Source organism: Microcebus murinus, chromosome 7, assembly GCF_040939455.1.
Source record: "Microcebus murinus isolate Inina chromosome 7, M.murinus_Inina_mat1.0, whole genome shotgun sequence".
In the NCBI taxonomy this organism is placed as follows: Eukaryota; Metazoa; Chordata; class Mammalia; order Primates; family Cheirogaleidae; genus Microcebus; species Microcebus murinus.
In genome coordinates, this window is record NC_134110.1 from 61,274,881 (window position 1) to 61,346,969 (window position 72,089).

At 40.6% G+C, this 72,089-nt stretch overlaps 1 protein-coding gene, 1 long non-coding RNA gene and 1 pseudogene across 3 annotated transcripts; 1 reads left to right on the top strand and 2 right to left on the bottom strand.

Moving 5' to 3' along the window:
* Nucleotides 1-21,567: 21,567 nt before the first annotated feature.
* Nucleotides 21,568-22,225, bottom strand: LOC105869912 (uncharacterized; annotated as a pseudogene).
* Nucleotides 22,226-31,748: 9,523 nt separating this feature from the next.
* On the bottom strand, nt 31,749-32,981 carry LOC105869904 (uncharacterized). Its single transcript, XR_012920179.1, has 2 exons — nt 32,787-32,981; nt 31,749-32,313 (listed from the first exon to the last, which is right to left on the bottom strand). It is a non-coding gene; the product is annotated as an uncharacterized LOC105869904 (long non-coding RNA).
* On the top strand, nt 32,673-39,947 carry ZNF706 (zinc finger protein 706). 2 transcript variants are annotated; one of them, XM_012762051.3, is made up of 4 exons: nt 32,673-32,798; nt 36,625-36,761; nt 38,503-38,610; nt 39,643-39,947. In XM_012762051.3, exons 2-3 carry the CDS (start codon nt 36,627-36,629, stop codon nt 38,596-38,598), a joined length of 231 nt encoding a protein of 76 aa, XP_012617505.1. In that variant the 5' UTR covers nt 32,673-32,798; nt 36,625-36,626; the 3' UTR covers nt 38,599-38,610; nt 39,643-39,947. The 2 variants fall into 2 exon arrangements, with proteins under 2 accessions (XP_012617505.1, XP_012617504.1); XM_012762050.3 differs by lacking the exon at nt 32,673-32,798 and adding an exon at nt 33,106-33,342.
* Nucleotides 39,948-72,089: the final 32,142 nt, after the last annotated feature.

Here is a 72,089-nt window from a genome sequence, read left to right on the forward strand (position 1 = left end):
TCTCTCAGATAAACAAACAAACAAAAACCTACAAGTAGCTTAAGAGAAAGAAGCACAGATGTTCCCAACATTGAATTGCAAGAGAATTAAGGAGAACTATTTAATAAAACAGATTATGTCTTCATTAATTTTCTTACACCAAATACAGAGTTTCATGTGGCTGTTTCTTATACTGCTGCTCAAAGGAAGCTAAACGTATAATATAAATTGGAACTAAGGAAAAACAACCCCAAAAGGGGAGAAGTAAACAAAACCTGTCCAGATGCTCAGTTCTCTGCCAATGAAATTCTAGTCAGCAATAAAAAAGGAAAGAACAACTGATACAAGCAACAACATGAATGGATTTCAAAAACATTATGCTAATAAAACTTTGGTAGAGGAAGGAAATAATGTGAAAACTTAAAAGCGTGCTGGAGTTGAGTCAGGATGTAGATTTGTGTCCAATTCCGTGGACCAGGACAAATTGCCTCAGTTTTTGCCATGGGAAAAATGGGAATAATAATCTCTGATTGTGAGAATTAAATAAACTTGATGTGATTTTATTTTGTACTTTAAAAATGTACATATAGATTGTGTGTATCTTTCTGTAACTTGCTTCTTTTTATTTAACACTGATTTGAAAGTACTTGGTCAAGACCAGTGTGGAAACAAGGATTATTATTATTAGTCAAAACAAAAAAGACAACAGTTGGAAAGAAGAGAGCAAAGACAAAATATGGTTTAGAGAGAGCACCATGTATTAAGTTTTTTATGTTTTGTTACCAAAAAACCTTATGCTGAGTAAAAGAAGCCTTACCGAAAGAGTTCACACCGTATGACTTCATTTATGTGAAGTTCTAGAGTAGACAAGGCCAATGTATGGTGGATAAAATCAGAACAGTGACTACTTCTGGTGGGGTGGGGTAGAGAGACTAGGACAGGGGAGGAAAACATTTTCTAGGGTAATACTAATGTTCTATATTTTATAGGAGACTAAAGGATATCAAAGTTAATCAAATGCTACTCTCTTACAATATGTGCATTCCACTGCATGGAAATTTTACTTTGAAAGAAAAATAACTATAAATAAATATTGAACACTCATTTGTGAAGAGCACTGGGGGAAGTGTACTGATGACTACAACTTAATTTAAAATTCACTAAAAAATAAAGATGAACAGAGGAATAGGTGTATGAATGATAAGTGACAAGCAAAGCAAAATATTGATGGCAGAATCTAAGTGATGAATGTGTGGTTATGTACTATAAACTTCTTTCAACTTTCCTGTAGGCTTCCAAGTTTTTGTATTAAAAAAAAAGTAGAGGTTTTAACCAAGACTCTTGCCAAGTTGTGACCATTCCATTTCTTCACAGAAATGAGCCTAAGTAAAACATAATTTAATAATGAAAACTCTTTCTTAAAAAAAAATTGTTAAAAGAGACCTAGATACCCTTAGGGTTTTTGTTATTAATCTATGGTGGATTTTTAAAATGTTTATTAAATTTATCTGTCAATCTTTTTAAAAAATTCAAATGAGATAAATCAAAAAATGTAAACATCAGTTGACATATTCAACTCTGAATATTACTACTGCAGTGTTAAGTAAAATCCACATGGTGGCAGAGAAAAGGAATCATACGAGATGTGCATATCTCTAATGCAAATGAATAATGGAAAATATTTTATTCCTTCTGTTAACAGAAAGGATTGGCAGACTTTTAACAAGAATTCATTATACAAGACACAGAACTAAATTTTCAGTCTAAATCTGAACTCCAACCTTTGCTTGAGTGTATTTGCTTATATAAAAAGTGATGATGATAATTTGTCATGCTTATTTACACAATTCTCTTTTTAGGAGGTTTTTTTTTTTTTTTTTTTTTTTGAGACAGAGTCTCACTCTCTTGCCCAGGTTAGAGTACCGTGGCATCAGCCTAGCTCACAGCAACCTCAAACTCCTGGGCTCAACCAATCCTCCTGCCTCAGCCTCCTGAGTAGCTGGGACTACAGGCATGTTCCACCATGCCCTGGTAATTTTTTCTATATATTTTTAGTTGGCCAATTAATTTCTTTCTATTTTTAGTAGAGATGGGGGTCTCGCTCCTGCTCAGACTGGTCTTGAACCCTGACCTTGAGCCATCCACAGCCTTGGCCTCCCAGAGTGCTAGGATTACAGGCGTGAGCCACTGAGCTCGGCCTAGAAGTTATCTTTTGTGTATGAGTGATAGCCGGTGCAGTTAACCCTTGTCACTGCTCACGTGATACCTCATGCACATCCAGCCCCCCCATACTTTCCCAATGACCCCAGCCTCCCCACTCCCACTGGAACCCAGAAGCCATGGAACCTCTGCATTCTTGGTCAAAGGACTTACTCACCACTGTTAACTGATCTTTGAGCGCCCATCCTTTCGCTTTAAGCAAATGCTTTGCCTGCTGGGATGAAAATTTCAAAGTAACGATAGAAGTAAATGATGAAATAAGGAAAACAAAACTATTCCCTACAATGTCATTACGAAGAAGCTAATACACGAGTACCCTAGACATAGTTGAGCTATTCACAGAAATCAACATGTTTCACACCTAAGATCAACCTCATGATTACTAGCATTTATTTCTTGTTTCGTAGGAGGAAGACAAGGAATGAGTGAACAAAAGCCAGTCGGGCTCTGAGGGCCGGGGTGGGGTGGAGGTGAGTACCGAGGTGGCAGCTGCGGCAGGCGGCGTCGCAGGAGGCCGCGGGGCTCAAGCCCAGAGCAGCCCTGGCGTCCAGGTGGGCCTGATCCTGCAGCGCACGGAGGAGCGAAATCGAAACCGGCCTCTGGGTTTCGGAGCCCTGTGGAGCCCTCTGGAGCTAAAATCAGGATGCCCCTGCTTCGTGGGGCACGCGGGGCCTGAGGGTCCCGTGCTCCCGAGGGGCCGTTGGCCGTCACCGTCAGCACGGGCCGAGCGCTGCCAGGCGGCTTTGGGTACAGCCCCTTCCTCGGATCCCACCAGGCAGCACGCCAGCGCAGGACGCAGGCTGGGGCGGTCTCCCGCTTGGGGTGCTGGGAATGTCGGGGGCTTCAGGGACACGTTTGGGATGATGGAGGACGTGGTTGGGAACACGGAGCACGCGGCAGCTGGAGGCAACTGCCGGGCCTTTCCGTCCTCCTCCGTCGAGTCCCGCTCCAGTACGGGTGACGGTGTCTGCCGGGAGACACCGGAGATGCGCTCGGCTCCCGGCCGGGTCCAGGAGACCGGAGGGCTGCTCTGCATCCAGACGGCGGCCTGGAGCAGGTGTCCATCGCAGTCGCACCTGGGACAGGGCTCACATCCTCCGGGCTCCCCCAGGACGGGAGTGAGGCCGCGGTGGCATTTGCCCAGGAGTGGCAGAGGGAGACAGCTCGATGCCCGCAGCCACGCCCTGCTGCGAGCCTTAAGGGCATGGGGGGGGGCGGGGACAAGGGCTGAGAGGCCTCCCCGCCTGGCCGCTCCTGAAGGTGCCACCCTGACCGCGACGGCGCTGGGCCCTCAGCCTCTCTCTGCAGCCTGAGCGGCTGAGAAGCCATCCCGACACATTTCGTCCCCAGCTCCCACCCACAATTTAATATGAAATTAACAGGCAACCTGGTGCCCGTCTCCTCCGGGGGTCTCAGGGAGAACCTTCCACTGCCCCTTCTTCATCCTCCTTGGTCCCCTTACCACGATGAATGAACGTCTCCTGAATCCACTAACTTCGTTTGTCGTTTTGCTGCTCAGTGTTTGAGACTCCTCAGCGTCTCCATGCTACCCCTGCCATGCATCGAAGGGGTTTGGGGGTGAGCTCTGGGTTTAGGGGCCTGCTCCATCCCTCAGCCCCCCAGGATCTTTGCCCACCCCTTCCTCAGAGCCCCCGCGGAGGGGCGGCAGCCCTGTGCAGAGCTGTGCACCGAGCAGACTGGTTCCCGACTCTCTGCTCCGCCCTCCCGCCCACACACACGTCGCACAAATCTGCCCCACACCCTTCTCTGCCTTTAGTTTTTGAATTGTGCAACTTGTAACTAGGTGTTTATGAAATAAAGGAGAATGGAAGAAAGAAAAAATAAAAATAAAATTGGTGGAGCCAGCTGGGCGCTTTGGCTCAAGCCTGCAGGCGTAGCTACTCCTGAGGCTGAAGCAGGAGGATGGCTTGAGGCTAGGAGTTTGAGGCCAGCCTGAGCAGGAGCAAGACGCTGCCTCTACAAAAATTTTAAAAATTAGCTGGACATGGTGGTGTATGCCTGTAGTCCCAGCTACTCCAGAGGCTGAAGCAGGAGGATCGCTTGAGCCCAGGAGTTAGAGGGTGCAGAGAGCTAGGATCATGCCACCCCACTGTGGCCAAAATTTGTGGAGCCAGAATTCCTTTAGGAAATGGACATGTCTTTGGATCGTTGAAAATGTCCAGTAATTATGCTACAGCAATACTTGAGATTTTCAAAGTAAAGGAGTCAGGAACACGGCGTGTAGAGTATTCAGCTAGAGGATGCAAAAGAGTAGCTCACAGCTCAGAAACTAACTGCACTAAGACCAAAGCCCTGCTTTAACATTAAGATCCCATGCCCTGTTTTGCATTTTGTTGAAAAGTAAATTCCTTGGCATTTTTTTCCCTTTCTTTTCTGCCTGACAAATGTCATCCTGTGGGAACAGGACTCGAGAACTGTCTCACAATTTCAGAGCTTGGTCTTAGTCTCTGTTGGACTCGTCTGGCAAGTCGATTCACCCCTTTCCTAACCAGGCAGCAACCAGATATATTGGTGCCATTTAGGAGCACACCCTCCTTTAACTGCTTATTCAGCTGCATTTCCAACATTTTGGACCTGTTACCTCCATTCATATTTCAATATATAATTATGACCTGAAGTTTTAACTCTGCCACTTCTTGATCATAATTCAAGCTAAGCATTTTATATTATAAAAAGAAGAAATGCTGCCCCCGATGAAAAGTACGCTCTCCTAATTGCAACACTAATAGCACAGAAAAACAGCACAGTTTGTCTAAAATTTAAAGTACTCTGGATTCATCAGATTATAACAAATGTACATTTTACTGACTAGCAAGAAAAATCAGAGATTAAAATATGTATGATCCTCCAAAATTTTTAACTCAAAAATAGGAAAATAAAATCTCTTCCTACTTTTCTCAATTTCTTTCTCTTTCTTTCCCCCATATTAAATTGTCCCCATCTCCAGGTCCGTTATGAGCAAAAGAAAAAAAAAAAAATTGTCCCCAAAGTGAAAAAGTACTTTTTTTTAGAAAAGTCAATTTTCAACTAAGTTGTAATTAGTTTTTAGTCAATACAATTGTTTTTAATGTTGTATTCTGTCTTTCCTTCCAGTCAATTGGGTTATTTGAGAAACAAATCAACTACTTGCAGGCAGTCCTGCAAGAATATGGTCAACATATACTATGAGGCAAAACGTTGGCTTAGATAATCCCTGTGAACAAATGTAGAAACTGAGGCACAGTGAGATATCATGATTTGCCCATTTGATACAAAAATTTGGTATCTCCTGAACTGAATGGTTGGTTAGGATAGTTGAGTAGACTCTAGGACTAATAGGACAAGGCCTTGGGGTCCAATCCCCTGGTGAGACAGATAATACAGCACTGTTATGGTCACAGATTCTAGTGAGCAAACACCTGATACATGTAAGTCCTAAGTCAAAAGATGGGTCAGGCAAGAGAAGGATCTGAGTATATCCATCTATCCATTCCCCACTGCCGGAAAAATAGCTAAAAGCACAAGCTCAGCTGAGGCCAAACAGTGGTGAAATTAACAACCAAGGTTACCATGCACATACACACCCACCTTGGAAGTATGCTGAAGTATCCTGATGGCTATGTTGCATGAACCCACACAGCATATTGCATTTGTCCCAAATGACACATCATTTGTTTATCAAAGGCATCCTTCATTTATTTGTGCTTTAAATTCCAAGCCACTAAAGATAGCTCTCTTTAAGGTTAACCTATTCATGTGCTTTGTTGACTTTTTGAAATTATGTGAAAGAAAAAAAGTTAAAATGTCAGCTAAATAAAACTAACACTTGGGTATTTGGTTACTCCAAATCTACGTTGGAAATAAGAGTTTAAACAATAAATTTCTCATACATCCTGCTTAGCAAAGTTATAATCATTTTTTGCTTGCTTTTATTCTCAAATTATTTTTAATCGACACATAATAATTGTACATATTTATGGGGTACAATGTGATATTTTAACACATATATACAATCTGTAAGGATCAAATCAGGGTAATTAGCATATCCATCACCTCAAATATTTATCATTTCTTTATGTTGGGAACATTCAAAATCCACTATTCTAGCTATTTGGAAATACACAATAAATTGTTTTTTGTTTTTTCTTTTTTTGAGACAGAGTCTCGCTTTGTTGCCCAGGCTAGAGTGAGTGCCGTGGCATCAGCCTAGCTCACAGCAACCTCAAACTCCTGGGCTCAAGCAATCCTCCTGCCTCAGCCTCCCAAGTAGCTGGGACTACAGGTATGTGCCACCATGCCCGGCTAATTTTTTTTTTCTATATATATTAGTTGGCCAATTAATTTCTTTCTATTTATAGTAGAGATGGGAGTCTCACTCTTGCTCAGGCTGGTTTCAAACTCCTGACCTCGAGCAATCTACCCACCTCGGCCTTCCAGAGTGTTAGGATTACAGGCCTGAGCCACCGTGCCCGGCCAATACATTGTTTTCATAGTAACTTTTTAGTGCTATAGAGCACTAGAACTTATTCCTTCTATCTACTGTACTTTTGTTTCCAATCAACTTTTGCTATTCTCCCCTCCCCTACCCTTTCCAGCCTCTAGTAACCACTATTCTTCTCTCTACTTCTATGAGACCAACTTGTTTAGCTTCCATAAATGAGTGAGAAAATGCATTATTTATCTTTCTGTGTCTGCTTTATTTCACTTAACATAATGTCCTCAAAATTCATCCATGTTGCCACAAATGACAGAAATTTTTTCATGGCTAAGTAGTATTCCATTGTGTATATATACCATACTTCATTCATCTGTTGATGGACACAGGTTGATTATATATCTAGGCTATTGTTAATAGTGCTGTAATAAATATGGGAATGTAGATATCTCTCTGACATACTGATTTTCTTACCTTTGGATATATCCCCAGCAGCGGAATGCTGGATCATATGGTAGTTCTATTTTCAGTTCTCTGAAGAACCTCCATACTCTTTTCCATAATGGATTTAATAAGTTACACTCCCCTTTCTTCACATCTTTACCAGCATTTGTTATGTTTTGTCCTTGTGATAATAGCCATTCTAAATGAGGTGAGATGATATCTGATTGTGGTTTTGATTTGCATTTCTCTGATGATTAGTGATGTTGAGCATTTTTTTCCTATACCTGTTGACCATTTGTATGTATTCTTTTGAGAGATGTCTCTTCAGCTCATTTGCCCACTTTTTATTGAGTTATTTGGGGTTTTTTGCTGTTCAGTTGAATTCCTATTATATTATAGATATTAACCCCTTGCCAGATAAATAGTTTTCACTTTTTCCTGGTCAGTATGATGTTGGCTGTCGGTTTATTATATAATGGCCTTATTTTGTTGAGATATGTTCCTTCTATACCTTACTTGTTGAGAGTTTTTGTTAAATATTATGCAGTAATGTTTAATTTTAACAAATGATTTTTCTGTGGCTATTGAGATGATCATAGAGTTTTTCCTTCATTCTGTTGATGTGATGTATCATGTTTATTGATTTGCATATATTGAACTATCCTCAAATCCCTGGGATAAATCTTACTTGATTATGGTGAATGAGATTTTCAATGTGCTACTAGATTTGATTTGCAAGTAGTTTTTTGAGAATTTTTGTATTATATTTATCAGGGATATTGGCCTATAGTCTCCTTTTTTGTTGTTGTTGTTTCATTGTCTGGTTTTGGTTTCAGGATAATGTTGGCTTCATAGAATGAGTTTAAAAGAATTTCCTCCTCCTCAGTTTTTTGGAAGAGTTTGAGAAGAATTGGCATTAGTTTTTCTTTAAATGATTGTTTGAATTCTTCAGTGAAGCCATCAGATCCTGGGCTTCTCATTCATGGGAGACTTTTTTTTATTATAGATTCAATCTTATTATTCATAATTATTCTGTTCAGGTTTTCTGTTTCTTCTTGGTTTAATCTTGGTATGTTGTATATGACCAGGAATTAGTCATTTTCACTAGGCTTTCTAATCCATTGGTGTATGTTCATCTGTAATAATCTTTAATGACCCTTTGTATTTCTGTGCTGTTATCTGTAATATCTCCTTTTTTATTTCTGATTTTAATTGTTTGAGTCTTTCCTCTCTTTCTTGGTTAGTCTAGCTAATGGTTTGTCAATTTTGTTTCTTTCCAAAAAACTAATCTTTTATTGTGCTGATCTTTTGTAATTTTTTAGTCTCAATTTTGTTTAGTCACTTCCAGATGTAGAACTCCCCTGAGCATTTCTTGTAAGGCCAGTCTAGTGGAGATGAATTCCCTTGGTTTTTGTTTATCTGGGAATGACTTTATTTCTCTCTCATTTCTGAGGGATAGCTTTGCTGAGCATTGTATTCTTGGCTGAAAATTTTTTTCTTTCAGCACTTTTATTATCTCCTGGCCTGGAAGGTTTCTGCAAATAAATCTGCTGGTTAGTCTAATGAAGATTCCATTGCATGTGACTTGACCCTTTTCTCTTGATGTTTTTAGAATTCTCTCTTTGTCTTTGGCTTTTTACAAGTTGACCATTATGTGCTTTAGGGAGGACCTTTTTGTCTTTGACTTTTGAAAACTTAGCTATAATTTCCTTCAAGGAGGACCTTCTTGAGTTGACTCTGTTTGGGAACTTCAAACTTCCTGTATCTGGATGTAGATATCTCTCCCCAGACTTGGGAAGTTTTCAGCTTTATTTCCTTAAATAGGTTTTATATGCCTTTTCCCTTCTCTTCTCCTAACTCCCATAATATTTTTTTTTTTTTTTTTTTTTTTTTTTGCGCTTAATGGTGTCCCATAAGTCTTGTAGGCTTTCTTCACTCTTTTTTCTTTTTGTTCTCTGACTGGGTAATTTCAAACAACCTATCTTCAAACTCAGAGATTCTTTCTTTTGCTTGATCAAGTCTGCTATTGAAGTTCTCTAGTATATTTTTTATTTATTAATTGAATTATTCATTGGCAGGATTTCTGTTTGTTTCCTTTTTTATTATTTCTATCTCTTTGTTGAACTTCTTGCTCATATCATGAATCGTTTTCCTGCTTTTGATGAATTGTGTACCTGTATTTTTTTTTTATATATACCATTGAGTTTCTTTAAGATCCTCATTTTGAATACCTTTTCTGGCAATTCATTGATATCTTTTTCTTTGGGGTCTGTTATTAGAAAGTTTTTGTGTTCCTTTGGTAGTATCATATTTCCTTGTTTTTGTTGTGCTTCTTGTGCTCCTGCATTGATATCTATGCATCTTTTGGATAGCCTCTTCCAAACTTTCTAGAATGGCTTTCATAGAGAAAGACTTTCACCTGCGATTAGGTTTTAGTGTGCTTGTTGGGAAGGATGTGGCAACCCTTTTTCTGGATAGGTGCAATGGCATAGTCTCTAAGCAGCTTCTACAGCCACGTTCAACATCAACAATAACTGTGGGTGTTTCAGTGGCCTAGGCTGTAGACGTTTGTGGCAGGAGAGACTGCAGCATAGATTACTAATGTCTTCAGTGTCAAGAGATGTTGTGGTTCTCTTATTCATTGTTTTCCCCACAATGGGGAAACTTAACTGAGGAGATTCCTCTTGGTGTCGGGTCTGACGCAGCCTACAAGCAGCTGCGGCAGTACTAGGCTCCAGGTGCAAGTGCATGAAGTGGCTGTGGGTCCAGGGTCCTAGGCTCAGGGGCCCAAAAACCTATTGTGGCACATGGGTCTTGGGGTATAGATTCACACTCTGTGACAGGGTTGGATTTGCACCCACAGAGCCAGTATCTGTAACTCTGAGGCTCCTTCTACCAGCTCAGGCCCAGGAGGCCAAATTGGAACTATGGTTCTATCCATGGGGGACAGGGCACAGCACTGGCCTGAATCTAGGGAAAAAGGGGTACCCTGGAGGCTTGGGCTTGGGGAGCAGGGATTGCTATAGTTCAGAAACCTGAGCCAATAGGGCTCAGTGGCAACTTGAGGCACCATAGTAGTAGTGACTTTAGACCCTGTGATGATGGAGCTCACCAGTATGCCATATTCTGTAAGGCCTGGGGCAGTGGCAGCAAGTACCCCAGAAGTACAGAGCATGGCTGTCCTTTGCACCCTGGGGAAAAGCACAGGGACGACTCCGCTCCCCAGGGAAAAGGGTGTTTCAGCAGCTCAGACTCTAGGGGCTAGTCCAGCTCCAAAGAAGAAGAGTACTAGAGTTGTTTGACCTGTAGGGCACGGCGTCTCAGCTTAGCCACTGCTCTGTTTCCCTGAGATGAGGGATACTATGTCAGCTCAGCCCTGGTATGTGCAGCTGCTCAGCTTAGCCAGGGCACTGATTCCCAGAGGGTGATGTGCCGCTTCAGCTCAGGTCTGGAGGTCATGACTGTTCTGGCTACTCTGGGCACCATTTCTCTGGAATGCAAGGCAGTGTTTCAATTTTCGTACTAGGGTATGTGACTGCTCTGGCCAGCTAAGATACTGTTTCTTGGGATGCAGGGCACTGCTTCAACTTAGGCCCTGGGCAGGCATGACTGCTCTGAGTGGCCAAGGTACTGTTTTCCAAGGAGATAGGGCACAACTTCAGCTCTGGCCCAAGGGGTGAAGCAGCTGCTCACACCTTGGCATAGGGATGACAGGCCACAGGGGAGGGATGGCTCAGTAGCAGCTTAGCCTCTGGAATGAAGGGGAGCTGTGTCTACTCATCCTTGGAGCAAGACACATTCCAGCCATAGTTCCAATTCCAAGGTGACATAGTGTGACAGCTGCATAGGCCACAGGAGGTAGGCACAGTGTGAGCTCCTTCTCTGGGGGTTAGCACAGCTATGTGGACTCCAGGCAGCTCCCTCAGCTGGGCTTAGTGCCAGTGAGGATTGCAGAGGACTCCAGTGGGGAGGTCTGTAGGTGTCAAAGGTGTGGATGGGGGTTGCTGGGATCCTCTTGCTTGCTTCCTTGCTGAAGCGGGTAGTTCCTCCTGGTTCTCAGCTGATCCCAGTTGGCAGATGGGATGGTAGAGGCCTGGTGTTTCCTTCTATTCCCGATGTGACCATCTCACGTTTCTGTGTTTGTCTGGGTGTCTGTCCTCTGATGCACTCTGGTGCTCCCTCTCAGTTGTTTTCCCCAAAATGTAGTTATTTATTAATATTCACCATCTGGCTGTCTTTATGAGGAGGACATGCATTAGGGGCTTGCAGTGGGCCATTTTGCTGGTGTTGCTCCTCTATAACCATAACCATAACTCATCTATAACCATATTTTAAGAATCCAGATTGTTATTGTAAAAGAAATCTACTTCAAGTCCCTCATTCTTCAGATTAAGAAACTGTAGCCAGGGATGAAGAGATTTCCCTGTGCTACCCAGAAAAGTGGCAGGGCATAACAATGACAATGGAAAGAACTTTGGTACCCAGTGTTGGCCATTGCAAATCTGATACACAGTCTGGCAGCTCACAGCCAGATGGAAGAGGAATTCTCTGCGCCAGCATTTGTTCCAGGGCAGTGTAGTGATGGGGAAAGAAGTCAGGTTTGGAATCAGATGGATTTGGAATCTCAATCCTGGCTCCTTTACCATCTTCTAGCTGTGTGATAACAAGAAATCTCTTGGAGTCTCAATTTCTTCATCAATAAATTGGTGATTATCAGACCTATGGTGAAGGTCTGATGGAAGGATTAGAGGGATACAGCAGGTGCCCAATAAATTGTAGCAATCACTATTATCTTCAGGAGGCTTTAGGTAGTAATGAATGAACTTTTCCATGGGAAGATAATACTAGGTACCTAGCCTCAGTAGGGCATGTTCTACAACCAATTGCTCTAGAAGAAACAAGGAGTGGCTGCAGTGATTGTCTGTCAGTCTCCATCCCTACCCCCAGATGCCTCTATCACCTTATACTTCAGTATAAAAGTCATTTATTTGGGGACATCTAGGCCAGTCTAGGGGTTTTATGTGTGATCATGAACTATTGCAGAGCTACATGGCCTGCACAGGGAGTAAGTTAAAAGATTGGAATTATCATTTATAAGGTGTCCTGAGCAAGCAAACCATCCAACTACAGCTATAAGGATCATTGAAAACAGGGAATTCCCATAGTTTACATAGACAGTAAAAACTACATGTAGGTCACTGTCTCACTCTACGCATGGGATTTTAATTTATGGAGGTAACTGACCAATGACACAGAGAGGCCAAGGCCATTGAAACAAGTATTTGTTACTCATAGGTCTGGGAGAAGGGGCACGCCATGCCACATGGGAGGTTTGGTCAGGAGGCAGAAGCAGGTCAGAGCCTAGCAAAGCCTTTCCTAGGGTTTCCAGGAGAAAGTCAAGGCAAGCAGAAGAAACAGCTTAGGGTTGGCCAGGTTGAATCACTTCAGCAGGCTTTGGCCTACAGGGGTGGTCTCTAGTTGCCTAGTATCTGGCCCTGGGCCTATTAAGGCAGAAGAAATATTGGCATGATATGTGAGACGCAGATAAAGGAAGTGGTTGTAATATAGACTTGCCATTGGTTGATTTGCATATGAAAGGTGTATTCCTAGGCAATTTGTTATTATCTTTGGGGATTAGCTGGCCCTGGGAGGGGCTGACCCTGGGAGGGGCGGTCTTTCTCCAGAGGTGTAAGGCCCCCAAAATGCTAAAACATCATAACCTACAGAAAATATAAAAACATAATTAGTACAGTCATGGACTTGTCAATAAGTATTTCCCCTTATTTCATGATATTTTTCTATTTATCCCTCAACTACTAAATCTTCCTCTATGAAATGTAGAAATTTTATTTGCATTGTATATGTAAATAGTAAGCAGCCTTGGTTTCAAATTTTTATACAGATGGAGTTTTGGATGACTTTTCTTTTGCTTCTCATAAATAAAGGCCTTTTAAAAATGCTTAAGTTCCTGTTGAATCAGCAAGTCATAGAAGTTCAAGGACTAGATGTGGTTTTGGAAGTCACTCAGATTAATTCTTTTATTTTATATCTGAGGAATCAGTCATTAAAAATTCTTCTGAGCCTGAATGGCTTAACTACCATTGAAATCAAACATAGACTATAATTAAGCATGTAATTAAAACCACTAATAACCGCACTCAGTCCAAAAGTGGCTAAATTTCAGAGTGTAACTAAACTTTTTTTTTTTTATTTTATTGTCTTCTCTCTTCCAAAGTGGTGGTTCAAAATGGAGATACTAGCAAAAAGCCTTTGTGGATCCTCAAAAGTTAGGAAAAACTATAGGAACCGTTCTCAGGATAAATTTCTCTGTATTTATCACCAACGCAGTTCACAGATCTCAGACAAAACCAAGGCCATCCATTATTAAAGAGCTTTATGCTTAAGATCAAGGCAAAAGCTGTCACCCCAAAAACACCTGTATGAATTCCTACCTGGAGAAGAATGAATCACTCCATTCTTGATTTTCCTGTTTTGTTTTGGTTTCCTCCCCTGCTTAAGAGTAATAATGGAAAGACAACAAGGATGGGCACATTAAATCTGGATGCCCTTTCTCCATTTTTTTTAGTTTGTTCAGCTGCCTGAGAGGCTAACGATAGAATGGTATGTGGAGACCTAAAAAAATAGAACGGTGGAACGTAAGACTTATGCTTACCTAGAATGAAAATCAGAGACTCTAGTTGCAGGGAAATGCCAAGGGTGCTAATAATACCTGGACTTATTATAACACCTGGACTTACTCATCCATCTTTCTGAGGTATAGAGCACTGTGAAGACACATATACTGCCTAAAAACAAACATGGCTAGAAGATTGTTAGAAATAAAAATCATTTTGTTAATTTAGTTTTTGTTTTATCATGGTTCAAAAATTCAACTAGTCCCACCACACTAGTTATGAAAAACAGCAGTTTCCCACCTGCCAAATTCCCTCTTCTGAGAAACAGCTACTTAAAATTCTTTTAGTTAAATCTTTTGGTATTTTTCTATATATCTCTAAATAACAGTCTTAGACTACTATTTCTTGATTTTTTTCCCTCAGTTTTAGGCATTACCTATGGACTTCCCACTATGGCAGATGAAGATTTAGCTCTCAGCTCCTCCCCCCCTCCACTTGGCCCACCACACATACAGACTTCTCATTTCCCTATCCTCCCAATTAAGTTATATTTGTAGTTAGAATTGTGGTGAGATCCATATTTACATCATTGTCACTATGTAAATGCTATTCGCTGCTGAGCTGTATAATGCACTGTGATTAACTTGTCTTTTTTGCACAACTCTTAATCTTCCCAGTAGCTGAGAATTGCTTTGTTGACTCCTTGATTTTTTTAAATGTCCTTATTACAAGTTCAATCCAAGTTATGAATTCTCTCCATAATTCACACTCATGAGGTCGTCCACCAATTTCATTTACTTGAAATTTCTGCTGTGTGAAAACATACTGGCTAGTCGTTAGGCTTCTGCAGGCTGCCCTCTTGGGATCCTCATTCTCTTCTCGTATATTTCCTTCATCCCTCTTTTGAGCTGGATCTCCCATTTCTTAGATCCCACATCATCCACTTTCTTTGTTTACTCCCTTACTTTGGTGGAGCACATTGTCCAACAATCTCAGTGAGGAAGAGTTCACAGGAGGTAAATAGTTTGATACCTTGTATGTCTTTCTCTCCTGTCTCCTAATTTTCAGTATTGTCATCAAGAAGTCCAATATCATTCTAGTTCTTAATTCTTTGATGAAACTAATTGATTTTTTAATAGGCTATCCCCTTTGTTCCCAGTATTTGAAATTTCATTTAGATGTGCCTTGGTATGGGGTTTTCTGATCCATCATGCCAGCCCACATTGGGGCCTTTCAGTTGGTAATTCAGTGTGGTAGAATTTTCGTTATTAACTTTTTAAATAATTATTTCCTCTCCTTTAGTTTCTCTGTTCTCCTTCCTATGAGGATATCCGGCTTTCTGAAATTATCCTTTAATACCATTGTCTTTTCTCTTATATTTTCTATCTCTTTGTATTTTCATACTACAATTGACCCTTGTATAATGGGGAGTGGGGCGGGGTTAGGGCTGCCAACCCCCCTCGAAGTCAAAAATGCATGTATAACCTTTGCCTCCCCCAATACTTAACTACTGGCAGCCTACTGCCCACTGGAAGCCTTACCCATAAATAAATAGTCAGTTAATGCATATTTTGTATGTTATATGTTTTATATACTGTATCTTACAATAAAGTAAGATAGAGAAAAGCAAATGTTATTAAGAAAATCATAAGGAAAAGGAAATATATTTACTATTCATTAAATGGAAGTAGATCATCGTAAAGGTCTTCATCTTTGCTGTCTTCATGTTGAATAAGCTGAGGAGGAGGAGAAAGAGGAAGGGTTGGTCTTCCTGTCTCAGGGGTGTCAGAGGAGGAAGAAAATCCACATGTAAGTGGATCCACACAGCTCAAACTTGTATTGTTCAAGTACAGTTGTACTTTCTAGTAAATTTTCTCAGTTTTATCTCTCAACCTTTCTACTGAGCTTGCATTTTTACTAGCAGATAGATAGAGATAAAATTTTCCAATATCTTTTTTTATTTTTGTTGGTCTCTCATTGTTCCTTTATTTTATTTTATTTTTTTATTTTATTTTTTTTTTTTTTTTGAGACAGAGTCTCGCTTTGTTGCCCAGGCTAGAGTGAGTGCCGTGGCGTCAGCCTAGCTCACAGCAACCTCAAACTCCTGGGCTCGAGTGATCCTTCTGCCTCAGCCTCCCGAGTAGCTGGGACTACAGGCATGCGCCACCATGCCCGGCTAATTTTATATATATATATCAGTTGGCCAATTAATTTCTTTCTGTTTATAGTAGAGACGGGGTCTCGCTCTTGCTCAGGCTGGTTTTGAACTCCAGACCTTGAGCAATCCGCCCGCCTTGGCCTCCCAAGAGCTAGGATTACAGGCGTGAGCCACAGCGCCCGGCCTTGTTCCTTTATTTTAAAATAGCATCCAGGGTGTGCCATGTTATCATTTCTTTAAGGTCAATATCAGAAATCTCTCTAATTGTTTTCTTGACGTTTTCTTCTCCCTGCATAGTCTGCTTTCTCAAGTTGCTTTTTTTCTCTGTTTGCTCATTTGAGGACTCTTATATAAGAGGCTTTCCTCAGATGTCTGGTTATTCCTTGGCTGCCTGTTCACATTTAAGAGCAGGGCACTGGACATCTGATTAGAAGATTTATGCACGTAGCACTTTTCAAATGTGGGATTCATTGCAGGGTGATCTGGCTGTGCAGACATAGTGGAGAACCCCAGATATCAGTATCTTTAAGTATTTGTATTGAGTTGGGTCCTAATCCCCAAGAAAAGTCTTCTAGTCTTCTGACTAGAGGTGTGAGATTGTCTGCTCCCATTCTTAGGGTTCAGACGGGGAAGAAGAGGGAAAGGTCTCTCAACATTCATCTTAAACATTGACTTAGTCCCCCTGTTTTCAGTACAGAATTGCTACCCCCACCTATCCTTGTTGCCACCCCCCTGAGTCTGGAAATCTTCTTCTCTTCTAAGTCAGTTACCACTTGTTGGCTTACATTTCAGCTTCCAAAATTCCGCTACATAGACTTCCCTTCTGTTTTCTTTGTCTTCGTGAGTGTATGCCTTCTTATACATTCCTTTACTGTTATTTTTAGTGTGATTTCAAAAGATGGTAGAGGCAAATGCATGTTTCAAGAGTCTTTAACTAGATGACAGGAGTATTCATTTTCAAACACTGGCCTCACTGACAGTCATCGATATTTGTAATTTCATTCATAATCCACTGTCTCTGATTTCGTCCATTCACATTTATTGACTACCTACTATGTGCCAGGCACTGCACTAGATGCTGGCTAACAAAATATAACTCAGGACCTGAGGGAGCTCATAATCTATGGAGGCATAGCTATATAACAGGCTAGTACAACACAGTGAGATCATTGCTATTTTTAGGGAGGTACAGCATGCTCTGTGATACCTAGGAGGCTTCCTAACCTAGTTTAAAGGGATCACTCAGACATATATTCATTCAACAAATATTTATTGGGTGCCTACCTCATGCCAGGTGCTATGCTAAGTGCTGACTCCACAGGGGTGAAAAGGACAGACACAGAACCTACTCTTATGGTACACACAGGACAGTGGCTCAGCCTCAGGAACCAGACTGCCAGCAGCCGAATCTTAGCTTCTCCACTTACTAGCTGTGTCGTCTTGGGAAACTTACTTAACCATTTTGTACCTTAGTTACCTAAGAGTTGTTGAGAGGATCAAATGAATCAAAACATGTAGAGCACATATAACAGTGCCTGGTTGATAGTAAGTACAATATAAGTGCTGTATGTCATTATTTTAAGAGTCAAATAGAAAGAAGATACTTCTGGAGTGAAAAGAAAAAAAGAAAGAAGAATTTCTGCAAATATATATATATACACACATATACATCATATGTGTGTGTATATACACACATATACATCATGTGTGTGTGTATATATATAAAAGATTACATGAAACAATAAAAAGCAGTATATGATAAATCTAAGGATGAAAAGTGCAGGAAGTCTTCAATCAGATAGGGGCTCAAGGAAGGAAGGGCCTCAGGAAGGAAGACTTCTCTGAGAATGTTATTGACAATGGAAGGGGAAGAGTGACCAGAAAGTAGGCGTGGTAGAGGCAGTGGGAATAGCACAGCCAAGGGCCTCAAGGTAAGGAAGAGCTTGGTTGGCTTGAGGAACTAAAAGGCCGTTGGCTGGAGCACAGCAAGAAAGAAGAGTATCAGGACCATAGACAAGGCTTTGTGTGCTATAATGAAAATATTGAGTTTCATTCTGTGTGCTACGGACAGCCAGTGAAAGGCTTCAGGCACAGAAGTGTCGTGAGCAGTCCTGCATTTGTAGAAGATCATTCTGGTTTAGTGGTGACTCTATCAAAGGGGAGCTGGAGAATTTCTCCATTGCCTGGTAGGTTATTGTCCCAGATAAACCAAATGAAAGATGGAGGTCGGGGCTACAACAGTGATGGTGGAGATGTTGAAAGTGAACAGGACCAATATATATTCTGGAATAGAATCAACATGGCTTGGTAGAGACTGGAAATGGGGCCTGAGGAGCGAAGAGGTGCCAACGCTGACAACTAGCCTATTGCAGTGGTGATGTCAGTGGGCGGTAGTGCATTTACTGAGGTAGGATAGACTAGATGAGAAGTAGATGGGCATGACAATGAAGAAAATATTGGACATTCCATTTTTCATTACCCTAAATCACATTTTTTATGTGAGCATTATTGATATATAATTCACAAAAACATACAATTCACTCATTTTAAATATATAACTCAATGTTTTTTAGTATATTCACAGAGTTGTACAATCACCATCACAATCACTTTTTTTTTGAGACAGAGTCTCACTCTGTTGCCCCGGCTAGAGTGCCGTGGCATCAGCCTAGCTCACAGCAACCTCAAAGTCCTGGGCTTAAGCAATCCTTCTGCCTCAGCCTCCCGAGTAGCTGGGACTACAAGCATGCATCACCATGCCCAGCTAATTTTTTTCTATATGTATTTAGTTGTCCAATTAATTTCTTTCTATTTTTAGTAGAGATGGGGTCTCGCTCTTGCTCAGGCTGATCTTGAACTCCTGAGCTCAAACGATCCTCCTGCCTCAGCCTCCCAGAGTGCTAGGATTACAGACGTGAGCCACTGTGCCCAGCCCACAATCACTTTTAAAATATTTTCATCATCTCCAAAAGAAAGTCCATAACCATTACCAGTACCTTCCCATTTTCTCCCAACTCTGTCAGCCCTATGCAACTACTAATCTATTTTATATCTCTATAGATTTGCCTATTCTGGATGTTTCATATAAATCAGAAGATATATGATCTTTTGTGATTGACTTCTTTCACTCAGCATAATGTTTTCAAGGTTCATCCATGTTGTAGCATGTATCCAAACTTCATTTCTTTTTATGGCCAAATAATATTACATTTTATGGATATATCACTATTTATCAGTTCATCAGTCAATGAACATTTGGGTTGTCTCTACTCTTTGGCTATTATGAATAATGCTGCTTTGAACATTTATGTACACATTTTGTGTGGATGTATGTTCTTATTCTCTTGGGTAAATACCTAAGATTGAAATCACTAGGTCATATGATAACTCTATGTTTAGCCTTTTAAGGAATTTCCAGACTATTTCCTAAAGAAGCTACACCATTTTACATTTCCACCAGAAAAAAATATGAGGTTTTCAATTTCTCCACATCCTGTCCAACACTTGTTATCATATGTCTTTTTTATTATACCCATCCTTGTGTGAAGTGCTAGCTCATATTTTTATTTGCCTTCTCCTGATGGCTAATAATGGTGAGCATCTTTTCATGTGCTTTCTTCTTTGAAGAAATGTCTCATGACATCTGTCACCCATTTTTTAATTGGGATATTTGTCTTTTTACTGTGAAGTTGTAAGAGTTCTTTATATATTCTAGATACAAGTCATTTGTCAGATAAATAATTTGCAATTTTTTTAGCATGCAAAATATTTTTTATTTTTATGAATAATTGTCATCAATACAGCAGGGACTGATATAATTACAAAAGATACAAAAAATCAGAAGAATGTTAGCATTCAATAGACATTAAAACCTGAGCTGAAAGGTGATCAGAATGTCTGACACCTTGTACAGTTCTGATGGAAGTTAAGAAACATGTTTGTGCTGAGTGCGGTGGCTCAGGCCTGTAATCCTAGCACTTTGGGAGGCTGAGGTGGGTAGATTGCTCAAGATCAGGAGTTCAAAACCAGCAAGAGCAAAAATAATCATTTTTTTTTCTAAAAAAAATAGAAAGAAATTAATTGGCCAACTAAAAATATATAGAAAAAATTAGCCGGGCATGGTGGCACATGCCTGTAGTCCCAGCTACTCGGGAGGCTGAGGCAGGAGGATTGCTTGAGCCCAGGAGTTTGAGGTTGCTGTGAGTTAGGCTAACTCCATGGCAATCTAGCCTGGGCAACAAAGTGAGACTGTCTCAAAAAATAAAAATAAAAAATAAATTAAAAAAATAAAAATAAATAAAATAAGAAGCATGTTTGCTAGACTTCTTAAACAATTCATGAAATGAAGAAAAAGTTAAATTTCAAAGGAGCGACAATGCACTGACATTTACATTAAATGACTGTTGTTGCTAACAAACATTTAAGATAAGCAGGATTAGCTAAATCTCACAGTCTTGAAGGCAGGGAGATGTGTAAACTGTAGAATTTTAATTAGCAAGAAGCAAGCTGAGATTTTTTTTGTAAAATATGGTTTGTTTATTCATGTGGATCTAAAAGGCAGTTTGTCAGAGCACAAGAGAATGCCAAGAGGTCAAGGGCATGGGGCCGGATCAACATAAATTCATCCCAACTCCTGGAAAACAAGTGACACAGCAGTAAAAGAATAGTATTAGTAGGAATAGGAGACTTGAGGTCTAACTCAGTTCTCACTTTGGGTTCTGTAGTATTTCTTACTACGAAGTTGGTAAAAACAAAACAAAACTTATTCTTTTAATTAATAACTATCCATAAGCAGAAGGGAAGAAACAAGGACGCTAAGATATCTAGAGCAATGGGCCTTGATGATTAAAAATCTGTGAACTTGAATACATTTTAATATGTTCAATCTTGAGTCATACTTATAAACCAATGGTTAATATACTACAAAACTTTATAAACATAAAACGTCATCTTTGTGGAACTTCAAAACTAACGAAATTAATTTCCTCTTGCTTTTATTTAATTATTTTTTCCACAAAACGTCCTAAAACTGCGTAATCATCAGCATGCCTGCACTTTCACAGATGTGTCATTAAAACATGATGGTTTAAGTCAAAATGATGCAATTCCAAATGAGGTCAAGGATCTTAGACTCTCTCAAAATGTATTTTCAGTTCTTTGTGCTCCATGTCACATAAAAAAAAATGAGGACAGCTGAACTCATATAGTTTCTTTTAGCCCAATAATGTCATTAAATCCCCAATGTCTCCATGCTAGGAAAGGATCCAATATGTAAGCCCTCTACTGTAAAGCATCTAAATGAGATTGCTTTTATTTTTCACTGCTTTTTTTTTTTTTTTTTTGAGACAGAGTCTCGCTTTCTTGCCCAGGTTAGAGTGCCGTGGCGTCAGCCTGGCTCACAGCAACCTCAAACTCCTGGGCTCAAGCAATCCTCCTGCCTCAGCCTCCCAAGTAGCTGGGACTACAGGCATGTGCCACCATGCCCGGCTAAATTTTTCTATATATTAGTTGGCCAATTAATTTCTTTCTATTTATAGTAGAGACGGGGTCTCGCTCTTGCTCAGGCTGGTTTTGAACTCCTGACCTCGAGTTATCCGCCCACCTTGGCCTCCCAGAGTGCTAGGATTATAGGCGTGAGCCACCTCGCTCAGCCTTCACTCCTTTTTTTTAAAGAGGGCTAACGCAGTGCCCCTTACTTATCGGAGATGAGCCACCAATGTCCTTCCTGTACCAGCTTTCCAGGAGGGTAAGTGAGTTTTTGCCCTGATATTCCTACCCCGAGTTTTACGAGACTTCTCTTCTTTGTGCACCTTCACGTGCTGCCTCAGAGGAGAGGCATGAAGCATTTGCCGTGTTCATGTTCACGCACTGGTGTCTCCCTGCGTGGGTTCTCTGAAGTTGAATAAGGCGGGAATGTCGGCCACATTCATCACACTGACGGGGCTTCTCTCCAGTGTGAATCCTCTGGTGCTGAATGAGACTGCAGCTCTGTTCCAATCTTTCTCCACACTCATCCCATTTATGGGGCTTTTCCCCACTGTGGGTCCGTTGAGGCTGAATGAGATAAGAACTCTGAAAGACACTTTTCCCACAATCAGCACACTGATGGGGTTTCTTTGCAGCATGGATCTTCCGGTGTTGCAAAAGAGTTGAACTCTGACCGGAGCTGTTTTCCCACTCAGTACATTTGCAGGGCTTGTCACCCAAGCTGCTCCTCAGTCTGCTCAAGCTCCAGTCCAATTGAACAGTCATTTCCAGTTTCTGCCATTGCCAGCCTGTTTTGTGCTAGTTCTCATGGGCTTTTCCTTGGCTCAAGCTCCGAGAAATACCCCCTTTAGGTTTTCCTAACTTCATGGTCAAGAAATGTACTTGTAAGTGAGGCTACTGTCTGCTTCTAAACCAATGCTTCATTTCCCAGAGCTACACAGTTTGGAATGTTTGCCCCACAGGGCCAGCCTCTGCCCTCCCGTGCTGGTGGCTCCCGCACACCTGCAAACATTTTCTCCTATTCTGCAGGTGGCCGTTTCGTGTTTTTTGATGGCATCTTTTGAAGCACAAAGGTTCTTAATTTTGATGACGTTCAATTTATGTTTTTTCTTTTGTCACTAATGTTTTTGGTGTTGTATCCAAGAAGGCTTTGCTTAACCCACAGTCAAGCAAATTTACTCGGTTATTTTCTCCTGCAACTTTCATAGTTTTAATGACCTACATTTAGGTCTTTGATCCATTTTGAGTTAATTTTTGCAAATGGTATGAGGCTGATATTCAACTTTACTCTTTTACATATGGATATCAAGTTGTCCCAGCACCATTTGTTGAAAAGATTAGTCCTTACCCCATTGAAATTTTGTTGGCACTTGTGTTGTAAATCAATTGACTATAGATGTGAAGGTTTATTTCTAGACTCACAATTCTATCCCATTGATTTATATGTCTATTCTTATGCTAGTACGACACTGTCTTTTTCTTTTTTCTTTCTTTTTTTTTTTTTTAGAGACAGAGTCTCACTCTGTAGCCCAGGCTGGAGAGCAATAGGATGTTACAATCATAGCTCACTGTAGCCTTGAACTCCTGGGCTCAAGTGATCCTCCTGCCTCAGCCTCCCAAGTAGCTAGGACTACAGGTATGTGCCACAATGCTCACCTAACTTTTCTTAATTTTTTTAGAGACAGGGTCTCACTGTGTTGCCCAGGCTAGTCTCAAACTCCTGGCTTCAAGCTATCCTCCCACCTTGGCCTCCCAAAGTGCTAGAATTGCAGTCATGAGCCACCACATCCAGCCTAAATATTTTTATCAGTAAAATAGAAACTAACTCAAATACCTTTTAGCTCATGTGATTTTAGAAATCTTTGATAAATAAAACTAATTTTAAAATTGTTAGTAAAGTAAAATAGGAATGTCTTCAGAATTGTCATAATTAAATATAATTGAGACAATTTTGTCTGGGTCTGCTGGTCATACAGATTTAGGCTGGCTTTGCTATATATTTTAAGGTCACAAACTATTGCTTCTGTGATATTTTTTATTTTTTTTTATTTGTCTGTGAGCTGCATCTGATGCATAATTGTAATTGCTTACTCCAAAGTTTTTCACTAAAAAATAAATGTTACCAGGAGTTAACATTATAATTAATATATGTAATTAAAACTACTAGATATAGAATAAATAACTTTGTATGCAGAAAATTGTATAAAAAGTGTATAAAGAAAGTAAGATGTGTTTTGGGTGAAGAAGTTTATTTTTAAAAGAGGATGTGTTTTTTTCTAAAGGAGAAATAATTTTGTCTAGTTTAGAGGTTGTTTAAAGGTTGCTTCAAAATGAAAGGAAAGAAAATGATATAGATAAAACTAAATGGATAAAAGGACAAAGGGTACAAGGGTGGGAGATGAGGAGATTTGATTCCTGGGTGGCCACGTGGTCACCATGGCATGGTGCTGCCGCTGTGCTGCACTCAGTTACTTACGGTCAACGTTACCAGTGGAATTTACAGATGGATCCAATTCCCAGGGTGTTGGTTCACTGGATGCATAAGGAAATGCAAACCGATGTTGATGGAAAAATCCAAACCCTAAAATAATTTAAAGAGATTTATTTTGAGCCAAATGTGAGTGACTGCAGCCTGGGGGACAAGTTCTCAAGAGGTCTTGAGAGAATGCACTCAAGGTGGCTGGATTACAGTTTGGTTTTATACATTCATGGGGACAGGATTTACAAGAAAAATCATAAATCAATACATGGGAGGTATACATTAGTTCAGGCTGAAAAGATGGGACATCTCAAGTGGGAGCTTACAAGTTTAGGGATCCTTTAGTTGACAGTTGGTTGAAAGAGTTGTCTAAGGGCCTGAAGTCAGTGGAAGGGAATGCTTGAGTTAAATAGGGGTCTGCTAGGATGCTTGAGTTAAGATAAGGGGGTCTTCTATCTCTCATGTGATTGCTATACCAGAACCAGATTGGGAAGTAAACCACATTATATCAGGTTAATAAAACCTGTTTAGTAAGATTTTATCATTTGTAGGCATGATTCACCAGGCCTCTTAGAAAGGAATTTGGGCAAAAGAAATAGGTCAGAGTTCAGTCCTCACCAACAAGTAAAAAGTGAAATATTTAATCCATTGGTTATTGTTATCTATAGTAGGTAAAATGAAAGTAAAAGAGATTGGCTGGGTGTGGCCTTGAGGCTGGAACAAGCTCAGATGTAGGTCTGTCTGAGCTCAGGCCACTATCCTCAAAGATACCCACAAAGGGGAAAATTATGCCGGGGCAACAGAAAGTACCTCTGAGACCTGTAGTTACCAAAAAGGTTGTCAATGTGGGGGAAGGGCAAAACCAAGTAACTATTGAAACCAGAGGGCATAGTGTGAATGAATTATTCCATTTTGTAGGTCAGTATCAGCTCCCCGAGGAACCTTAACTAAAATGGTTTATGAGAGTAACTGATTTAGGGGCAGTATCTTTGGGTTCAAATGCTACAGAGTGGAAGAGCATGTTTGGGCTGAGGCAGGACCCATAGCTCACTATTGAACAATTGCAGATGGCTGTCTGTAATCTAGACACACAGGAAGTCATTCCTGAGGGAACAGTCAGCCTCATGGATTGGATAAAATCCACCGTAAGGTCTGTTTACTCTGAGACGGGGAACTGTTTGACTCTCCCTATAAATGCCCAGTGGAATACCCCAGATGAAGCAGCTGATATGCTCCATATGCAAGCCATGTGGCACTGGCTTTATGATGACCTGGATATTTCTCTGCTGAATACGCCTGTTGCCCAGGTCATGGTAAATGCTGTGGCTAAAGGAGCCTCTTTTGCATGGGCACCTCATGTAACCTTACTGCTCCAAAACCAAAATACAGTTCAGGAAGCATAATCAAATTTCTGTCTCTGCTTCCCCTCATGGATCTTACAGGCACTAATAAAAGCATTAGGTTAATTAACAAGAAAATGAGGAAAGGCAAAAGGGAGGGTAACAAAGGACTCATCCCAGGAAGGTGGAAATTTTTAAATGGTCATTAAGAAATAAGATGAATAAGGAAAGCATTGATGGGGTGAAACTAAGAGGAAAAAGAAAAGTCATGAGATTTTTCCGGGAAGGTTGGACATCTTTATATGATTATTATAAGATGGAATGAATAAAACAGAAATTGATGGGGCTAAAACAAAGGTCTTAGTACAATACTATCAAAGGTTGTGTGGACCAAAGGAAGGCCTTGCTGGTCTCCCAACATTAAAGGGACCCAAACCAGCTTCTTGTATTTACCCCAGATTGAAGAAATTTTTAAAAGTCAGAAGACCAAGATTACAATGAGAAAGCTGATCAACAATTGCTTGGGGTGGGTTAATCCAGAGAGAGATTGACAAAAAGGCCCTAGACCCTATGGCTCCACCCCCTGCTGGGAACCCAAATCCTTTTTCATAAGAGGATAAAAGGGCCTGGGGATGGAGAAGAGAAGTTCCTGTGACTAGAACATAAAATGTAAAGGTTGATAGGATTATGAGAGTTAAATGTTTAAAGAGGCTTTATGTAAAGTAGTTGTGTCTCCTTTACCAAAATGTTTTATGGGAATGGACATCGTATCAGACTGGGGAACATTTCCCCCACCTAGTAGTGTGAAAGAGAAGGCATGCTTCACCACCCTTCAAGCAATATTAATTGGACATGCTAAATGGGAACCAGTAAGATTGCCCGAGTCCACATAGTGTGGAATAGAAGCTGGAGTGCTGGTAGTGACAAATTCTCTATTCGATAGCTCTTGGTGAAGCATTTACTGGGGCTTAGGGCAAAAGCCTGTGAGCACCTTCCAATAGTGACTACTGGGACTTTGGACTAGAGAATTTCTATTTGAGGGGCATTTACTGCCTTACTATCGGACAAAAACTGAAGCTACTGCTATAACTGAAAGACATAAAATAATATTGACATCTGAAGTACCCAGGCTGTCTCAGGTGATGGCAGAGAGACACTCTAATGGGGATAGCTGTGCTCAGAAGAGTTCCATAATAAAATGGAAATGGTTTTATAGGATGATGCTGTTACAGCCCAACCAGTTTCATTGCCCACTGCTCAAAGAGGAAGCCAATACACTGTGACAGCTTGGGCTACAGCAGAGAAAGAGTTTAATATCACAGGCGCCATGCAAGAAGACAAGAAGACGTTCTCAAATCCATCTCTCTGAGAATTTGGGAGAAAGGGTTTTTAAAGGTAGTTTGGTGGGCAAAGGGCTAGGCAATTGGATCTGCTAATTGGCTGGGTTCAGAGCAAAATCTTTGCTGAGTCAGTTCTTAGGTGGGGGTTGCAAGATGAGTTGAGTCAGTTCCTTGGTATGGGCCACTGATCTGGGTGGGTCAGCCATTCTACTAGAATGCAGGGCCTGGAAGTTATCTCAAAAACCTAGCTTTAGGTTTCACAAGAGTGATGTTATCTCCGGGAGTAATGAAGAAACTTAAGAATCTTTATGACCATCAGCTATGACTCCTGAGTAGTAAGCAATTATAGGAAAGCAAGCTAGGGGACAATGGTGCATTACATATCTATTTCCCCTACTGTGGCTCCCATTTTATGGAGCTTTATTAATTTTATAAAGGGCAGTTTCAATGCTACCTGGAGAGTACAAGGAGATACTCACATGCAGGGAGCCCCTTTTTCCTTAGGGCTGACTGTGAAACTGTGTAAGGAGCTACTAGATTCTACAGTGCCGGATAAACAGCTCTCACCCAACTGACAAACGGCTGCTTGGTTTTTTTTTTTTTTTTTTTTTTTTTTTTTTTTTTTTGAGACAGAGTCCAGAGTCTTGCTTTCTTGCCCAGGCTAGAGTGAGTGCCGTGGCGTCAGCCTAGCTCACAGCAACCTCAAACTCCTGGGCTCAAGCAATCCTACTGCCTCAGCCTCCCGAGTTGCTGGGACTACAGGCACGAGCCACCATGCCCGGCTAATTTCATATATATATATATATTAGTTGGCCAATTAATTTCTTTCTATTTTTATAGTAGAGACGGGGTCTCGCTCAGACTGGTTTTGAACTCCTGACCTTGAGCAATCCGCCCGCCTCGGCCTCCCAGAGTGCTAGGATTACAAGCGTGAGCCACCGCGCCCGGCCCAGGGGCTGCTTGGTTTGTGGATGGCAGTTCCAAGGTGAAAAGACAACATCCTGTTTGGAAGGCTGCTACTCTGACTGAAGAAGAGTCAAGAAAACCTTTTTATTCTTTTGAGCTACTTATAGCTTAGAGTATCTAGGTAAAGTATACTTTTCTGAGAAAAATTTACCTTTCTCTCTACCTGAATTCTCCAAAATTTGAAAACCATTCCTGAGTATTCTTATTTTATGGCAATATAGTCATTTGTACAAGTTCAATAAGAATATGTCTTATTTTGTAACAAGGCACATTAGAAACAGTGGTTATTTTACCAAGGCTTTGGCTAGAATGGCATATGTTCAGATATGACTAGACTGTTTTGAGGAATTGAAGTTGACTTTATAGAGACAATAAAAATTTCCTTGGAAAGACTGGCCTGGTACCTTATCTGTATGGTTCCCTTTCAAGGTTCCTGACCTGTGGCAAGTAAAGAATGTCACTTTCTGACAGATTCAGGAACCTCAAGATATTTCAGGACCTTCAGAATACAGGGATTCATGCAATTTGTACAGGTATTACCAGTCTGATGGTGAATTTTTCCCTTGGCTTCCTGACCTCAAGGATTTTAAAAAGACTAATTTGAAATTCCTTATGAAAATTCCAGCAAAGCCAACTTTAAAAGAGCCTATATGGTCAATCACTATTCTTGCTGCATTTTATGCAAATTATCACACCATATTTAATGAGACTAAAATTTATTCTGCAAATAAATTGGTCCTACTGTGATTTACCCTTGGTAAAAATGGGGAGACTGGAGAGAGAAAAATTATGTTTCAGAAGAAAACTATAGTATACTGATTATTAGATTCTAGCTATAAACCATCATTTTTTAGTTTTTATTATTTGCCTACAATTTTGGCTAAGTCCTGAATTATTTTCTTGCTACAAGTCTCTAAAGAAGAATAGGGTTTTAATTTTCTTCATGATGTTATTAGTTGGTTCCCTAATAAAAACTTTTTTTTCAATTTTGTTTTTCAGCCTGGCATATAAATTCTATTTTGATATAATCCTCGTGTGCATTATTCAAATTACTAATGTTATATATTTCTCATTGTTTTACATTTTCTGAGGAAACTAACATCATGGTATTTTGAAGACTAGAAATGATTCAACGAAACCTGCTGTTTTCTGTATTGTTGCTGCTGCCTCTGCTTGTAAGTAGAAAACAAACTGGTGCAATGTGTCATCCACATCCTCCCCTCTAAAGACTTGGAAACCATCTAGGAATAGGAAAGCACATGAGATTGTAGGAGCCAGATTAGGGGGGTAGATTATTGAGGATAAAATAACTCCATCTTGGATGCTAATATGCCACATTGACTTCTTTTATTCTACTCTTTTTTTTTTTTTTTTTGAGACAGAGTCTCACTCTCTTGCCTGGGCTGGAGTGCCCTGGCATCGGGCTAGAGTACCCTGGCGTCAGCCTAGCTCGCAGCAACCTCAAACTCCTGGGCTCAAGGGATCCACCTGCCTCAGCCTCCTGGGTAGCTGGGACTACAGGCACGTGCCACCATGCCTGGCTAATTTTTTCTATTTTTAGTTGTTTGGCTGATTTCTTTCTATTTATAGCAGAGACAGGGTCTCAAACTCCTGAGGTCAAGCAATCCTCCCACCTCAGCCTCCCAGAGTGCTAGGATTACAGGCATGAGACACCAGGCCTGGCCCACATTGACTTTCGAGTAGCCCCAGTTCTGGGAATGCCTCTAAGATTTCATGTACTTTCATGTACTTACCATAAATCCTGCCTCGAGGTCAAAAACAGCATAAATGCTGCCCTTAGGCAAATTCTTGCCTTAACCTGAGGGTCAGCTTCAATTGTCCCACACATTCCCTTAGTATTTAAGCTCTGGATCTCTCTGTAAGTCCCTATTAAATGTTTCTTTCAGAGAAACTGGATTTGTCAGCCTCTTTCTTCAGTCTCTCAAATTCCTTGGACTTTGTGGGTAGGTTTGCATAGACCTGCCCACCAAAGAACACTTTGTAGTAAGTTTAGAAACTGGGAAGTGTGAGTCTTTCAACTTTGTTCTTCTTTTCAAGATTGCTTTGGGTATTCTGGGGTCTTTGAATTTCCATATGAATTTTAAAATAAACTTGTCAATTTAGGCAAAGGTGCCAGCTAGGATTTTGATAGGCAAGTATTGAATCTGTAGATCAACTTGGGGATTATTTGCATCTCTACAATATTAAGTCTTCTGATCCATGAATATCGATGCTTTTCCATTTACTTAAGTCTTTAATTTCTTTCAACAAAGTTGTTTAGTATTCAGAATGTAAGTTTTGCATTTTTCTTGGTAAGTTTATTCCTAAGTATTTCTTTGTTTTTGATGCTCATCTAATAAGTTACATTATTTTTTAAATCCATTTTAACCTCTGAAATCGAGATGTATCTTAGAATCAAGGGCATCTTAGCATTATGTCATAGTTCCATTGGCAGTAATTTTTTATCTTAATGAACATATATGTGACTTACAATCAATGGCTTTTCAGAATCAATACAATATTAAATGTGAAATGCTCATAAAACATCGAAGTGGAGATGGAAAGTAAGCATTTGGATATGTCAATTTGGAGCTAAGAAGACAGGTTTGAACTAGAGATAAAAATGTTGGTGTCATCTGAAGTTTCTTATTTAAAGCCACAACAGTGAATGAGATTCCTTTGGGGAAAGAATAATAAAGAAGACAAGAGGATCCAGGTTGCATCCCTGAGAAACGTGAAGAGTAAGAGCCAGCAAAGAAAACATTTGAGTTTATTGTTGTTATTGCTGTTGCTATTACTTGTCACTATAAATTTGTCAGAATATTCTGTTTATTTGGGAAATAATATGTTGATTAATCACACTTTCTTTCATCTCTGAATATCCGACATGAATACAAATAATAAGTAAGCCTTCCAGGACTTCAGGGAAGTATTTTTTGTTTTGTTTTGTTTTTGAGACAGAGTCTCACTTTGTTGCCTGGGCTAGAGCGAGGGCTGTGGCATCAGCCTAGCTCACAGCAACCTCAAACTCCTGGGCTCAAGCGATCCCGCTGCCTCAGCCTTCCGAGTAGCTGGGACTACAGGCATGTGCCACCATGCCTGGCTACTTTTTTCTATATATATATTAGTTGACTGATTAATTTCTTTCTATTTATAGTAGAGACAGGGTCTCACTATTGTTCAGGCTGGTTTCGAACTCCTGACCTGGCGCAATCAGCCCGCCTCAGCCTCCCAGAATGCTAGGATTATAGGCTTGAGCCACCGCACCCGGCCTGGGGGAAGTATTTTAATCTGCTTGTGACTTTGGATAAAATAGGCACATGTTTATTGCATATTAACGTTGAGTAATTGTCTAAAGGCAGAAGAGGAAAAATAGAAGAAGTACTGTAGCATTCACAATTAAAAGCAGAAATGTGTGTAGAAATCCTTCTAAGGAGTTTATATCCCATTTGCTGTCACATTTCTATAATATAAGTAGGACACCATCTGGTAGTAATGGCAATTCATTTACCTTTCATTTACTGTTTGTCACTTCACAGATGTTGTATATTATTCATTCCTTCTTTTTATATTTTTCTTTGTATTTTAAATGCCCTAATCATCACATAAAGTTACCATTATGCCATATCCTCTAGGCAGTGGTTCTCAGGGGAGATTTTAACCCCCAGGGAACATGTGACAATGTCTGGAGACATTTTTAGTTGTCACAACTGGAAATGGGTGCTACTGTCATCAGGAAGAAGACAGGGAAGTTGCTAAACATCCTACAATCCCCAGGACACATCCAGATCCCCTTAACAAAGAATCATTCAACCCAAATTTCAATGGTACTAAGATTAAGAAACTCTACCTGTGAGAATAAGTTTATATGTATATGAACTTTCTGGAGGCAGAGTCCATAGTTTTTACCAAAGTTTCAAAGGAAGTATGACTCAAAAACTTAAGAAAATCTGGCTTTAATGGATATTTCATCTAGGCCATGGTAAACAGTGACATATTAACCTACCTCACAAGAGGAGTCACCTCTCTATTTAAGGAGACTTATCTTTGTCAGCCAGATTTCACTGTCCTTGTCCACTGTTCACTATCACTCACAGCTAGTCAAACACAGATAGCTCTTTGGATTTCCTATCTCTAGGGCCTCCAAGTACTTCATCCTCTATCAGCCACACTAATACAACTATTATGGTTTTGGTTACTATTGATGATTCAGCCACAGCTTTTGTCAGTTTAAAAACCTGCTTTCTTAAAACGCACTCAGTTAATTTGGTCAATATCCATTTATTCGATGCTTCCTATGTTTAACACGCTGCTACTCACTGGGTATGTAGTGATGAAAATGATTTTACAATTTATTACGAGAGATGAATGCAGTCTAAACATGTAATCTTGTCCAGAGCATAAGTGAAGGTGAAGAGAGCTAAAATGAGGATGGATAGGACTACACAGCCAGATCACTGCACGCCACCTTTCTTTCATTTCGTATTCCATCCTGCTCAAATGTCAAATGCAATAGGCAGTTAATTCCTTCTTGGCTAGTTCAACAATTCCGTTATCTACATCCCAGTCCAAGTTATTGGGTATATATTAAAATTCAACTAACATTTCCTGGGCACTTACAAGACAGGTTGGGATAGTGGAGACTATGGGCAAAGTGAGAACATCAAATGCAAAAGCCTTTTTCTTTGTCACCAATACATCTAATTAGAAACCAACGTGTGTGTGGGGATGCACAATAAAGCCGAGGTCTAAATGCCATTTCCAGATAATCAGCCGATCGTTACAATTGACATTGCTCTTGAACAGATATTGAAAGTCTGCTGCCATTGCCTGGAGAGAAAAACAGAAAGAAAAATTTAACCACCACCACCCCCAAATATTAGCAATTCAGTGCTGTATACTGTTAGTAGTCAGCCTAAGCCGGCCAGGGTGGCCTGGCCAGTAATTTTTCATGGGTCTGTCAGGCTTGAATGTATAACTCACTGAAAACCCCAGGCTGGTAAAATAACTAGGGTTTCCGTGGGAGTGAGGTAAGGGGTGCCAGTGAGAGAACAAAGGCTGCGCGTCCGTGGCCCCGAGCTTCACTGGCGGCGGGGGCAGCGGGTGCGCCCGGACGGCGGGGATCCGGGATCAGTGGCCCACGCGGCGGCCTAGGATCCTCTCCCCGGCCGGTCCCTCTCAGCCGGTGCACAGGAGGGCGCCGCCGAACGGGCACGCCAGACAAGGGCGGCGTGTGAGAAGTGGAGCGGGCTAGAGGCCGGGCCGCCGCCCCGCCTGAGTGACTGAGCAAGCAAGCGAGCGACCTCGGAAACACGGTACGGCCGGTCACGCGCCAGGACCGGGATCACGCGGCTCCCAGGGCAGGGTGAAGAAGGCACCGGGAGAGCGAGCGCTGGAGAGGAGTGGCGCCCAGGGACAGAGGGCGGCGTCCCCTGCAGTTCGCGTCCGCCAGGGCCCGCCCCTCGCGCTTATGTAATAGGGGCGCGCTGCCATTGGCCCGCGCGACCGGAAGGGGCGCAGGCGTGCGTGCGGGTGGGGCGGGGAGGCGGCCGCCGCAGGAAAGCGGGTGGGCGGGGCTGCGAGGAGCAGGCGGTGCTGGGGCGCCTGGGAGAGCGGCGCAGCGTGCGCGGGCACGAGGCGTAGTGGCTTCCCCTAAGGCTGAGGCGGCGGCGGGCGCGCGGCGGCGGCGGGCGTGCGAGGCGCGGGCTGTTGTGCTCCCGGCTCTCCTCTTTCCCCTCCTTGGCGGGTAGAGGAGGCCAAAGCGGTCCTGGGCGCGCTCCGTCTTCCCCTCCCTCCGGCGACCTCCTCCGGTCCTCTCGCGCTGCGCTGTCTCTCCGACGCAAGACTGTCCCGGCCCGGGTGAGCGGCAGCTGGGACACCGCTGACGCTGTAGGGCGCCCCGGAACCGGGGTGGAGGGTGGTGAGGGCCGTAGGGGTCGCGGCGGGTCGCGAGGGGCCGCCGGCCTCCCTGGGGGCGGCAGGGCCAGGCCCGTCCCGGCGCGGGCCGCGGGAAGGAGGGAGCTCGGGCGCCTGCCAGGCCCTGCAGGTGGCCGGGTCGCAGGCCAGCCGCGGGAGCGGAGCGGTAACCTTACCCCCTGGCGACAGCAGCTGGTCGGTTGCTGGAGGCTGGGGCTCCCCATGGCCGAAGGGGCCGGCTTTGGGACACTCGAGGCCTCCAGGAGGCGCGTCTTGGGCCAGGGTCCTGGAGGACTGGCAAGTAGGTAGGGGCTCCGTGGCCTTCGGTGGCAGTAAGGAGGAGGGGGCTCCAGAGTCCCGGGAGTCCGGCTTGGGAAGGAAGGTGCGCCAGGCTGCAACTGGAGTCAGTGAAGTGTTGGATGAGTAGACCTTACTCCCGGTGCGTGCTTCTGCTCCTCTGCCCAAAAACGATGTAGTTAAAAGCTGGGGTCAGGATGTTGGACGCTGCCTGGGCCTCTTCCTTTTAGATGGCTATGGAGAATAAGCCTACTTCCTGGATCCAAAATCCTTTTCTTCTTACTCATTTGTGTTGGTTTTAAAAGGATCTTTGGGGACAGTGCTTACTTGTTGCCTCCTGCGAGAGCACCTCATTTAAGAACTTGTTCGTCCTACTACTTTCTCCTTTGCAGCCCCCTCGGAAAACCACAACAAATAGGAGTTACATTAAAACCAGCATGTACACATTTGTAAATGACTTCTTGCTCTTCAGTTTGTTGCATTTAATCAAGGAGCAGTTATGCTAAAGATTTTGTAGATAATTCGATTGGCTTGAGAGCAAGTCCTAAGCTGAGCTGTCCAAAAGCAGGTGGTTTGTTCTTTTGCATTTCTGCTTTCAGAAAGGAAATCAATGCAGTGTGTTGTCAGAAGTTAGGGGCCTGCCTCACGCATTTGGCTTGTGTGGTTCAATTTCCTTTACCTGGTGTTTTCTGTTTTAAGAATAAAGGACTACTGCCTTTTATTTATTAAGGCTCTTCTGGCTTTTTTGTTACTGTTGTTAGGTGACAATGGAAAATGGGTTAAATCTATTGCGTAATGTTATATTTTAGGGAAAGTCCTAAATGCAAAAGTTAAAAATAATTTTATGTATTTAATGACACGGCTTTTACAGGTCACTGCATGAGAAATATCAAAATGGCTAATAACTTCTAGATAACAAACTTCTGAAATTAGTGGCCTGCCATTTTATAAGATTTTTTTTTCAATGTGAAACAATTAAGTTACCCACAAAACAAGTATATTAACATACATTGTGTGGAAGAGTTAGGATGTGTAAGAGGACTGAAGTATTCTAATATAAAGTCCTAATACTAAGACACAAACATTAAGAATGTAATAAGACATTGATATACATAAAGATTGAACACCTGATTACTATCATTCAAATAATACATATGTATCCAAATCTGTTTCCATAGGAATAGGTTTGTAAGCTTGCCATAGCATATGGACTTAAATATACTTTTTAAAAAATCATTTCATTTGGCTCAGAATTAGTAAGGATTTGATCTTAAAAATGCAAAAATGGAAGCTTAACCTTTAAGGACTAACACAGCTGGTAATATTTACCATTGTTTGGTGGGAATAGGGTTCTTATATTAAGCTAGCATACTACACATTTTCGTAGTTGGTAAAATATTCAGCTGACTTTCTAGAAAAGCATCGGTCCTCTCCTATATTTTATATGACTCTCAGTTCAGTGTTTAATGCTAGTGGGAACTTTTCCAATCAGCGTATTTATTTTTCTAGTTTTCCTTTTGGCGGCTGTGGGGGAACTCCGTTTCTATGAAATGCTTTGGCCTCAGATCCATTTGCTAATTAGTGTTCCAGTCAGAAAAAGCCAGCACTATTTACTGGTGAAGTTGATGTAGATGCATTGTGTGTTTATGTCCTGCAGTGATTTGGAATTTAATGACAATGCTAGTCAAAACTATACATGAGAATTCTACATACGATCCAATTTTAATGTATTTAAAAAGCACTTGGGATTCATTATAGACCCCTTACGAATGGATTTAACTTGTATGGTGTAATAGATGCCTTTAATTTCAATGGAAAAGTAAAAGTAACTTTTTTTCTATTGCTTAAATACTTTTATTTTTAACCCATTTAGGTTCACTTTAGTTCATCACTAGTAAAAAAAGCGATATCTTTTAACTTTGTAAAAGAACCCTTTTACTGGATTTATTCTCTCAGCTGGGAACTAATTTAATCGTATTTTATAATTTGTGCAGCAATCCAACAAAGACCAACTTTTTAGAAAAATTTAGAACAACAGTTTTATACAACCTCAGTATTTGAGAGAACAGTTCCCATGGTCTCCTTTAGAAGGATTAGCTGACAGCTCTTATTTTTATTAAAGTTGTAAGAATTGCAAGTCCCAACAATGAATACTGGGAGGGAAAGTGCCTTTGCAAAGTGATCAAATAAATGACTGAGGAGCCTAAACTTTTTTGGGTAAACTTTTGAAGATTACATACAATAAAATGCACAAATCTTAGATGTAGAGTTAAATTAATTTTTACAAGTAAGCACACCTGTGTAACCATTACTTGGTTCAAGATATAGAACAGTTTCAGCACTGGATAAGTCCCCTTCATGCTCTCTCTTCCCAGTCATTATCCCATAACCCCCAAGGTGAATTCTTCCACAATAGATTAGCTTGGTCTGTTTTGAACTTTATATAATGTAAATTCTTTGTAACTGGCTTCTATCCTTAAAATGGAGCTACAACCAAGTTTTGTAACAATTGTTTTGAATGCTGCATAGTATTTCCTTGTATAAATATTTTAAAGATACATATACAGTTTATGTATCTGTTTTACTATTAGTGGGCATTTACATTGTTTCTAGACCAGAGTACCTGTTTTTGGAACAGGTACTCTGAATGTTCTTGTACATGTTCTTTGGTGTATATAATATTTGCATTTCTGTTGGCTATATACCAAGAGTGGAATTGCTGAATCATAGACGGCTACCTACCAGTTTTCCATAGTGGTTGTACCAGTGGATACTTTAGTAGCATTGTATGGGAGAGTTTGAAAATCCATATATTTTAAGCTGCCAGATATTTCTCTAAAACTTAAGGCTTCAACTTGGAGAAAGTTATTATGCTTAGGTTACTCGTATTAGAGTAAATCACTCTAATGTCTCACCGTCTGTTTTTAGATATGGCTCGTGGACAGCAGAAGATCCAGTCTCAGCAGAAAAATGCCAAAAAGCAAGCTGGACAAAAGAAGAAACAAGGACATGATCAAAAGGCTGCTGCCAAAGCTGCCTTAATATATACCTGCACTGTTTGTAGGGTAAGAAGAATCGAAAGACATAGCTTTCCTATGGGCAATTCTTTCATTATAAACTTGTTTGTATAAATTAAAATTTTGAAACTGTAACAAAATAGATGCTTTACTTGAAATAGTAGATTTGAGAGCTGGTTATTTTAAGAATCCATTTTCATTCACCCATTCAACAAATAGCTTTTGAATGGCTCCTGTGGCCAGGCACAATCCTCTAGGCGCTGGAGAAACGGAAAGAACAAAACAAAGTCCCTTCCCTCAAAGAGAATAAAGATGTCTTCATAAAGACATACAATATACTTTGAACTTTGTAAGGAAGTCAGATCTACTTTCTTAGTTTAGAGCTATGTAAGATGCTAGTGAATATACCTCTGGTTATATAATTGGGCTTTTTTTTTTCCCCACTAACTATAATTAGGAGGTCTGCAAAACTATATACAGTGTATTCATGTTAAGGACTTTTACTGGAATGAATGTGTTTTATTAGATTTGAAGAATAGTAGTAATAAGAATTACTGTTGAGTGCTTTCCATGTGCCAGGTACAGATCAGGTGTTTTATGTGTATTCACTTACTTAATCAACATAACAGCCCTCTGAGATAAAGTACTTTTATTCTCATTTTACAGGAGAGTAAACTGAGTCATGAGAATTAAATAACATATGTGGGATCACCCAGCTAATAAGAAGAGCTGGGATCTGAACATTGGCAATCCAGCTCCAGAGTCCACCCTCTGGACCACTATATACTGCCTCTCAAAGAAGTGCTTCTGAAATTCCAAATCAGAGTCTCTTTCTTGCCTGTTTGTTTAAGCTCATTACTCTTAAAGTTAGTGAATGGCAGTGCCAAAGGAAAAAAGCATAGTGGAGTTAGTCCAATATATATACATATGTATAATTTGTAAGGCCCTATACCTGGGTAGGATTGATGATATGAATGGGAAGGATCTTGGTAAGATGTGATTCCTAGACTGAAGTTTGTCATCTTTTGAACTCATTTTCAATGAAGTAGAAATTCCTAACGACATGAAAGTTCTTGATAATCTAAGAGAAGGACTCTATTATGTTATATATCTTATTTATAGCAAGCTTCGATACAACCAAAATAATGAAAGTGAGTAGCTTCTGATTCTGTTTAGAAAGAGGCAGAGTGAAAATAAAATTTTACTAGATAAGGGATAAAGAAATACCTTGACCTAAAAGTACTAGAGTAGTTCACGTATTTAAAAACTCAAAACTAAAAACTTGTATTTCATGTTTTGTGTAATTGTGTGGAAGAATAAATAATTGAAGGTCGTTGCCAAGGGAAGTCAGCATAGTGTAATATTTGAGAGCTGAAGTAGCTAGTGCTAGGTTAAAATGAAAGGCTTGGGCAAGTTAAACTCAGGGTTTTAGTTTCCTTATGTAAAATGAGGATGATAGGAGATGCTGAAGATGACTATGAAGGTTCTCTGAGAATTGAGGTAACACCTTTACTATAGTAAGGGTTCAGTAAATGTTACCTATTGTTTGCTGTTGATCAGATGAACAGTGTATCTTCTGTGTGATCTACCCCTTCTTTATATGTAAAATGTGAGAATGTTAGGAATTTGTCACAGAGTCCCTCTCCATATGCCAACCACTAAGTTGTAGGAATTTAAAAGTATTTTGTGATAATTGTCTATCATCAGCAAGTTCAGGATTTTAAAAGGTAACACATTTTTATTTCATAAAGTCTAGCTCTTTTTTGCACTTTTTTTTTTTTTTTATTAGACACAAATGCCAGACCCTAAGACCTTCAAGCAGCACTTTGAGAGCAAGCATCCTAAGACTCCACTTCCTCCAGAACTGGCTGATGTTCAGGCATAAAGTTGTTTACAGGTAATTGATCTCTTTTTATATTGGTTTGTTAATGTCAGCATTGTATACTGGACCAAAACTATCCTATATAATTGTGAAATTAATTTCTGCTTTGTGAGACTTTATTGCTTCCCCTTTTAAAGTTAATGTTTAACTTAATTTCATTACTAGAACTTTACAATTGTTGCTTACAATTTACTAGAACACTTTACAATTGTTAAAAGTCCTTTTTCCCAGACCCCAAGTTTTTACTACTTCTGCCAAAAAGTAATGGCAGGATGAATAGATGCTGGCCAGCTTTGATCCAGGAATGGAAGAGACATAGCAACTTAAAGAAAGTACTGATTATAAAGATATTGAGGGTTGCCAGAAATGTTGCCAACCAATGTTCCTGAGCACCTTTTTACAGTTACGTTACTTAACAATGCTTAGCAGAGTTTCTGAGTATTAAAATATAGGGCAAAATGTAGGCATGCACTATATAAACTTGATAGTTGCTTGAAAATCATCAGTTTATGCTTTCTATTATGACTGAGTTTCTTTCCCTAAATTGTGGGGTAGGTGGTGGGAGTGTGTGTATGAGAGAAGTATTTGTTTTTAAAGTAAATTCATTGGCCAGACATGTGGTGGCTCACACCTGTAATCCTGGCACTATGGGAGGCTGAGGCGGGAGCATCGCTTGAGCTCAGGAGTTCTAGACCAGCCTGAGCAAGAGAGAGACACCCTTCTCTATTAAATAAAAATAAAAATTAGCTGGGCATGGTGGTATGTGTCTGTAGTCCCAGCTACTCGGGAGGCTACGACAGGAGAATCTCTTGAGCCCAGGGTGTTGGAGGTTGCTGTCAGCTAGGCTGATGACATCTGCACTTTAGCCCGGGCGACAGACAACAGCAAGACTCTGTCTCAGTCAGTCAGTCAATCAATAAATGTAAATTCATCAAAGATCTATTTATAAAGTCTAGCATGAGCAACTACTTTGATAGTCTTAGACATTTGAAATGCATATAAGTTGCAGTGGTTACATTCATTGAAAATTTTGCTTATGTTTTATAGGTGAATTCACGACACCTTGGACTCTTCTACTGTCTCAGACCTTAGGTAACAAACCTGCAGCTGCTTTTCTAACAAACTGTTGATCAGCAAAAATAAAGGGGCTACAGAAACACTCATTTTTATGCTGTTCCCTTTTGGGCTTCATGCAAAGACAATTCTGTGTAAATGTACAGTTGACTCTGATTTGGAAACCTGAAAATCAGTCCATCCTTGTTATAAAAAATTTTTTTACAATTGTAATTATATTGATGTTCATATTGTGTAAAATAACTCATTTAATAAAGTAGTGCTTTGATTTTACAACATCACAGGATAAATGGTTCTAGAAATTCTGTTCTAACTTTCTACATTATTTGCCTTATAAAAGTCTAATGAATTTATCAGCTAGAATTGCAAGTGCAGTTCTTACCTCCCTTTCTCAGCTCAGTGGCAGGTTCATTAGTTAAACTAGAGCAGACTCATTCATTAAAATTGTGCATACAAATTTATTGGCAGCTGTTGATCTAGGTGAAGAGTGACTAATCTGCTGCCTTAGAGTATTGCAATTCGGTATCATTGCCCCCCTCTGATCATTTCCTGTGCTTGATGTTGGAATATGTAAACTTACTGTATGACCAGCCAGCTATCCCCCGCAGATACTGATAAATTCCTAAAAGCAGTTGGATCATCAGTGAGCCCTTCTGAAAAATTAGGTTCTGAAGTATATGCCATATGAAATAATCATTAAGTCTGTTGTTTAATACAAAGTAAGATAGAAGAAATGTAAACTGGTAAAGGTATATCTTTTATAAATGATGCTGGATTCTCTGGAAATTCTTCAAGTTGTTTAATTTAAAATTGAAACATTTCTGAAGAAGTTTCTTGGAAGTTATTAACCATTGGCCAATTTTATAAATGGATTTTGCACTAATAGGAAGATTGGAATGACTTATGTCTGGGTTAATTCCCAGAGCCCTCTTTCTTCTTTCTTTTCTGAGTTGTCGATTTTAGGATTTTACTTTGTATTGGTTCCTAAAATCAAAGACTGTACACTATGACTTAAGTATGAACTAGAAAAATATTAAAATAGGCCAATATTCACATTCTTTTGGATCTAAGGATGGGGAAGTAGGTTTGTTCAGATGGATAAGGTAAATCTTACCCAATTAAGGAAGACTAATTTTAGGGTTCTTCTAATTTGCTTTTGTCAATTCTTCTGTAAGTGAAACTGCTGTACTTCAGTTTTAATTTTAAAATTAACATACTAGGAAGAACACTAAAATATTTACTGATAACTGCTTAGAGCTGCATATCTGATCCTGTGGATTACAAAATGCATTCCCTCTTTCTGCTATAATTCATCACTGCATTTGTTTTGTAGCTCTGCATTCTGCCCACCTTGTTTGTCTTCACTGTAAGTTTAAAATATTTCCAATGAAAAGCTTCAGTGCTGATAGTTTCTTAGCGACTCCTATTCTTATACCTTTACTTTAAAACACAGTTCTTTTGTTTCGTGTATTTAATTTAAGTTTCAGATTTAACATCTATTGTTTCTTAATATGTTGGTTACCAGAACATTAGAATTTTACCTAATTTCTTGTGGGTATTACAGAAGTTCTGGTTAAATTACAATTTAAACGTTTTTAAAAGTGCTTTGAGCATATGTATGTTTATGTTTCATAACAAATCATTTAAAACCATTCACAAGTTTTGGTTGAATTTTTTTTCATTTGTTTTACTGACTGTAATTCAGAATGAAAGTTTTGTTCTTGTACTTAACCCTTTTTTTATAAGCAGCTGAAGACACCATATTTAACTTAGTGATAGATAAATAGCTGCATTGATCTTACATAAGACATTAATTCTTGTACTTCATGTGGGGATTATTACAATCCCCTTTTTATTGTGTTTGAGTTAAATCTGCTATAAGGATAAAATTACAAGTCTAAAAACATCCTTGTTACTTAATTTGGAGATTCTTTAACAGATTGCAGCAAAAGTTCATTATAAAACTTGTTATGGTGTCTTCAAACACTTGATAAAATACACTGAGAAAGAATTGGTCCGTTTGTATTCTGTATTTCCATTAGTTGCCAAAAGGAATGGGGTTAAGATTCAACTTGTTCCATTCTCTTCATATGGATATATATCCCCATGTTTAACTGACACACTGGGGGCTCAGTTGTGTGCTATAATGTCTTATTAAAGAAGATATTAAAGAAAACTAAACTAGTCTAATTTCTTCTACATTTAAGAGGTTTTTGTATTGCCTCTTCCCTGCCCCATCCCCCGTTTCTGAACTTAGAATTGTCTTTTGAGTGTAGCTCAGTAATTCTAAGGGTGGCAAGAGATTTCTTTCATTTCTCATTGTTTTCCCTACAGTCGTTGTCCACTTTGGGTCTGTAGAATACTTCTTAAGAATGAAGGGGAAAATTTTGTCATTTTGAAACCTTACTATATAGAGTAAGTGTGAGTTATTGGAAGGAGGAAGTAATTGTCTGTTGACATAAAAATACTAAAATGAAAAATGCTTAGGTCAGTTAATTGATGGATGTCTTTGACATTGACTAAGATTTGAGATAATACTTTTAGCTTTATATTAAAGATACTGTATAGGTAATTAATCACATCATAATTCAAATCTGAGATGTAGCATGAACAAAATAATTTACCAACATTACTACTATTTTATTAAAAGTAAATAAAATCCTTTTTTACATTTTGTTAACATATGTAATATACTGTACCTATTTTTTGTTGTTGTTTTTTTTTGTTTTTTTTTTTGAGACATTCTCATTCTGTTGTCCGGGCTAGAGTACTGTAGCATCAGCCTAGCTCACAGCAACCTCCAACTCCCGGGCTCAGGCAGTCCTTCTGCCTCGGTCCCCGAGTAGCTGAAACAGGCATGTGCCACTGTGCCCGGCTAATTTTTTCGATATATTTTTAGTTGGCCATTTAATTTCTTTCTATTTTTTAGTAGAGACGGGGTCTAGCTCTTGCTAAGGCTGGTTTCAAACTCCTGACCTTGAGCGATCCTCCCACCGTGGCCTCCCAGAGTGCTAGGATTATAGGCGTGAGCCACCATGCACAGCCTGTACCTATTTTTAAATGTGGTTAATGTAAAGGCCTTTTTCTATCAACCACAGTCCAAAATATAGCAGAAATACTATATTTAAACTACTCAGTCTGAATTAGTTCATTTTTACTTGATTTCTAGTTTTTTGGTTTGGTTTTGATTAGATGTTTTTAAAGTGTATGGCGAAGAAGATCGACACTAGGGGGTTGTGCTTACTGTGACTTTACATGCTATTACTAAAATAGTTTAGGCTGTCTTAATTTTATCTATTGTGAAGGTTTCATAAAGTCTTAACTTCCATTGTGTAAGTTAAATAAAACATCTGTCTACTTAACAGAGAAAATAGATGTTTTAATAAAAGTTTGACCTGTTATCCACTGTGGATTACCATGTTAAACTGAAAATATTTTTTATGTTAAATGTTCTTTTAATAAGCTGTTTACTGAGTTATCTTTTTTTGAACTGCAATTCTTTAGCTTCCATTCTTTGCTTTAAATATGTAGTATGGCTTCAAATTTAAAATCTGCACATATAGAGACAGACTTTAGTCATTTGTATCGACATGTGTATATCTTCAGTATGAAGTAATTGTTAATTCTGTCATTAGCTAGTATTATTTGAGGGTTGTAAGGAAGAAAGACTATCCTTATCCCAGATTTTTGGAGGATGAGATCTCTGAATGAAGTTTTCTGTACACCATTACTGAAGCCCTCTCTTTTAAATCAATATATTAAGAGTAATATATGTGAAATTGCTTTATAAGCTATAAAGTATTATATAAAAACAATATATTATACAAAGGAATATACTAAAGATCCCTAATCTTTAAAAACTAAAATGCATTCTGGAGATAATACATATATTTATTTATACAATTTTAGGCTATATGATTAAATGCTTGGTGTGTTTTATAGACAGTAACTTAAGGAGGGAGATATATATATATATATATATATATATATATATATATATATATATATATAACATGGCTTGTGGATTCAAGAGGTCAGTCTGTGGCTGGAAGGATGGGGAGTCATCTGGGAGAGCAGTAGGAGTGAATAGGGAAATCAAGGTGGAGGTGGCTGAGTGAGCAAATGCTCAGGCTGGTATATAAAGTTTCTTTGAGAGAAAGTGAGTGGGCCAACCAGAGCATAAGGCTTGTGAATGAGAGCCTTTGAGCCCATGGATGAGTGGGGAGAAGTCATTAGAATGGGACCAGATTGTGCAGTGCATACACACTACAGAAAATTGTTCAAGTTATTCTTGACACTGGGGACTCTTTCAGGGTTTGGAGGGAGGGGTGACATGATACAAGTATGTTAGAAGATTTATGTTTGAAATATTATGTTGGTATTGGTTGGGTACAACCTCTTGTACCTTTCCCTGTTAACAGAGTTTACTGTGCATAATTTAACTTGGTTATTCTAGGTTATGAGTGTAGATTAACAGCCAAGAAAGTTACTCTCCTCTAATGCAGTCATACTGCTAGGGCCTAAAGAGCTGTATTTAGGGACGTTTGCCTCCTGCGCTAAATGATCCCAACTACAACATGTCTCTACATGATATTTTTTGTGTTCTACTTCATTATAAAAGTAATACATTTTGAAATGTATTTCATTATAGAAATGTGGACAATATAGTAAAGTTGAATTTTAAAAATTTACCAGCAGAAAAACATTTTGGTGACTAGCATCTGTGTGTGTGTGTGTGTGTTTCTCTGTTCCCCCTCCCTGCACACAAACACGTGTCTGCACACACGTATTTTTTAAGTTAACATACTTTCAAATTTTGTAGTCAGTTTTTGCATATTATGTCTTTGTACTTTGCCATTTCATTTAACATCACAAGTGAGTTTTTTATGTCATAAACCTTATGTAAGGGAGTTTTTGTGGTTGTATAAGGATCTGTAGGATAGATTTGCTATAATTTTTTTAACTATTTTCCTATTGTTGGACATTGAGGTTTTCTCTAATTTGTACAGAATGCTTTATTTCCCCATTTAGAATTATGCATCATAAACTTTAAAGCTCTTGCTGGGAAGCAGGCAGTGAGATTTTGAAGAGTGTATATCTTATTAAAATAGAAAAGGAGAGAGAGGGAGAACCGGAGTTGCAGACCAGATAGCATATAGGGGCAGGTTACACTTGACCAATGGTGTTTGAGTGTTATTGCATTACCTTTGTTTGAATTACTGGCACTTTTTCATGATTTGATAGTTTGGTGTACAAAATTTGTACGCTCTTTCTGTAGTACTTGCTGGGAATGTTAACTATCAGACACAGTATAAAACTACAGTTTGTATTTAAGGCATGTTTTTTATTCAAGACTAATGAAATTTGGTTTTGATTGATTGATACCTGCCTGCTATGAAGAAATAGTAGTTTTTATTAGGTTAAGTCAGTTTAGCAAATTATAGTAACAAAATAACCTTTTGTGTTTCTAGATCTTATTTCTGATCTGTATTTTATTAGGTTCTGTTATTTCATATTTACATATGTGAATTTTTATAGTAACAAAATAGTCTATTTAAGCCTTGCTTTGAATAGCCAAGAATATTTCCGATAGGAATAGAGTTTCTTAGATCGGACAGAAGAAGACAACTTACAAGGCTAAAGGAATTTGCAGAATTTGATATTAAGTCTGAACCACTGTCAGTCTAGGAAAGTGATAGGAGAGAAATCTATACAGAGGACTGGAGATAAGTAATTTGTTTCTTAATTTTCAAAAAGCACAAAAGAGAATATTGTAAGTATAGAATTACAAATTTGTTCTTCCTTTCTAAGTTAATGCATAGGTTATCTTTTTACTGTGAATGTCCTTTTTCCTCAGGCAGACCTTGGACTAATTTCATGTGTCGTTTTATTTCTAGTCTTTTTATCTAATCACATTTGTTTTCCTTGCAACAAGAGAAATTCTCATAAAACATAGTTTGGGTCACATCCCCTCCTCTGAAGCCCTTAGATGCATTCTGTGTCCCACCAGGTAAACACATACTCCTGGGCTGTGACTGACAAATCCTCACCATCTGGCCCCAGCATGTGCTTCCAGCCATCCCCTTCTGCCATACTTCATCCATGCTCTTGCCAGGATGAAGTACTACTGTTCTTTGAGTAACTCATTACTCCTTTCTTGGCTCCATAATCTTTTTGCCTCTTAACTAAGGTGCCCTCTTTCTCCTCTTCCATTCTTTTGGGCCTTCTCGCTAATGCTGTCCAGTTTACTAGGATAACTCCTAATGGAGTAATCTTTTATCTTTTCATCTTCATAGCTACTGTTCTTCTTTGGGATCCTTAGGAACAGGAATGGTCTTATTGACTTAACTTGAATGATCTAATGCCTACTTGAATGTTTGTTTATTACTGAGCCTGAAACAATTGTCTTTAAATATAGCATTCCCTAAATTGCAACAAACCATTCTCATTGCTTTATTGATTGGTTTTTAATAAATTTTCTTGGATTTGCTTTTTTAGATTACTAAAGCCATAAGAGGAATGTTCATACAGGCAATGCTGTATGTGTAGAAAGAACACTTTATAGTTTACCGAGTATTTTTTTCTTATTTGAATTGCATATAAAAATATACTTAAATCAAGGGACAGCTTGATAATGCATCCCAGTTTTAGCAAGGCAGAGTAACTTATGGTAATTTTTATAGCAGGATTCTGTACAGGCAATAGGACATTTGAGTGGACTTAAACTTATCTTTAATTTCTGTACTGAGATATTTAATAGATGTCTGTCAACCTATTGAGTTCATATCATGTCCACTTTATGTATGTGTTGTGTGCTGCCAGTTTACAGATGATACAAACTACAGAGGGAAAGTTAATATGGAATTACAATTCAGAAAAATTTCAAGCTTAAATGCTAAAGTAAAACCAACAAGAAACAGTTTAAATGGAATAAATGTAAATGTATTTAGGATTTATAAAAAATGCATTTTATGAGTACAAAATATGGACAGCAATCTGTGTTGGTATTTTTTTCATGTAGGAGCCAGTGTGTTTATTGCAGTCTTACTGTGAGTCAAACATGATTTCTCTGCTTTAAAAGATGAGAAGGCAGCCTCAGTTTAGAAGAACACATGTCCTAATCAAACATCTTCATTCATTGATAGCCAGTTTTTTTGTGAAATTGATGTTTGATTCTGGGTGTCTTTGTTGTTTATAAGTGAAACACTGCTTGGCTAGATTCCACACAGGGATGGGAAGAGGTCTAGGATGGTGGATAGACTGAATGTCAAGTATGTTTAGAAGGGAGACATTTGGAGGAAATGCTGTATATTTTGATTATATAAGCCATGGGTGGAGATTCTGTAAGCCATGGGTGGAGATTACCTCCCTGTAAGAAACATTATAACATCTAGATTATCCTGTGTCAGAATGACTTGTGTTATGGGATGCACATTTGTTCTGTAAAGTTCTTAGCAAATAGGCTGCCTGATCATGTCTGTGACAGTGCAGCAGGGTTTTGTAGCACTGGGCAAGAGGTCAGATAGGTAAGTTCTGAGACCCCTTCTCACACAGCAGTCCTGACATCCAGTAATTCAGTGCTGGAAACCCATAGATAGTTCTCTACTTTGAGCAAGTTTTGTCAAGTAGGAAGATCTATTCTTCTATATTGACTTACTTTAGCGTACCAACTGCTTGATCTTTATTTGTTCCTATCTTTCTCATGCTTATAAATTTTAAGTGGGGAGAATATTGAGTCAAAATAGGCATCAGGATATCTTTATTTCACTTGGATTTGAGATATACTTCTGTCTATATGGTGCATTTGTGTTCTGTTTTAGTAGGCTCTTAGATGTCAAAAATGCTGCATTTTATCACCTGGTAAATGGTATTGCAATAATATAAATATAGTTTAGGTCAGGACCATTCTTTTCTACACTTAAATTACAAAGTCCTGTCAGTAAAAACAAATTTTTTGACTATGTACTGCCAGTGTAAATATTCATTTGTATGTGTGTACTTCAGTTATAAAGCATGCACAGGGTGAGATTTTAAAAATTCTAATATTTTCTTTCCACATCCCAATGGATCATCTTGCATTGCCAAGAGTGTGTGTGACACACACACTCTTTGGGAACTATGGCTCTTTGTCAAAGAACATGAGACCTTGATTTCTCATTTGTTTTTGGTTTTTTGTGTGTGTGGTTTTTTTGTTTTTTTTTTTTTTTTGAGACAGAGTCTCACTTTGTTGCCCAGGCTAGAGTGAGTGCCGTGCCATGGTGTCAGCCTAGCTCACAGCAACCTCAAACTCCTGGACTCAAGCAATCCTCCTGCCTCAGCCTCCCAAGTAGCTGGGACTACAGGCATGCGCCACCATGCCCAGCTAATTTTTTCTCTATGTATTAGTTGGCCAATTAATTTCTTTCTATTTATAGTAGAGACGGGGTCTCGCTCTTGCTCAGGCTGGTTTTGAACTCCTGACCATGAGCAGTCCTCCAGCCTCAGCCTCCCAGAGTGCTAGGATTACAGGCGTGAGCCACCGTGCCTGGCCCCTCATTGTTTTTAAGCTAAAGAGTTTAGCAGCTCACATATGCATAGATCTATATAAGCCAATGAAAGCAAATGAAATGTAGTAAGGGTCTATGCTGTGTATAAAACATTCTGCAAAACAGGCAAAATGTGTAAGACAGTATGCCCTGAAAAAGTTCAGAGATAAAAGGTGCATGGCAACATTTTTTGAGCCTTAGCAAGCATGTATAGTTTGGAATATGATACTGAGACTTGAAAATTCAGGACTGAGGAGAGACTTGCGTAAATATGCATAAAGGTAATCGCTTAGGTGTTTTCAAGGCAATATATAGTCAAAAGAATAAACAAGCTGAGGTTAAAACTTTGGAAGGCCCTCCCTTTTAGGGGATGTGTATAGAAGGAGCAAGGAGAAATACCTGACGGGGCAGTCAGAAGGCATTGGAACAGTACCAGAATCATAAGGTTCTCAGGGGAGACTTGAGAAGATTTGGGTAAAGTCTGGGTATTCAGGGACATGAACTATCATTGATTCATTGAGTGCCTGCTTTGTGCCAGCATGTGGATTAAATACATTCTCAACAGTGGTGCTCAACATCCCAAATGCTTCCCTGAGATCAAGGGAGTATGGTTTGGGGAAGATAGGAATGGAGGCTAGGCACCAAGGAAAGAGCAGATGTAGACCCCTGGCTTGAGAACAAGTAGTGTCACACACAGGGAATGCCTTGCATATGCCATCAAGGCTTCGTTCCAAGAGGCCTAAAGCACTGATGACCAATTAAACCTGTTTGGCAGAAGTGCTCATAGCTTAAAATGTACTGTGATAGTGTTCATTTTTTAGGCACAATAAGCTTAATTTATACTTAAAACGTTGATGAAAAATACTTAGAAATGATTATGCCATATTTAAATATATAATATCTTATGTTCTTTAGGGTTTTAGCCCTAAGTATATTTTTGTATATATTTATATACAGTCATACATTACTTAAGGGGTATGTTCTGAGAAATGCATTATCAGGTGATTTCATTATTGTTCAAACATCGTAGAGTTCACTTATACAAACCTCGGTGGTACTATACGCCTAGGCTGTATGGTGTAGCCTGTTACCCCTAGGCTATAGAACTGTACAGTGGTTACTGTGCTGAGTGCTGGAGGCAGTTGTAACACAGTGGTAAGTATTTGTGTATCTAAACATAGAAAAGGTACAATAAAAATACAATATAAGAAATTAAAAAAATGGTATGCCTGTACAGGGCACTTAGTCTAAATGGAATTGCAGGACTGGAAGTTGTTCTGGGTAAGCGAGTGGTGAGTGAATATGAAGGTCTAGGACATTACCATACACTGCTGTAAACTTTATAAACACTACACACTTAGGCTACACTAAATTTAAAGTATTTTTCTTTCTTCAATAATGCATTATTAACTTTAGCTTACTGTAACTTTTTTTTACCTTATGAACTTTTTAAACTTTTTAACTCTTGTAATAACACTTGTTTTAAGACAAACACATTGTATAGCTGTACAAAAACATTTTCCTTATATCCTTATTTTATAAACTTTTCAATTTTAAAATTTAAAAATTTTTTTTCCTTTTTAAACTTTGTTAAAGAATTATGACGCACACATTAGCCTAGGCCTATACAGGGTCAGGATCATTACTATCATTGTCTTTCACCTCCTCATCTTGTCCCATTGGAAAGTCTTAAGGGGCAATAGCATGCATGGAGTGATCATTTATGATAATAGTGCCTTCTGGAATACCTTTTAAAGTACCTGCCTGGGGCTGTTTTACAGTTAATGTTTTTTATAAGTAGAATGAATACACTAAAATAACAAAAGTATAGTAAATACATAAAGCAGTGACATAGTTGTTTATTTTCATTATCAAGTATCATATACTGCACATAATTATATGTGCTATACTTTTATATGACTGGCAGCACAGTAGGTTTGTTTACACCAGCATTACTACAAACTGTAAATGCATTACACTACAATGTTACTAAGGCTACCACATGACGAGGCGCTGAGTTTTTCAGCTCCATTGTAATCTTAATGTGACCACCATTGTATATATGGTCCATCATTGACTGAAATGTCATAATTTATAACATTGTTAAGTTATATAAATGGTATAAATTAATGATTATAAATTATTTTTTGTGTATATGAAAAATGTACTGGACTTTATTGATAGCATGAAAATAGAACTTAGCTTGAGCTACTCATTCACAGTGATTAAAAAGGGAAATAATATTGGTGGTATCTTTTCTGACTAATAGTTTAAACCCTGAGATCCACTTTATTCTTCTCAATCAAAAAAATGTGATAGTGGTTATTTTCTTGAGAAAATTTGCAGAAGTGAAATTTGTGAGTTAAAAGTATGCCCGAGACCTTTTACACTGGCTGTCCTTTGACATATGTTAAAAGGCTATGGGGGGCCAGGTGAGGTGGCTCATGCCTGTAATCCTACCACTCTGGGAGGCCGAGGCCAGAGGATTGCTCAAGGTCAGAAGTTGGAAACCAGCTTGAGCAAGAGCGAAACCCCATCTCTACTAAAAATAGAAACAAATTAATTGGACAACTAAAAATATATAGAAAAAATTAAGCCGGCCGCGGTGGCTCACACCTGTAATCCTAGCACTCTGGGAGGCTAAGGCAGGCGGATCCCTCAAGGTCAGGAGTTCAAAACCAGCGCGAGCAAGAGACAGACCCCATCTCTACTATAAAAATAGAAATTAATTGGCCAACTAAATATATATATATATATACACACATAAAAAAATTACCGGGGCATGGTGGCACGTGCCTGTTGTCCCAGCTACTCAGGAGGCTGAGGCAGGAGGATTGCTGAGCCCAGGAGTTTGAGGTTGCTGTGAGCTAGACTGATGCCACGGCACTGTAGCCAGGGCAACAGAGTGAGACTCTGTCTCAAAAAAAAAATAAAAAAATCATGTATGACCCTAGAAGTGTCAAATGCCATGTGCATCACAGCAGGAAGAAAATATTGTAGAATCACTGAGATACCGGAGATAGCATGGGCTTGCTCAGCCAGGTAAACCTAGGTTCAAATCCATCACTGCCACTTAAAATGAGTGACCTTGAGAAGTAAAGTCACTTGACATCCCTGAATTGCACGGTCCTCATCTCTAAGATGAGAATAACCACATGCTTTACCTCATAGGTGTGAGCATTGAGCTCTATAGCTGGCACGTAGCAGAATTTTTTTAAAAAAATCATGGATCATTAGCCATAAAAAGGTAACACTCCCTGGAAAAGGTGTTTGTGAAAATACATGGCTGGATGAGGGTGTCCAGTCTGGCTAGCTGTGAAGTGTTCAAAATACTTGAGGTGTTTTTTTTATATTTTGAAATAATAGCTATGGAAAATGCTTTTCTTAGCTCTTAAATGCTCTGGAACTGCCTTCAAACTGTCTTGTACTTTACTAGTCTTGGTGGTGGTAACTAGTATTTTTCTTATTATTTTTTTAAATTTTATTTTGATTAATATTTAAATACAAATTTCTTTTTATTTTCTTTTTTATTCTTTTCTTCCCCAGTTCCAGAATGCATAGGTAACTAGTTTTTAATTATAAAAATAATTCATGCTTCATGGGAAATAATTCGAACAACACAAATATCGAGCAAAAGCTCTTTTTCATTTTCTTTTTTAGCCTTGGAAGACAGTATCAGTCTCTTACCATTTCTTCCGTACTATAAAACTGGTGTTCCTTTTGATTTTGATTGCTTTGTTGACTGCTGGGTCAATTAGTACTGGTATTCAAATTCAAAACACCACCACTTTTTTTTTTCAATGATTTCTTGCAATGTCTAAAGGCAAAAATTCCTATGACCTGTAGCCAGCCTACTGACAAAGACTGCTTCTGAACTAAACTGTGATTTAAAACACCTTAGAAGTGCTAACTACAAAGCTCACCAACTCAGTATAGAACCAGGTTTTAACTGACTGCTGTTATGAAAAGGTCTAATAATAGAGCCTGGCACTTTAAGGGAATGCCACAGCCCACCGGTACATGCAGAAGCTCCCTGTGCAGGGGAGGCAGGCCTGCAGCTGACTTCGTAGCTCAACTTTCTAACTTCGTTTACTTAAAGAGTATTTGATTACTTGATTATAAAGTGGGGTTTACTAGTATTTTCTTGTTCTTGAAAGTCTAACTCTAGGCCTAAGAGAATGAACCTACTTATTGTGGGGGTGGTAGTGACTATCATCAGGGAGATTCCAGGGAGAAGACAGATTAAAAGGGAAAATTTGAGTTTCAAAGAAATTACTTTAATCTGCCATGACAACGAGGTGACCTTTATGTCAAAATATAGAAGTTTGTCTCTAAATATAGAAGTTTGGTTTTTTATTGAAATAATTTTATCTAAAGTAAAATAGAAGGTTCAGTGTTAGACATTCTTGCTTAAAGGATTGAATTCAGTCAGTACCCAGTTAACCTGTGTCCAGAACTGACTTTTAACTGTACCAGCCTCTATGGCTGTGCCAGTGCCCGCGTTGAAATACTTCTACCCGGGCAGGAATACTTATAGCGCTGCCTCAGCCACCTTGTCCCCTGCCTGCCTCTTTGTGATCCAGCAACTAAAGGGGTGAGGGTGACACCTGGCAGAGCAGGGGGTTTTCTGGGCCCTGCTGGTTGTTAAATCGGATATTTTGAATGTTCATCCCTGTCTGTGTTAACAGGAGCTAAATGGCATAGCAGTGGATAATCCAAAAACCCACATTTGGCATTTTTTTTTTTAAATTTAATACTTGATCACGGAGCTTGGTATGATTTAAGTGGTTGAATGTAAAACTGGTGGGAACACCAAGCCTCAGGAAAAACGTCTCGTGCTTTCTTATGTGTTATCCTGCTTTCTCTTTCTCATGCACACAGATTTTCTTGGATTGCAGCCGGAGAGGTCACTGGCCCATATTGTTTTGTCCTTTTGTCATTAGACCTTAAAGTAAGTGCCTTAAATCGTCAGTAACAGTGTAATAGAACGCTGTCACTGACAGGATATTTGGTCAACGTAGATCTCCTTTCTGAGCTACTGTCTTGAACACTGACATATTTTTTTTCTTTTAAAGAAAGGCAAAGCATGATTCTGTCCTGTGATAACTCCTTCCACCAGATTTGTCTTATTGGCCTTTCATTAGTCTCCCAGACATGTAACACTGTTGTTCCTTTAACAGTCATCTGATTGGGGAGAAATGATTGTTTCTTGCTGTTGGAATGAAGGCGGGTAGGGTAAGGGTTTAGACCATGGGCTCTGAGCTCGCCCTGTGTTTGAGTTTTCAACTCTGCCCCTTACCTGTGTGGCCGTAAGTCACTCTACCTATCCAAACCTCAGTTTCGTCATCTGTAAAGTGGGGATGATAATAATAGTTAACTACTTCTTAAATGGATAAACACATTGCTTAGGGTATTCAATAAATGTTAACCAAACACAGTAAGCAGCCTAATTTCTGCTCCTGGCAGATACGCTGCTTGAGTATGTAGCATCTGAATTATTGGAGAGTACCAAGTAACCTTAGAAAAGTCACTTGATTTTTTTTCTGGGTTCCTGTGAAGATAATACATGATAATACATACCTCCCAGGGTTGTTTTGAGGCTTAAATGAGATAATATGAAAGCATCTGTGGGACAATTTGCTCAACAAATAATTACAGAGTGCCTTCTGTAGGATGCAGCAGTAGACAGCAAAGACAACAGTTTTGGTATTTATGGAGCTTATGCAGAGCTGGATGGAATAAATACATACTGATTTTCAATTGGAGAAGGGGGAAAAAATGCCACATCATACAAGTTACAAAATTAAAATACACTTCTCCTGATGAAGAAAGCAGGTTTTATTCTCCACAAAATTAATGAAACTTTCTAGTCACCGGCAGCTACAAGATTTTGTCACTAGTACCAAGACAAGTGGCAGTGATTGATGACTGGCTATTTGTGGAACCCCAAGTCTGAACGGAAGGCTGCCTTTCTGGAGCACGGGCCCAAGATGTGCCAGAATTTACTGTGTCTGCCGCTGGTTACATGTTCTGCTGACTTCAGTGGGAGCAAATGTTAATGGTTCTGGAATGTATCGCTAGTGATGGGAGCCTTGAGTGGTAAACCAAAGGCTCCAGGGCTCAGGTGGTATGCATTTTTTAATCTCTTGCAGTTGAAGGTCATGTCTGGAATATTTCAAGGTCCTAAAGCAGCCCCTGGCAAGCTGATGCCAAAACCAGATTAGAAGTGTAACAGATGAGGGGACACACCTGGGAAAGATAAAATGGGAAAGCAGGGCTAGGCCAGGACAGGCTCCACCTCGCCACCTGGCTCTCACTTCTGCTTGGGGGAAAGGAAGAAGAGAGGGGAAACAGGAAAACGCTCCAACTGCAGCATGGTTCTGAGAAAGCTGCTGACACACCCATGGGTGTCCCCAAGCAAAAGTTGTCCAGGAGAAGAATCCCATGCACAGCAGGGATAGACTAGCACTGTGCCCCTGACCCCCCCAACCAAGCTAGGTCAGTGGCTGGGAGCAGCCTGGGGAGGGGGCAGGGGCAGAGAACATGGCTTCAGCATGAAAACAGTTGTGAGGCCAAAGGGACTGGCAGGGGCTGTCAGCCAGGCCTCCCACAACTGGCTGTCACACTGAAAGAGTGCTGTGGACCCCAATTAACATACCTCTTTTGGGAACTTGGCATATGAAGGTAGGTCATTAAGAATCCTATATGCAAAAGCACCCCATCCAGATGTTCATTCAGTATTGACCACGTAGGTGGGAGGAACTGGGGATGCAACCTGAGCATGCCAGGAGGGTCCCTGTCTTCATGCAGTGAGAAGGCTACTGGGGCAGACAGGAGGGCGCCATGTAAGTACAACAGGTATGTGCTGTGCTAAATACGGGGTCATCAAATTCTCCCAGGAGGCCAGGTAACCTTCAGCTATGACTGTACCACTGCTCTCCAGCCTGGGCTACAGAGCAAGACCCCGTCTCTATAAAATAAAAAAAAATTGTAAAAAAAGTTGTTAGAAGAACATTAGGACTGATAGTTTTCATCCCACTTTGCTGGGATTAGACTCTCCAACAAAAAGGGAGAGTGAAAGCTACCCCAGCCACTGGGGTGGAGCCTGCCCAGGTCAGCAGGGACTCCCCCTGGACCAGGACAGTGGGTGACTGGGAGACAGGCTTCCAGTCAGCCGGTGGGAACCCTTGGAGGTTGGTCCCGGGTAGTGTCACTCTGATGTCTTCTGACCTAGCTCTGAGGTAGCGCATCCAAAGTTCCTGTAAGAGTGCTGAATGATAACCTAAGCAAGGCCAGCCTTTGAGGAGTTCAATAAAAAGAACCGGAACAAGAGGAGGAAGAGGACTTCCACCTCAGTAAACAGCAGCAGCAGCAGCTACAGGAAGGACAAGGTCTGTTTCTGAGATACAGCAGCACCATTCACTGCCAATTAAGCCTTCCTGGCTGTGGGGCTGGAAGCATCACTGGGTATAAGGAGCACAAAAAGTCAGGAGACAAAAATAAACTATAGTCATTTCGTTTGTAAGGGTCTCCCAAACTCTGTCTCTTGCAAGCAGCTGACCTGGGGAGCCAATGTTAGGGCAGAGTGATGGACTCCCAGCAGGGGCCAAAGCTCGTCCTCTGAAGGTTGGAAACAATATTCTTGAAGGCGATTCATAACCTCACCAAGAATACCTTAAACTGAAATTTAAGAGAGTGGATAAATTGCTCAGGTGAAACTTAAACTTTAGTATTTATAAGAAAACTTGTGATATAGAGCAATTAGAGAATTCCCTTAATTTGCATAGAAAAATAGCAGAAGGAAAGGGTAAAGGATGATATAACTTGATATATCTGATGTCAAGTTAAGAGACTGAATATTAAGCAAAAGGAACTGGAGATGTTAACACCTGGAGGAAATCAGTATTTCCTAGATACCCCTGAAACTCAGGACTCAGGACTAGATCACGGAAGCCATGATATACGGATGGTGAAGAGCAGTATATTTCCAAAAAGCAGGAAAGTACCCAGAGAGCCAGAAGCCTGCATGAAGAAGCATGATGGAGAATATTTGGGTGGAGATGAAGAGAGAGGCTCAAACGTGATTCAACGATGTGGGTAGTTTAAAACTAGGGACCACAAGCCACTTCCATCTGTAGGCTTTTTCCTAATCCCAATGCAAACCGAGAGAGGCAAGATGTAGTACAAATATGTTTCAGCTCTCTGGACCTTTACTGGAACATTCAGTCTGCTCAGAAAGTGCATTTGGCAAATTTTTGACTGACAGTTTCATATCTGAGAAGATAAAAGATGAGGGTCTACTATGTAATTCTTGCTGAGAAGAAAAATTACTTTGTTGCATAGCTCACAGTTGCATGTAGAAGAGGTATTGAGACCATTAGCGGTAAAGTGGTATAAAAACTCAAAGAAGCAAAAGCTGCGTCCAGGTTCTAGCAGGAAGACCCTGGCTTACTCAGGTGCAGTGGAATCCGGAACTAGGGTCTAGGAGACTTAACTTTAATGAGGTATAGATTGTGAGAAGTTTAGAAAATTAAAATTATGATTTCATGGCCAGAAACTAAAAGGGAATTATGGTACAAAAGGGATGAAGCCCTAAGAAAAGGCAGTTCTGTCTCACAATCCTATGTGATTGACAGGAGAAAAAAGCAGTTTATGTTTACAGATCAAAGATTAAGGAAGGAAGGAGCAATGTAAAAACAGCCGATAAGAAACAAACAGAACACTTGTTGGGGAAGGATAGGTAAAGAGAAACCCCAGAAATGGTGGGAACCTTCCAGAAAACACAGCTTTGTCAGCATCTTTCTCCGATCCAGGCTAAGTCTTTTCGTTTTAGATCTGCTTGCTGGTCAGGAACAGACCTGAACTCTAAGCCAGCCCTGGTGTGTGAGGTTCTTGCTCATTTGCACATAAGACTGACAGCTCTGCTTTGCATATATTGATACTGAAACCTGCACAGGGTGTAGTTCCCCATGCTTTAAGAGGCTAAGGCTGGGTCTCCAGAGTGGGACAGCAGCATCAAAATCACTTGGCCTGCATGTTACAAATGCAGATTCCTGGTCCCCCTCACATTCCTTTTGTTCCCAGCCAATTCAGAATACCTAAGGTGGGGGTGGGGAGATGGAGCTCTAGGAATCTGCATTTAAACACATTCCTCAGTGCTTCTGTCCAAAATTAGACTTTCAGAACCACTGAACCGAGTCAGCTAACACCTGTTGTTGCTCAAGGCCCCTGAAAACCCATTTTTAGCAAAGCTTTGCTGCAACCTAGCTGATGGAACAACAGATAAGATTTTCTATGGAATCAGGCCTTTAAAAAATAAAAAGGAAATGTTATACTTTCTAATGATTTCATCTGCAGTAATTCTTAACTCTGCATGTCAATCTTCTGAAGAATTTTTTAAAACACAAATAATTTTTTAAAAAGCCCATGCCTCATCCCAGACCAGTTAAATCAGAATCTTTGGAGTGGGGAACAGGCATAAGTGTTTTGTTTTGTTTTGTTTTGTTTTGTTTTAAGCTTTCTGGTTGGTTCTGCTGTTTGGCCAGGACTGAGAACCACTGCTGTTTAAACTTTAGAAAAGTGTAACACTTTTTAAAAGCTTCTATTCTATGTGATACCTATGTTCTTTTCACATCAGCAAATAACTCCTACTTTTCATTTCTTCTCCATCAAAGATAGTGCTTTCAAAATTAGAAAGGATGAAACAAACATGGGTAAAAGAGAACACTCTATATAGTAGCTGCACAAAATACATTTATGTTTCTATGCCCCCAAAAATTGGCTTTTGGAGTACTGAAAAGATTTGCAGATTTAATTAAATAGCCCTAAGTTCTTAAAGCTTATGATAAATGAGAGTGGCCAAAAGATAGGAATCAAGGAAATGTCAACTCAGTTGTCCAAAAGGTGACTCATGGACAATACAAGCCAATAAATTCGAATCTGTTTCTTGGAAAAATTCTAGCATGCTTAAGTAAAAGAACAATTTTTGAAACTTCAAAAAGGAACCAGTAAGGAAGAGTAGACTTTCCTGTTTGGGTATGTCAGAGGGTGCTGGCAATGGGGGGTTATCCTCACATCTAACAAAATCACCCAAAATATCTTCATATTTTATGATGGAGAAATATAGGCCAGCTTGTTACTCAATTTAGGTGGATTTACAGCTATTTGAACAACCACATCCAAAGCCCATTGTTAATGGAATGATGTTTAACCTGGAGAGAAAGATCTCTAGTTCTCTTCATAGTTCTGAGATTCTTTGAAAGCTATAGTTGTGAACCTCTTTATTTTGGAAGTGAATTGTAAAGAATTTTGTCCAAAGTGATGTTATACTCCAGCCCAGAAGTAAACATATAGATTAGGCAGACTTGGAGTAGCCCAACATGGATTCTTCCACATTACTCTTTTTCAAAACCTCTGCCTCTCTCCATCATACCAAATAGTATATAACAGACTTGGCTTTGGCTTGTTGGTCTCTCAATCCAATCTCAGCTATTGTTTTTCAGCTTAACTTTGGTGACTCACTTGTGCTCAGTTCTGATCCAGACAATGGAGAACCATTCTAGCAAGAACTGAACCGATTTTTATTCTCTCGTCGATGTTCAAAGCTCAGCCTACTGTGATGCAGTCTGTGTCCGTGTTCTCTGTTTCTGCAAGCTTTGTTGGCCAAGTTCATCAACTTTGACTTGACCAGACATGCACTAAGTACATTCTGCAGACATAGCTGAAGATCTTGGAGACGTTTGCTTCCCAAAGGATTCCCCATGAAAAGCTCCACTTTTATTCCTACTAACTAGCCCAGTTTTCCAATCATATGAATTTCCTGGAATATTTTTTGAGAGAACCAGATTTACTGAAGAGCTGCTGAGTCCTTTGAAATGTCTTTACCCCAGATATAGACAAAGATAAATTTATTCTCTGAATATAAATTTATCAGGGTAAGAAGGTAAAATTTAGTCAATAAGGTACATTTGTCTGATTATGGGTTTGGCTGTGTGCAGCAGAGACTTAAAGCATCAGTGGCGTAATATCGAGGATTATTTCTCTTACGTAACTGGTGGCTCCATGGTGTCAAGGACCCAGACTTTTCCTGTCTTACTGCTTCATCGTCATTAGGGTATGGCCCTCATCTGCACAGTCCACATGGCTCGCAGCAGCCACATCCTCAGCCCAGGCAGGAAAGAGGAGGAAGGGGACATCCCCTCCTCAGAGGCTGCGCCCAGTGCTTCCCCGCACACGCACACGCACACACATGTGCCCACACGCACAAACACCCCAGCTGCTGGGAAATTATTTTGGGCAACCAGTAAAAACAGATCCTATTAAGAGGGAGGAAGAGGACAGACATTGGGAACAACGAGTAGTCTTTCCAGCATATTCCTGGAAAATATAAAACGTCAGAAGCGGCAGTAGGTGAGCCAGGGAGGGAAGAATCATTACCTCATCCAAGAATGACGTCAGGCTGTAAGTATCTAAGCCACCGTCGGCAAGGCTTGCGCTCTTCCAGGTTTTCCTTTAGAGGGCATCTGTCACACTGGAGCCAGCGCTTCTCTAGGTGGCCTGGAGCCGGCGATCCCGACCCAGCCCCAGTCGGGCGGCCTGCAGCCTCATTAGCACATCACGCGATTCTGGCCGGCAGAGCTGGTCAGAAAGTGGAGGCAGAACGTCCTCCCGGCGGCAAAGCTAATTAAAAGGAGAAACCTGTTTTCCACATGCGCCTCTTCAATACGCACACATTCTGCTTTCTTGTCATTACATGCCTCACTTGTCATCAAAGCATTCTCAATCAGTTCCTGGGTGTTGTTCTTATATCTTCAGATTTAGCACATTCTTTCTTTAGTGCTCCTCCCTTTTATTCCTCCAGCTGCTTAAAACAATTTTCCGGAGCATTTGAACAAACCCACATGCATTCCCCTCCCCCTACTTTTCTTTTTTAAACAAAGAGAATGCTGCTTTCTGTTAACAAGGAGAAAAAAAGAGAGAGAGAGAGAGCCAGAGACAATTTTGTCCTTTAGGTCCACATGGCAGCTTTCCAGTCGAGCATTCTTTTTCTACCTGTGTGGAACTTTAATTACTTTAAGTGGGAGGTCTCAGCCCAAGAAACAGGGCACCACATCGCAGTTGCGATCTACAGAGCAGATTTTTCTCTCTTAATAATGGCATTTCAAACTGAATCCCGCTTGCAGTTTTGATGCTGTAAGTGTGTGTATTAGACAACAGCTACTGCTCATTCCAGGTCATTAGCGTCAGCCTTGAGCTCTCCTGACAGGCTTGGCCCATAGCGGCAAAACCCTGCGTTTGAAGTGCTGATTTACAAAGCATTCTCATGCATTGTCCACGCTCACCCTGCTAGGAAATAAATAACATCACCCTTATCTTGGTGATGAAAACACTGAGGCTTGGAATGGTTGACAGAGAATGAACTAAAACTGGGTCCAATCTGTCCCTGCCTTGTAAGATGTTAAAGAACTGTCTATAGTTAAAAGAGAATGAATATCTATTTTTGACAATGTGCTAAATGTTCCTTTCTTCTTTCCATAGTCCAAGATTGTCCTAAACTTTGATTTCATAGAATTATTTTCCAGAATCCTCTTAAGTCAGGCCTTGAAATTCTTTTCTGCCTCTGGGTCTTGCTTTGCTTTGAGGTAAGGATGGCAAGCTTGGGTATTTCTTATATAATCTCTAGATCTTATATTTTTGTTCCCTGCCTGAAAAGTTGTAATACCACTTTGAATCTGCCACAGTGAAGGGAAATAATCTCACATGTGTGCTATTCAAGAGTTAGGTATTTAAGAATAAAGGAACTATATATAAATATTGCTTATCTGAAAGCCTTCTGAATATTTCATTTCTAATGGAAATGCTGGGTGTCTTTAAGCGACATCATCCATTACAGAACAATTTGAAAGGGGGAAAAAATCCCACAGGGGCAACAAGAACTTTTTTTTTTGTAGGAATTAGCCAATCTTCACAAAAAATGGCTGTTATCAGTTTATCTGACTGCTAGAAAATGTATTTTGCACTAAAAGAGCTAAGAGCACAGTCATTGTTTTAAAGATGCTTTAGAATGGGAGTAAATAGTCAATCTTTTTCACATGTATCCGGATGAGGATTTTTAAAGAAAAAAATACAAGTTTTATAAAATCTAAGAAACTTTAAAACTGTGTCATTTATAATGTAAAATTAATGCACTTGAAAGTCAGTGGTTGACTCATAGCTCCCACATTCATCTTCAGTTCTCTTTAGCTCATATGGCTTTCTTTAAAAATTAGTGATATCAGCTAAATGGGACTATTTCCCACTCCTACCCACAGAGAAAAGTGCTTTTGTGAACATGTCAGCCCTGTTCCATCAGCACATGCCACCCTGGAGTGCAACAGAAGCAAGCTGGCTGTGCCTGCTTGGTCGCCAATATCACTACAGATTCAGGAGCAAAATCCAAATAAGACAACCCTAAAAATCCATCTATTTATTTTATGCACATAAGCCACCTTTTAGGACCAAGGAAGTTTATGTCTAGATAGGCTCTGTGTAGTCTAATCTGGCCTCTCTGTTTTGTACACGTGGAAACTGAGGCACAAAGAGGTTCAGCAACTTGCCAACAGTCGCACAGCTGGTAATGGCAGGCTGAGCTTGGAACCCAGGTCCGTGTGACTCCAAAGTCTATGCTCCGTCCACTGCATTGCTTCACAGAGAGGAGATGATCTGCCCCAAATCATCTGCCCCCTGCCCTTTCCACAGCTCTGCGTTGCTGCGCTCAGCAGTGCCTTCCACCGGTGTCATGCTAAAGCTAGTTACGAGGCCACTTGACATTGTTCTGTAAAAGTCCCCCAGATATGTGAAGCTGGCTGTTACCTCTCCCCTGAAATTTTCTCAATCCCACTTTTGCAATCGATTTAGCCTTCTCCAGACTGAGCAGTTCCTTTGCTCCTTCCTGTGTGCTTGCCCTCTTCTGAACATGTGCGTTTCCAGTGTGGGCCCCACCCCAAATCGTACTTGCTCCTCATCCTTGTCGCAATCCCATTGCTGTCCTTCCTGTCTCCCAGCCCTGAAAGTCGAGTCATCTTTGCTTTGCCTCCTCCCCTCCCAATGCGCAGCACCCTAGCCCTCTCCCGCAGCTCACCCTCTTTCTCCTTCCACTGCTCAGTACGCTTTACTCTGACTGTGGAAATGATCTCTTGACTGGTTTCCCTACCTCAAGCCTCACCAGAATTGCTTTTCTAAACTCCAGTAGCTGTACAAGGTCTAACTATTGTTGGTGTATCACCCCTTGGACCAAGAATCACCATCCTGAATACTATTACTGTTATGTTAGGTTATTAAGTTTGAAATGTCCGATTTCCTTAAGTACTAAGTTTGACAGTTGCTATTTCTGACATTTTTCACTTGATATTTCTTGTTTTATTTATTTATATATATATATATATACATTTGAGACAGAGTCTCACTCTGTTGCCTGGGCTAGAGTGCCGTGGCGTCAGCCTAGCTCACAACAACCTCAAACTCCTGGGCTCAAGCCATCCTCCTGCCTCAGTCTCCTGAGTAGCTGGGACTACAGACATGCACCACCATGCCCGGCTAATTTTTTCTATTTTTAGTTGTTTGGCTAATTTCTTTCTATTTATAGTAGAGACAGGGTCTCACACTTGTTCAGGCTGGTCTCGAACTCCAGAGCTCAAGCAATCCTCCCGCCTCGGTCTCCCAAAGTGCAAGGATTACAGGCATGAGTCACCGCGCCCGGCCTTGTTTTATTTTTATTGTGAAGGTACATCTGCAGTTTTTCAAACGCTTGTTTTGGCTTGTGATTATCTTTTAAATTTTTTTTAGAGCAATTTGTGGGAAACCATGGCTAAGTCAAAAATTCATTTTTTTCAAATGAATTCATTATTTTCAAATGAATTCCATTGTGAAACCAATGCAGTGCAGAAGATATTAGTGAAGGGTTTGGGAAGGATGTGGCTAATGAACGCACAGTACTTCCATGGTTGGAGAAGTTCCATTCTGGTGATTTTAATCTCAAATATGAGCCACGTGGGTGACCTGAGATCAACATGGACAATGATGAGCTGAAAGCTGTAGTGGAAACAAATCCATCTCACGTGAATCCATCTACACGTGAATTAGCAGCAAGGTTTGATGTCACTACTCCAACAATATTGGACCATTTGGAACAAATCAGCAAGGTAAAGTGTCAGGGCCAGCCTCTTGGCAGACTGTTGTCCTGCTTCTTTGGCTCCTTGCTTGGAAAATTCACAAGCAGGGCCGGTGTGATGTACAGAAGCAATGCCACACAAATAGCTTTTATTGCAGAAAAGAAGGGAGCTATACAAAGTGAGGGGACATTCCAAAGAGGAACGGATCGGTCTCCACAAGTGGAGAAAGATGTTGAGGACTCCCAGTGGTTTCCTCATATTTCCTTGTATTGGTCCAGGGGAGGGCTCACAGGAGGCGTAGGATGTTACCAGGTGATTGATATACATAATCGACAGGTGTTCTTATAACAAAGTTGCAGCTCCACAGCTGTGTGTGCCTCAAACGTCAAATGCCTGCTCTTTGCACTTGTTAGCTGCATTTTCCTGCAGTCCCTTCCCCAGCTTCTCCTCCCCTAGAAACTGCCCTCCTGTCTTGCATCAGCCACCTGCAGATTTGGTCCCTTCCTAACAAGCTGGATAGATGGGTTCTGCATGAATTAAATGAGCATCAGCAGAGAGATCGTCTCGAAGCTTGCCTTTCTTCGCTGTCACAACATAAAGGTGAAGCAATTCTATACCCTGTTGTTACATGTGATGAAAAACGGATTCTTTCTGACAATCGCACGCATTTGGCACAATGGTTGAATAAAGATGCAGTGCCGAAACACAAGTTGTTGTCATCAACAAAAGCTAATGGTGTCTGTGTGGTTGTCCAGTGTTGGTATTATCCACTACAGCTTCGTGAAACCTGGTCAGTTGATTATAGCAGATGTCTACTGCAACCAGTTGGATGAAATGATGAGGATGCTTGTGCTTAAGCAGCCGAGATTGGTCACTAGAAACAGGCCAATCGCCTTGCAAGACAATGCTTGACCACATGTTGCACAAACAACGCTGCTCAAACTATGGAGGCTGGACTTGGAAATTCTCTGTCATCCACTGTATTCACCAGAACTTGCACCAACTGACTACCACTCCTTCCAGGCTTTGGATGACTTCTTGCAAGGAAAAATACTCTTTTCTCAACAAGCTGTGGGAAACGCCTTTCGCGATTTCATCGCCACTCGCTCTCCAGGCTTCTTCCCTGCTGGCATAAACAAGCCACCATTAAGATGGCAAAACTGTGTCCATAGTTTAGGCACACACTTTGATTAATTGTACTGCTTCTTGTTTGAGATATAATAAACTACACTTTTTATTCGATATCGAACATTTCATATTTAATGACCTTAATAGTTCTACTGTACCCATCAGCTTTATGGCTTTAGGTACATCAATTAAACCTTTACCTTCAGTTTCTCCACTTATAAAATGAAGGTGGTGAACAAGACCATCAGTTTCTAAAATGATGCCTCACACAGAGTCTCTCCACTCCAATCTGTGCATAGACTGCTTCCAAAGAAATCTTCCCAAAACACTGACCATTCCTTTTTTTATATTTTTTGGCTTCAAAATCCTTCCACTGCTTCCTTCTTTCACATAACTTTCAATCTCCCTACCCTGGCACTAAGGACCCACTGCAGCCTGGCACCAAACTATCTTTTCTTCCTTATCTTTCCTTGTGCTTCTCCACAAGCCCACTCTCAAGCCAAACTCAGCTGTTCCCTTTTGCCATGTTTGTGCCAGGCTTTCCCATCTCTTTGCTCTTGCAGCGCCAAGTGCTTTCTACCTTGTGCTGTAGCTGTAACATATGTCTTCGTAAGCTGCTCGAAAGCAGTGGCCTCACCCTCATCCTTGTCTCCCACACAACACCTAGCACTTAGTAGGCACCCAATAAATAGTTGTTGAATAAATGTGTTCAGCCCAGAACTGCAGTAGAATTCTTTTCGCCAACACGTTGTATTCCTGACTCATACTGGGCTTCTAGTCAAATAAAATCCTTAAGCCTTTTTTATAGAATCTTTAATTAAGCTAGTTCTATTCTTTCTTTTTGCTTACTTTTTAACCGATATTCAGAACTTTTCTGCTACTGTTTAATTTTCATCCATGTCTCTTGTCTGTACAGACCTTTTTGATTCTTGACTCTTATCTAGTTTATTGGCTTCCCATTGTGTTGTTATCCACAGGCACAATGGGTAGATTGACTATGTTTCATTGAAGTCATTGACACAAATGTTGTACAGGAGAAAAACCAGTAGCTTGCCAACTTGGCACCTCAGTCTCTAGCTTGACAATGATCTCTTAGTGACAGTGATCTAGTAGTCTTTTGATACAGTTACTTAACTAAATATCACTAGCCCCTCCTTTTGGTATAATTCATCACGTGTACAGACAATGAAGAATAATCTTCAATTCATTCAATATATTTATTGAGAACCAATCATATACAAGGCACTGTGCTAGGTAGGCACTGTGTAATATGAAACAATGATTACGACCTGGCCCTTGCCTCTTCGAGCTGCAAAGAGCAAGTAAGACTCATGCACAGACAAATATAGTACCAGGTAGAATGTGAAGCAAAACGCAAGAGGTAGGTCAAAGGGCTTTGGAGATTCAAAGGATGGAGAGGGTCTTTCCAGGCTGGGAAAACCCTTGCAGGACGAGTAGCATCTTCCTAAGTGGAAGTGAGGTATAGCTACACTGCTGTAACAAGAGAGTCCCAAATGCAAAGGCTTTACTACAATGGCAGTTAATTTTTCTCTCAACAGCCAGGGTAGGCAGGTGGTCCAGGTCTAGTTGTTCAGCCTTCCTCAACATGAGGCTTACGCTTGTGAGTTCAAGATGACTGTTCCAGTTCTCATCATCTCCCAGACAGAAGAAAGGAAGAAAGAGACCAAGACGAACCACTCCATCACTTTAAGGACATAACCAGGCAGTTGTATGCATGGCTTATATTCCTATCACATTGGCCTAAGCTTAGTCACATGGCCACACCCAACAGAAAGGGAGTCTGGGATATGTAGTCTCACAAGAGCTGGGTAGCCCTAGGTTAAGCTAAACCTCTATTGCTTTTGAAGAAGGAAAAAACAGATAATGTGGAAGACAATGAGCACTCTGCCACAAGAGGAATAGAATTCCATGTAAAGAGAAAAACTGTTGAAGAGGGAGCTTTTTAGTTATATCACAGCTGAGTGGACCTTACCAGGAACATAGATTTGGATTTAATAGAAAAAAACAGCTATGGGGCCGGGCGTGGTGGCTCACGCCTGTAATCCTAGCACTCTGGGAGGCTGAAGCAGGGGGATTGCTCGAGGTCAGGAGTTCAAAACCAGCCTGAGCAAGAGCAGGACCCGTCTCTACTATAAATAGAAAGAAATCAATTGGCCAACTAATATATATAGAAAAAATTAGCTGGGCATGGTGGTGCATGCCTGTAGTCCCAGCTACTCGGGAGGCTGAGGCAGCAGGATTGCTTGAGCCCAGGAGTTTAAGGTTGCTGTGAGCTAGGCTGACGCCACAGCACTCACTCTAGCCTGGGCAACAAAGCGAGACTCTGTCTCAGAAAAAGAAGAAAAGAAAAAAACAGCTATGGGAACAGAGGAAAAGCAAATGTCAAAGATGATTGAAATTTCACATCTGAGCAATTATAATAAATGTCTGCTACTGTAATGCTGGGTAACAAACAATCCCACAATCTCAGTGCATTACAACAATAAGCTTTTATTTATGGCTGTGAGTGGAAGGTTGGCTATGACTCTGTTCGGTGGTTGGAACAGCAGACTCAGCTCCAGGCTGCTAGTTGTGTTTAGGTCTGTTCCAAATCTATGTCCTCATTCTGGGACCAGGAGCTACCCAGGTAAATTCATGTTGTGGCAGATGGCAGAAGTGCAAGAGACTAAGTCAAGCCATGAAAGCACATTTAAAAGCCTCTTCTCACATCACTTCCACTAATGTTTCTATTAGCCAAGGCAAGTTACATGGTCTGAGAATATAGGGATAAACAAACTCAGTCCAATTGGCTATGAATTGGAGTCTCCATGACATATCTGCCTTGGGTTTGATTAATTTGCTAGTACTGCTCACAGAATTAGGGGAAACTCTTATGTTTCCTGGCTTATTATAAAAGATATTACAGAGGATACAGATGAACAGCCATAGAGCAAGGTGTGTAGGAAGGGATGAGAAGCTTCCATGCCCTCACTGGGTGTGCTACTTGGCAGGAGCCTCCACATGTTTAGCTATCCAGACAGCTCCCCAAACCCTGTCTTTTGGGATTTTTATGGAGGCTTCATTATGTAGACATGTTTGACTATTAACACATCATTTGGCCATTGGTGATCAACTTAATCGTGAGCTCTCTCCCCTCCCCAGGGGGGAGGCTAAAAGTCTCAACCGTGTATTCCAGCCTTGGTTTTTTGGTGGCCAGCTCCCATCCTGAAGCTGCCTAGGAGCTGCCAGCCATAGTCAACTCATCAGCATACAAGAAGATACATCACTAGAAAGATTCCAAGGATTTTAGAAGTTTTATGCCAGGAAATGGGACCAAGACCAAATATACCAAGTATGTCTATTTCACAATATCACACATGGTTAAGTCCAAAGACAAAGGGACAAAATGTGTTGGCCAGCTCTCCCAGGAGGCACTGCAAGATGATGAGAGAAATAAAGAATAGTGAATAATAATCCAATCTACCACAGCAACTCAAAGAAGAGTGCTAGCCTAGATATGGAAAAGTGGAGTGGAATGGGGTAGGATGTTAGGTTTCTTAGACATCTACACCTTTAATATGACTGTCATCTGTCTGAGGATGCAGAGTTCTGATACTACAGTCAGGAGATCTGGGTTCCAGATCTCACTCTGGGGCACACTCAGCCTTTATCTTTTTTTTATTTTTTATTTTTTTGAGACAGAGTCTCAAAAAAGCTGTGGCATCAGCCCAGCTCACAGCAACCTCAATCTCCTGGGCTCAAGTGATCCTCCTGTCAGCCTCCCAAGTAGCTGGGACTACAGGCATGCGCCACCATGCCCGGCTAATTTTTTTCCATATATATTTTTAGTTGGCCAATTAATTTCTTTCTATTTTTAGTAGAGACGGGGTCTTGCTCTTGCTCAGGCTGGTTTCGAACTCCTGACCTCGGGCTATCCGCCCACCTCGGCCTCCCAGAGTGCTAGGATTACAGGCGTGAGCCACCAGGCCCGGCCTCAGACTTTCTCTTTTTGCTATTTTCTGCTATGGATGTTTAAACTAAACCATCACATTGATTTTTTTCCTTGTTCCTAAGTCTACCAGCCCTTTCCCCTCACATGCTATGTCGAGGCTCCTGCTTGTATCACAGCCCTAAAATCAGCCTTGCCGTTGACACTGGTGGATCTGCCATGAACAGCTGTCAAAACTGGACATGCTACTTGATGAAAAGGAGGAAATATTCCAAAATGTTACTACTAATGGTAAGACTTCAGGCTATTTTTATGTATTTCTGCATTTTCCAAACTTTCTACAATTTATAAAACATAAATTTCGTAATTTCAAGTAATCTTTTGTAATTTAGAAAAAACAAAACTTGTCATTGGCTTAACTCTTTTCTGAAGAAAAATGATATCTAGGAAGCATTTGTCAGCACAATGGACTACCAAACCACACCTTCCATGAAGGAATATGTTCTTATAAACTCACACAGGGCAATTATTGTTCTTCTGGTTCTAATTTCTGAGATGTTTGTTTGGGATTTTTTTTTTTCCCCTGAAATTTTCTAGGGGGCCAGGAAGGGGATTTTTAATTTGAATACAAAAAAAATAAATAGTTTTTCCTCTTTTTCTTCACTTAGCTATTGTTGTTTTGGTTTTGACCCGTTTAGGAAATAAGTCAGGCATGAAGTAGCACAAGGAATTTACCAGTTTTTATACTTCCCAAATTCTCATCAAATGCCCCACCATGATGCCCTTGACAGTAGGTGCAATGCTGACCTGGGAAACAACCCTCCGTGCTTGAAGTTATCTTCACCATTCAATCCTGACTCACTCAGACCACAGGGTAGTAGGGTCAGGATGAAAGGCTTTGGAGTCCAGCTAGTTCTGATTGGAATCGCCAGCACAAGTCTATGTAGTCTCTTTCATCTCTCTTCACACTCTCACTCGGCTTGGCTTCCTTCTTGCCTCCTTTGGTGAGCCTGCCCCATGGGCCATCAACAGGCTACCTGTCAAGTCCAAAGTCAGCCCCTAGTGTACTTTGGCCTCTAAACTGCATGTGAAATCTTCGACTATTCATTCTCCACATTCTGATTCCCTTGCTTTCTATGAATCGCTGCTCCTGGTTCTCCCTGGCGCTCTCTGACTGTTGAAATTCCTGTTTCTCTTGTTGCCTTCTTCCCCTCAGCCTTTACTTGTTCTCCTGGAGTCCACCCTCTGCCCACTGTTATTCCCACCCCCACACTCTCTGGGTGGTCTGATTCTTTCCTACCTTCAACCATGATTCCTGTACTGATAACTCCAGCACAGACCTTTCCTCTCTGAGTTACATTTCCTGGAGTGTCACATGGGCCTGAAACATCAGAGGCAGAGCCCAACTCTTTCTCTGCCCATTAGGAGGCTTGGGTTGCAAGCAGCAGGAGCAGTTCCTGACTAGCTCGTACGCAGGGGAGAGTAACTGGAGAATTGCAGGGTGGTTCCTAGAATCAAGGGGCTCGCTGAACAACCTGGTGTCTGGTGGGTGAGAACCAAGGCACTGTATGGATTCAAGTTCCTAGGAGTGATGTGACATGTGGCTTGGGTCATAGCCCCACTTCTTGGGGCCTGTTATCAGAGTAAAGTGGGCCCAGAGGTGCAACAGGCGCCAGACAGGGCAAGACAAGAGCCACCATGCCTCCCAAATCTGCTTTTCCTTCTATGTTCTCCATCTCAGTTGGTGGCCCTGCTGTCCATCCATCTACCTGGGCACTTGCACTGGGGCGAGTTATTCTCTCTCTCTCTCTCTCTCTCATATCCCAAAGCCAATCAATTATTAAGTCCTGAAATTTTATCTCTTAAAATAGTAAAGTAATTCTCCAGATATTCACCTCCTCTCCATCACTTGGACCTGTGACCTAGTTTGAGACCTTATTGTCTCTTGCCTTGATGGCTATTAAGCCTCCTAAAAAGTCTCTGTTTCTAGTCTTGCTCCTTCAAATTTGTCCTCCACATAATAGCCAGGGCGATCCACCTAAAACCTCAATCTGACCTGTCACCACCCCGTGTGGACTCTGTGCCTGAGCGTGAGCCCTGCCCGCAGCTTGCAGGCCACATTCCCTGCTCCGCTGGCAACTCTGCAGCCAGGTTCTTCTTTGCTTGGGATCCCTTCTGCTCAAGAGACCCCCTTCTCTCCCTAACACCGTATGCCCTATCTGGCTATTTCCAACTCACCTTTAAAACTCAGTTGAGACATCACTTCCCCCACGCTGCCTTGCCTGAAGTCTCTCCTAACGTCTCATGTCGGGTCGAGTGACCCCATAATGCCATGAACAAATGGCTATCACTGCACATACCCACTTTTGATAAGTCTCTGTTTATGTACCTATCTCTCCTACTCTCTGTAAATTCTTGAAAAGCAGGGACAAGACAAAGTATATAGTAGGTGCTCAATAAATGTTTTTTTAAATGATCACTGACCTTGGTAAATCATATAAACTTTCTGGGTTTTAGCTTCCTCATTGCAAAAAGGGGATAACTACAACCCCATGCTGTGAAATTAAATGAGATAATATAAATGAAATGCCTCGCACTGTGCCTGGCACGTAGTAAGGACTCAACTAAAAGTCACTTCTGTCACCATCATTCGTCCTGCAATACTTTTAATTCAAAGAGAAAGATTTCTCAGTACCCCCTGTTTAATTGTGTGCCTTTCCTACTGAGCGGAAGCTCCATGAGAGTATTGAGCCAGGTCTGTATTATTTATTGCCAGACCTTTTGCACATGGCAGGTGCTTAATAAATATTTTTAGGATAAATGAATAACTTCTGTGTATGCTTATTTGATCTTTCATTTGTACCTTCAATGAACTTAATGAGTCGTTTTTTTCTTTTTCCCATTATATAAATCACCAACTTCAGATGTATTTAGCATGCATCGTTTCCCTTTGCAAATCAGCCAAAGCTTGGACAAGAATGGAGCCTGGGCCATTGGACCAGCACCCTGCCAGGCAGACAGAGTGTGTGCTGACCACACCGCAGCCCTAGAGAGGGCGTCTGCAAATGCCCTGGGAGAGGGACAAATCTCCCTTTTCCCGGCTAGCTGTATGGAGCACATGCTTTATACAAACTGGCTTATGTCATTATCATAACAGTCCCAGGAGGTAGGTTCTGTGTCCTTCTGTATCAGGCAGGGTCCCGGCTCGGGACGGATTAGCATACTCAAGGTAGATAACCGAAGAGAGTTTAGTAAAGGGACTTTTATAAAAGTATAAGCCAGGTAAGGAGCTCTGCAAGGAATAGCATGATACCCCAGGGCTGGCACCAGCTGAGGTCCTGATCACTGAGGGATGAGGAGCAGCCAGCCCGCAGGCCATCAGGAGAGAAGCATCCAGAAGAATAATACCCAGACCTCACTTTTCCCCTGCCAGGGCTCCCCACCAGCCAAATGCAGAAGACAAAGGGCAGGGAAGCCTGCTGGTGTGTGCAGGGGTGAGCCTTCCAGGCCACAAGAAGGGTGAGGAGTCGAGAGTGACTGTGGAAGAGCAAGGGTGACCATGACAGCAAGGTTAGACAGTCCGAGGGGATGGAACCCAGGTGTCCGGCTTTTATCCTGCTGCCTCAACAATGGTGTCATGAGGCTCCCAGTCTCTGGCTTTTCATGCTT

Bases quoted from the DNA above. Each gene is read 5' to 3' on its own strand.
- ZNF706 (XM_012762051.3), top strand. From the start codon at position 36,627: ATGGCTCGTGGACAGCAGAAGATCCAGTCTCAGCAGAAAAATGCCAAA. The intron at 36,762-38,502 runs GTAAGAAGAATC...TTTTTTTATTAG, and splicing joins ATACCTGCACTGTTTGTAGG to ACACAAATGCCAGACCCTAA.